Below are 70805 nucleotides of genomic sequence, written 5' to 3' on the forward strand. Positions count from 1 at the left end.
CACTTGAGGCAGAGGAGAAAAAAGACAAGTGAGTGTTTGAAATTTTTTGAAGAATGTTTTTCACACTGAAATTGTTTCAAATCTGCACACATGAAGATCTCTGACTCTTGTGTGGTCTTGTGTAACCTCATGCATATCTCATCAGGTTATGTTTTACAAGCTAATAAAAATACATTCACACTCCAAGGAAAGGTAGTGTTTTTAAGTTTCAGGGTGGGTCCAGTTCTGGATCACATCTCTCTTTCCTGAGATACAGCATGTATGAGAGGTTTCTGTACTACTACAGCGTATATACACAACAGCACATGTCTTTGTCCCTACACATAATCTATCCGTCAGTTAGTAAATTAATCAGGCAAAGTGTGTGGGCCAGCTAATTGTGCATCTGTTTTAGTACAAAGACCTTCAAATGCCTCCATAAGCTCATTAAGGGAGTTCTGGCTTCACAGAGAACTGGGACTACAGCCAGAAGAATATTGTCATGATCCTACAACACATTTATCATTTATAGAAACTCCCCACTGCTTGAACCTATCCTCCCATTTCAAAGCTGCATACCTTCTTTAATCCTTATCTTGTTGTGTTTCCCTCACTTTTCTCTTTGCTCCAATTTCTTTTTGACCTATAAGGATTTATGAAGAAACACATAATAATTTATAATGTTTTTGTTTTTGTGTTTCCCTCCTTCTATCCTTGCAGTCCTCACAAACGTGGGGCCCTGTTGGGGCCCTCTTGTTTTTCATCTTTCTGTCAGTAATGTACTTCTCTGTATGTACTGTAGCATAGACAACTTCCCTCATCACTTGTCGGGGTCAGATATGGGACAGCTTCCCTTTAAGATATGTAATGGCCAAGGACAGACGCCACAGACGCCACAGACGCCACAGACACGTTTTACTCCTGCACGTATGAAAATCATGTATTTCCAAACTGTAAGTCTTTCAGAATCTGAAAAAAACGTGTTAATGTGAATAGCTGTGTATTTTTCTTACTTTGCCTCAGCAGAACATTTTTTTTACAGTCAGCAAACTTAATTTGATGAAATGGCCTCGCCTGCTTTATATTCTATGTAGACTCAATAAAGAGGGAGGTTCCTATGTGTTGTAACTGAGTGTAAGCCATGTTTCCAAAGTACATAATTGCATTAACTTCTACATGCGTACTAACTACTGTAGCTACTTAACTTGAAAACAACTTGTCTCCAATTATAGTATCACATTCAACACTGGACTTCTTACCCAAACAAAATGAGAACCACAGAGGAGAGGTTTGTTCAAGGGGGTGAAATCAGTTTTATTTCTTCAACCCAAAATCACTACCACTCACCAGTGCAGGGCTGTTATCGGTCTGAATCCCTGCAAAGGGAACAGTTGTCTGCAGTCATGATTCTCATGTTATTTCCTGGTTAAAAGCTTATTTAAAAATCGGCAAAGCCACCTTAACAATGTAACAAAGCAAGATGATGCAACTCTGTAGCGACTCTTGTTTTGTTCGAGGCAGCAACCGTCGGAATGTCCTACTGAATGTAATACAGTCAGAATCAGCGTTACCATGAACAGCCTACTGATGTACTTACTGAAGTGCATTTGAACAACTTGGGAAAAAACTGAACTAGCTGTCAGTGACTACATATCTTTGAACTGAATATGAATAAATAAATAAAAACATATTTTATGAAGAATATAATCACTACACACGTGAACTCCTAAGACTATTTTAGGAAAGAAAAAATAATAAATCTAACATTAACACAGAAGATACTGCATACTGCACACCAAAAACATCCACGTATGCTTTAGCTTCACATATGCTTAACCTATTATTTATCTACCGAACCATTTATTTGTTTATCTTTAGTGACCGTCACATGATGAGTTACAAGGGTTGAGGTTTAGGCTGTGATGTATTGATGTCCAAGTGCTGCTGTAGGCTACACTGTTCATCAGATCATGAACTGTGAGCCAGAGAGGTAGTGAGAGTCTTTCCATATGTTGGTCTCTCCACAGTTGGTGGTCCTCCTCTTACACTGGCAGCAGCACCTGTACTGTGCAAGCTTATCTACCAGGAGCTGACCAGCAGACCTGATCACAGGGTGACAGAAAAAGGCAAAGGAAGAATGAAGGAATGAAAACATTGTCGTCCGTGTGAATGATGTAGGCCAAGATGTGTCTTTTAAGTCAGTGACGAGGCACAGTTCATCACAATCAGATCGTGCTGTGGCCAACATAGGAGAGAATTTATTAAAAATGAAAGCAATGTGCACGTCTCTTATAGCCTTTCAAAGTTGGACATTTCTACCATTACAGTAACCAAGCCACTTTAAATTATTGTATGTAAGTTAACTTGTTAAAATGGGTCTGTGGTATTTTAGATATCATGTCTGAAACTATAGGAACTAAAATTAGGAGCATTGACCCAAAGATGCCACAACTTTAAAGCCAGTCAAACTAAGTACCACATTGTTCGAGTTAGTGTGTGAATGGTTAACCAGCTTTTAATTATTTAAATAGATGCTGATGGAGGTGATCCTACATCCACACACCTCAGGAAGCGCCTCTCCTCTTCCTCTCGCTGGTGTTTGAGTTTCGCGCTGCGACTCCACTCGTCCTCTAGAGATTTACTGATGTCCTGCTTCTTCTCAAAGCGATTAACGTGGTCCAAGATGAGTCTGGACAGGAAAAATACAACATAGTTTCTACAAAAAAAGGTTTTTTATCAGAATAAGGCTGCTGCTTTTCTCTGTTTAAGTTTTCATTGATGTCTTCTATTGGTCTAGCGCTGCCTTCAACGGTCTTTCATCATGCATTGTTTTTCTCTCCACATCCTCATCCTCTTATCCACCCCCCCCCCTCCTTTACTCACTCCATTTTGTTGTGTTTGAGAACTTCTCGCTCTTCCTCCGCCTGTTCTTGGCGGTTGTGCAGTTCTTCCTTCTTCCACTGAGTGGCAGCCCTAAAATTTACTCGTAAGAGCTGCCAGTATGTAGAATAACATCCCATCAATTTCAATATGTAGTTGACCAAATAAAACATTTGACTTATATCAACAGGCCTGAGAATAATTGTAGCCCTGTCAAAAAACAGTGGTGCAAAGTAACTAAATATATGTAATCAAGTATTGTACTTTAGTACGATTAATAGGTACTTGTATCTCGTATTTACATTAAGCATTTCACAAGTAATTCTGCAGTTTAATATTGTACGTATAAAATATTTGACTTTAGCATCATTTCGCAACTATAATTTATTTCTTTATTATTAAGGGATTATTATTATTATTTCTGAAGCGAGGTTTGTGGCAGCAATAAGAAGGGATAGGAAACAGAGTTGACCTTCTGCGCCCTCTCTCGGCTCTCTGCGTTCCTGGCTGCTGTCTCACAGCGGTTGAACCCGGAGTTGTCAGCCTGGCGCTCTGGAGGGTCTGTGAACTTCCTATCTCCCACCTAAAGGACAGAACGGACACTGTCGTAGAATTAGATTATTTCTTTTTTTATTCCACACCTGGCGCCTATATCGCTCACAATGCAACTCGGGTCTTTCAATGCAGTGACATCACTTGAGTCCATTTATCAGATTTAACGCAGCTTTAACATATTTTTTCAAATTAGTGAGTTGGAAAAATATTCTCTCTGTTAAACGTCTTACAAGTAAGATACACTTGTAATAAAAATCCAGTAATTAAATAATAATAATTTTGTTAATAGAACTGGTTTATTTAAGTCGACGTTAAAGACGTGACTGTGACTTCTTCTCATGGTGCAATAAACCAAAGTAACCACATCATGTTTAACATATCTTTAATGCTTTACGTTGTTTGTCTGGGCAGCCTGCATGCACCGCTGCCTTTAACGGGCAGGATGGGCGGCAGCTTTACTCTGCTGCCTTCCTTTGACCTACAACCTTCCTCAACCTGAACAACAAAACAGCACATTTAGGCTTCCATAATCATATGTTAAAACTGAGATTCTGAAGAAATCAAGTAGGAATGCAGAAAGGGATAGTTATTAATGTAAAAGATCACAATTCACCTAAAATATATATTTTTAAAACCCACTAACACCAGAGCTATTATGTTAACCAGAATAAAACTGTATCATGAAAACCACTGATCATGTAACTGGCTGCAACAACATTCAAGAATATTCATGAACATTTCAATCATTTTTTGTGTCTACTTAATTGCTTGTGCTGCTTTGTATGTATTTGTGCTACAATACGAAGACAATATCAAAATACAAAAATCCTCCTGTTTTGCAAAGATCTGGAAGTCTGGAAGTATTTTCTTGCCTGAGTGTCCAGAGCCCTCTTGTAATGCGTAGTTCTCTCGTGTTTCCTCTGGAGCTGCTGAGCCTTCTGCAAAGCTATCCTAAAGCACACACGCATACACACCAGATGACACACTGGGTATCACAACAGATGAGTATTGTAAATGCCTGAGCAGTACCGCTGTTACAGACTCACTCCTGCACCAGCTGGACCTGGTCTAGACGCTCCATGAGAAGACTGTTCTGCTGGTCTCGAGCGCCATGTTGCCGCTGGGTCTCTATTTGACTCTGAAGCTCGTTCATGTAACGATGCTGCTGGATCCTCCGGGCAGGAGTGAAGGGCCGTGCCGGGAAGACGAATGAAGTCTAAACAAAAGCATCCCAGAGTAATTATAAAATGATAATCCTTAAGATTTTCATGAACTCAAACCTTATTATTGATACTATTTATAGTCAGATTTTATTTTGCAATAGCCATTCAATGTATTTACATTAAGTAATTACCTCTCTGTATAGAAGTTTTCATTGTTACTGCCAGATTCCGGTGAGTTCACAGTGTACATTTATCTCATTGATGTTGGCTTTACTGTTTGCTGTTCACTCTTTCAAAGTCGTTCAGATCAGAGTTATATAAAGTCACTGCTCCTGCGAAACCAACATCCTACTTTTGCTGTTTCACATCAAATGCGTTCAATTGACAAAACTGCTGCTTTTTACATTCCTCCTGATGCAAATCAATAAATGCACTACGGGAAGACAGTTTGTTTAGTTTTGTCATGTTTTTCTTGTGTAGCATAAATGGACTAAAACTGCAGTTTGTTGTGCAACCCTGTGTTGCAAAATGTCAATAAATTTAACCTTTAACCTTGAAAGCACGTCGTGGCTTTTTATTGTGAAGCAGTCACAGGAAACACAATATATTTATTACAGAGGTTTGCACTGAACATTATTGTTCATCAAAAATGTCTCTGCTATTCTCTCTACCACTTTTACTTTGCCCTGTTGTTCTGTAAACTACTAGTAGCACCGTATGCAGCATAAAATCCGATCGCAGAAAAACATAAAACAATTATTATTAACTGACTTCTATATTTGAACAACGTGAGTTTGTTTGGCTGCACTGTAAACGGATACAACGGTTGATTTTCTGTTGTGCTTCTTACAAACTAGCTGCTCAAGTAATGTTAGCTACCAGGACTAAAATCTTTCAACTTTAATGTCTGAGTTCTACTCACAGGGAAGAGAGGACCGTACATCTTGCCTTTCTTCTCTGACATTTGCAGGTTGAATGTAGCAACCTGCTTTGCATGCTCACGGTGCTCATTCAGCTTCTCCTGCCAGATGAACACACAAAACCACGCCTTGTATTATCATATTGACAAAAAAGAAAAGACATTGAGAGCATGACATGTACTCACTGGGATAAAAAATGCTTTTTTCAGAGGGCAGTTTTATTGAACCATGAATGATATTGGTAAAACAAACAAACATGCAAAGCACTTTTTAATATCCCACATGTCCCACACCTCTCTCCCAGTGCTGTCCGGCCCCAACCAGTCTGGAAACACCCTCAACTCCTCAATTATTGAGATGTGTTTTATTGTTTGTTTTTATTGCTGCTTTTACTTTCGCTTGACATAATTGTTTGACTTCTATCTTACTTCTGCCTCTAACTATGGAACTGTTTCTACATCCTCAGTGTGTGAGTTGTTTTCTAATCCTTTTTATTTTATTTTATTTTTTTACTAGAAACCACAAAAAAATCCCCGGAGCACCACATTAAGTAACCCTCAGCGGACAGTATAAAATCTGTATTTATTCAAACATTTTTAAAGAGATTTTTTATTGTATTAAAGCCCTTTCTCACTCGACCGGCACAGTCATATATTTTGGCTACAGTAGCAGCGTGGCTCTAGGGATGTCAACGTCTCTGAGTCGGTCCAGACTGCAATATCTCAACTACTATTTATATATGTATGGATTGCTGTTTAGTCCATTTGCGTTCACCTCAGCATCAGTTGTAATAACTTTATGATTCCCTGAATTTGCATGTAGCGCCATGATCAGGTCAAAATTTTCTTTTGTCCAACATTTGGTTTATGACCAAACACTTGCCAAACTATTGACATCCTCATTCGCCTCAGCTGTACTTTGTGTTTGTGCTAATTACCAAGTGTTAGCATGCTAAGATGCTAAACTAAAGTGACCACCATAACCATTACACCTGCTGCTGATGTTGCCATGCTGACATTAGTTTTATCTCAAAGAGGCTTTTTGGATGTTTCAGGTGAATCAGCACGTATTTCGTAAAAAAAAAAAAACCACTCAAACACACCAAGTGCACACAAGCACAGGTACACACCTGTTCCTCGTGCATGTGCTGCTTGTCTCTCTGTTGTTCTTTAAGCAGTAAGAGTTTCTCCTGAGCTTTCTCCTCTGCCTGCTGCTGCTCCCTCAGGTAGACTGGAACATTTCTTTGGGCCCGCTGCATACACAGGTAGCACAGCTCCTATGGTGACAAGACAGTTATTACAATTATACAACCGTAATGAATTAGTAATGCAAATATTTAGTTATTTTCCTCTCATCCTCTTTTGAATATAAATTATTTAGATTTTTAGGAACATCCCTTCAGCTCCCTTGACAGAGACCTGAGCTCCCCTAAAAGCAACAAAGGTTTACATCTGGTATTGTATTGTCAAGCTCTACTTCCTACGCTATTTTGAATGTAATTTAATTATCCATCCCTCCATTTCCCTGTGCATGGTCTCAGAGCCTGATGCAGGATAAAGCCTGTCGGAGCACACACAGGGTGCAATGCGGAGTACAACCTGTATTATACTCAAAAGGTCATATCTATAAAACCTAACTCCCTATAAATAACGATTTCAGTCTTACTTTTTAGTCACTTCCACCCAGGAAGTTACCCACCTCTTGAATTTTAGAGATCACTTTAAAAGCCAGATTACATCTACACTTACACACCTACGGTACACAGATACATGAGTGTCCCGACGCACACACTCACCTGTCCAGCACGGATGTGGCCGGAGCAGCTGACGGTCACACGAGGTTCCTCCAGTTTGGGAGTGACTTCTGGTGGTGTGATGGAGGTGGTGGGCCTGAGAGTGGAAACAGATTCTTTACCACTGAATACGTTTTATCAAAGAGAACGACTTCCCTTGTACATGTGCCGTTTGGTGTTATCTTACTACGGCAAAGTGCATTATCTAACCAACGTGATATTCATTGTGCATAAGAAAGTGTACTTGTTCATAGATTTGATTGGTGTTTACCTGTCATATAATTTGAACTAGAGGTGTCGCAATATACCGGTGTTGACGATAACCGTGATATTTTAAAAAGGTAATATTGATATCATGTTAATACTACACATGAGATAATATTGTGTAAATAATCCAGTATTATTTTTGTAAGTTTTTGCAAAGCTAAGGTTAGAAACTCTACACTTGAATTTTGAGTGTAATTAATTTGCTAAAAAAAGAGACAAAACACACAATAAACAAAGTTAAAGATGAATTTGAAGGATAGCATTATTATTATTTGTTTCCCCAAAACTTCTATAGATTCATGTATGATAAGATTAGTATATATAATATTGTCATCTTGAATTAATTTGGTCACGATAATGATGTAGTGATATCGTGCCAGATCAATATGAACATATGAATAACATAATTTTACTCATTATTTGTCAGATCCTTCCTGGGTTGTGTTACTAAACCAGAAAAATTATTTTAATAACCAAAATAAATCCACTTGTTATACAGTGTTTGATTTTATACCAATTTAAAGGACCAGAACTCAAACAAATAATAATAACTTTATCACAGTAGGTTAATGATAAAATCATTATTGTGAACATGGAGCCTTGTTACACCATGGACATGTGTATGAGGTGTGAAGGGGGCTCTAACTCTAACGGTGGCCCTAATGAGGACTACTGTCATCTGACACTTGCTGGTGCACGGAGTGGACTTGCAGCAAGAAAAAAACAAAACATATATATAATACATACGGTATATATAATAGTGTGTGTGTGTGTGTGTGTGTGTGTGTGTGTGTGTGTGTGTGTGTGTGTGTGTGTGTGTGTGTGTGTGTGTGTGTGTGTGTTTGTGTGTGTGTGTGTGTTTGTGTGTGTGTGTGTGTGTGTGTGTGTGTGTGTGTGCTGACAGTGCAGGGAGGTGACGACAGATAAGGAATCTGTCCCACAGGTAGTTTTGCATCATTGATGGGGCTGGAAGCAGTAACAATATGGGACCACCACTGAGCTCTCGGCTCACACAGTCTCATCTACTTGCAAACAACAGCTCTGTGCACTGCAAACTGAACCTTTCCATAGAGTGTGTGTGCTTGTCCGTCTGTATCTTTGTGTGTGTTGTACTTGTCTGTGGCCTCCATGGGGGGTTTTGTATTCAGTTCTTCAGACAGGCTGATAGCTTTCATCTTGGCAGGCTGCAGTGGCTGATGGGATTCAGATTCTTTCTGTTGGGGAACTTCTGTAGAGACACACAACACTCAGAACAGGTTCCTTGTTCCTAACTAAAAGTATCTCTATAGCTTCAAATTTAACAAAGAGTCAGCTAACCTTTCGGCAGGAAATGACCAGAACTACTCCTTTAAACAGCGTAAAGCAATTAGCACACGCGGCCTATTTCATAAATGTGAATCAACACAATTTCCCCAACATCATGATTATTTCAGTGTCTGCAGCTACTGCAGCTCTAGCCTCACTGTGAGGAATAAATATATGTTTCCTTTGCAGCAAGTTGGTAAGAGATTTGAAAGGATTTGGATTTGATTCCATACTTAATTTAGATTAATCAATGTGCTATCAGACCCCAAATTGTCAGCGTTGTGCAAAAAGCTCTTTCACCTCCTGCATTCCTCTGGTCTCGGTCTGGTGACAAGCACCATTCATCTTTGTCACCAGCTTTGTTGTCTGGCCGAGGAGAGCAGACAGTTGGCAGGGTGGCGGAGTTGACAATCTGTGGCCTCTGAAGCCTGGACAGGCCACCAGACAGTAAAAAGGCACTGCTCCCAGGTCTCTGCGGGGACAAAAGCACCGATGATCTGTATCAATACATATACTGTACATTAAGTATATACTTTAACATGCAAACACACATGCACTTCTATATACTCACATTGTTAAAGGCTAACAGCAGCCGACCAGTTCCATCCATGGCATTAATAAAATCTCTGTTAAACTCCATCCGCACCTTTTGAACAGCATCACATAAGATTACATTCAACAGAAAACCAGTGGTCATAGTCCTGAAATAAGAAATACAGAATAAGCAGGCCACCGTGTTGTTCTTGAAGGACAAAACTCCAATTCCCTGGAAGGTGAGGAATATGTTTTGTTCAGAGGCCAAAGCTCTGAAGAGGAGAAGAAGAGTTTCTCTAATGCAGCCCTCCACTACTCTCGACTGAAAGGCGTCTCTTGTGACACAGCTGCAAAATGTAGTTGCACCACTGGTAGGTGTGTTGCTGTGAGGGACACACAAACAAATATTTACCGTTATTTTGTTTGTGTTAGAAAAAATAATAACCCTTTATCAAGCCCGCTATATAGGCTAACCTTCTGTAAGGTCATCTGAAGTTCAATGTAGGTGGATACATCTGCCCAGATACAGTTAATATCTGAAGAAGAAAAATATTAGCCTATGTGTGGTTATATGGCGATATGGAGACGCATGCGCACTTTATGATAAAAGCGCAGAATATAAGATATCCAGCTGCAGAAGAAAACAGTGTACCGCACATTCATTAGTACAAATAAAAAATTAAAATAAAAGTTTTTGTCCGACCTTTTTCAGAGAGCTGGGAGAGAATAGGTAAAGTCCGCCCGTCCGCTTCTGACACCAGCCGCAGTACGTCAGTCATCTCAGGATGAAGAGCTTTAAAAACGTTTCTTTAGTGACGTCTTCTCCCTGCTTGGCTGCAACTGCCAGATATCAAGACGAGCACGTGAGAGCTGCGTTGCCCGTAGCAATGCAGGACACCCACCTGTCCTGGTTTCCAGAGAGCAGTGATCTGTCACTGACACGAAACTACAACAGAGGAGGATCATCATTATAATGTTGCACACCTGAAAGCTGGTTGGAAAAGTCATATTCATGAGGGTGCACTGGACATGACTCTATTGATTTCAGTTAATAATTATTTATTTAAAAGGTGGCTATTAAAAAACGTTAATATTGATCATAAAACACATGCTGACTTGCTTACTTTAAAACCTACACGTGTCACCCTGTCGGGTATTGACAGTAAAGTGGATTGTTTAATAACCATTGTGATTTCCTGCACCCAAGGAGGCGTTCATTGTTGATGAGTGTTTGTTCTGTTGGGCACTATTTATGTATCTACCATCGATTGATTGATTAAACAATATACAGAGGAATATAATATAATTGTATTCGTAACAATGTGAAGAAACGTAGGGCTTTGAAACAGCATTTAGACCTCAATGTTGGCTAATTAAATTCACAGAGAAAAGTATAAAATAAATCAGAAAACCCATTTTAAAAAGAAAATAAGACGGGTTGGCGTTGTGCATTTGGAGGATCTTGGACTCAGTGTTTCTGCAATCTGAATCAAGTCAAAACCAGTTTATTTATATGGCCCAATAAAAACAAGTACAAGTAGTACAAGTACAAACATTAGAAGAATGTGAATCTCAGAGGGCGTCAAGCAACTGCAAGCAATCGCTAAACACTGACGAGACCTACACTTCTATACCACACATGAAATATTAAGATATAAATATCATGCCTAGGCTAAATGTACTTGGTTGTGCGTCACTAGGCTATGACAGCCACATTGTTATTGTTTTATGTAAAGTTCTGTTTGTTTATTAGTTATAAGTGGCTGTTTTTTTTGTTTACAAGTGAATAAACACATAGCCCATGTAGGTTAGGTCCAGGCTACTATAAAAATAAACGTGATGTTTATGCTGTTTGACGAACAGCATTGAACTCCTCTGAGAGTCATTTTGTTTACTCCCGCTCGGGAAGTGAAACTGTTTCACAATGTTTGAAGAGCGTTTCTGGGAAGTCACTGGTGTTCTCATCATGACTGCGAAAATACTTCTGATCCTCTTCGTGTCCTTGACAGGTAATACTAATACTAATAATAATAAATTGTATTTATAAAGCGCCTTTCAAAGCTAAAAGCAATCTCAAGGCGCTCATAAGGTATGAGCATGACTGCTTCATTACAGTATGTTATTGACTTTAGACAGGTTGAATAATGTGTACATGTGACTATGTAATGCTATTCAACATTCAAAGTCGAGAACCATCACCTGATCTAGTTTCATTAGGTGTTAAATGTATAGAGATCAGAGAAGTAAAAAAACAAATAACAATCAAATAAAATATAAATGTATATTTGTACACTGGTCTGTGCTATAACTGCATTTTCTGTATGATTCCAATAAGTTTGATCATTGTTATAGTCAAAATCGCTAAATTTGCGTATTCTCTGTTACTGATACTGAAGAAGAATCTCGTTTTTGAAGAATCTTTATGAATCACTCAAAAATGTGAGAGATATTCCTGAAATTAGATACAGATAATTGTTAATAAGAATGTCTCTAATAACATATATACAACGGATAATTGTCCGTGACGTAACATTTCCACATCCCCCCTTGCTTTTTAAGTAAAAATCAAAAGTCATCAGACCCACTTTCCCGTTTCGGGTTTGTTGGGTTTTGAAGCCCAAAGGGAGCTGTGATTGCCTTTCAAATGAATCCAGTAAACTTCTAGTTGATCAAGATACTTATTTATTTAAAGTGATGATGATAGCATTTCAAAAATACCCTCAGCAGAGGATACTTTCACACACCAAGTCCACAGTCCGAATCAATAAAGAGTCAGTTAGCTGTCTGTTGGTAAAAGTGAAAGTGGTACAAAAACATCATAAACATTTTGCTATATTCTCTACAGAAGGGTGTCGTCGTCCCTCATTGGTCCATGTTGGCGCGGTTATGCCCCTTGGTGGGCAGTCTTGTTGTGACGAGATGGAGGTAGACCTGAAACTCTTTGAAGAGAACCTACAGTGCTTCACATTCATAACTAATATAGTGCTCATTATACATTTGTGCAGAAATACATGTTGTGCAATAATACATTTTGATTGAGGTGGACGAGTACATGTGATAATCATTAAATGTGACTAATGGGTAGGAAAAAGCTGAAGAACTCGGAGCTTAAATGTCGAATCAAAACAGCAATCTCCTGATGTAATCTATATATTTATTTAACGCAATAAGTCAAACAAAGAAAATATTCTCAGCTGAGGACACATTTCGCGTCGCCGTTTCCATAGACCGCATGGCTCAAAAAGCCCCATCGTTACGGTCTCACGGCTCCGCTCCAGGTGTGCCCAAACATTTGAAAATTCGCATCTAATACATGGAGTAGGCGTTGACCTTCTCCTCATTGGTCCCAGTTTGGCGCCTACACGCTCCTCCGTCAGCAGTCCGGAAGTGATGGTTTGTTGACCTGTTACTCTTAAAGGGGAAGTGCCCCTATTATGTTTGTAATACATAGTTGTGCAGAAAATACATAATTGTGCAGAAAATACATAGTTGTGCAGAAAATACATAATAGTGCAGAAACATATTCTTAGTGTCGTAATACATATTGATTGAGGTAGGACAAATACATGTGATAGTCTTTCCAGTGTGGATTAATGAAGATCAGGATTAATTTACCTGACATGACACAATACAATCAGGAGTTTATTTACTTCACAGGTTCATAGTTGTGTTTAGGGTGACGCACACTATGTAGATGAGATTGCCTCTGGGACTGGCGCCAGAAGCTCAGGTGTCAGTCCGGGAAAGGCGTGGACATGGTAGGCGGGGTCGCAAGCCGATGTGGCGACAATTCACGTGTTGGCGAGGTCATGGGTGGCAGGTGGCTTGACGGTTGTGGGTAAGCTGGGGCGTCCATCAGTGGCGTAGTCGGTGGCAGTGGTGCCGAGGATTTGGCAGCAGGTAACTGGGATGGTGGGGTGTAGATCGCGCCTGGAGGCGGGCACGATGGAGTTGTTCGATGAGGGTTTGGTTTCGAGGAGAGACTGGCCGATGACAGGCGAGGCAGGAGTGTATCGCATCAAACTTAGGGATGCGGTTCATCAAAGCAAACGCGTCACGCAGGGGCTTGCCAAATAGAACTTCCGCTGGAGATACGTTGCAATCTGGGTCTGGAGTGTTGCAGAGTTGGAGCATTGCGCGGAGCAGGTTGTCATTGTCGAGAGACCCTGTTCGGCCAATGTTGGACATCAGAAGGCGTTTGGCTGTCTTAACTGCGACTTCGGCGCACCCGTTGGACTGAGGAAAGTATGCGGAGGATATCCAGCAGGGGACACCCCTGCGAGAAAGGAAGTCTGTAGTCACCGAGGCGGTGAACTTGGTACCACCATCACTAGATAGTTCCTCGGGTACGCCGAATGTGGAGAAGAGGATGCGAAGGCATGTGATAAGACCAGCTGCACCTGCTTGGGTCGTGCCGAATGGGGTTCTGAAAATCTCAACCCAGCCTGACAGACGATCCCCTGCAACCAGATAATGTTGGCCGCCATAGTTGAAGAAGTCTGCGAACACTGACTCAAAGGGGGTGGATGGCACTTCAGAGGGAATGGATGGTGTGGCAGCCTGGGATGGCACGTTCCTGTTGCAGTCGCTGCATGTTTTGCGGGTCACGTGAATGTCTTCAGTTATACCAGGCCAGAACACGGTTGAACAGGCATGTGACTCCATAGTGGAAGTACCCTGGTGGGCGGCATGAAGTGTCTGGAGAACCTCATGATGGAGAGAGGGTGGGATGACGACGCGGTCCTGGTACATTATGACACCATCAGAGATGTACAGCGACTTGCGGTGACTCCAGAAGGCGGCAACACCATCGGTGATACTGCGGCGGTCGGCGGGGTAACCCCATCAGACGGTGCCGGTTGGGATCGGTGGAGGTCTCATCGGCGAGGCGATCCCAGGACAATGCAGTGAACTCTTTGGCCTCTCAACGGATGGCCGCCGCTATGACACGCTCCTCATCAGTGCTTTTGGGACAGGAAGTAGCCGATGCCTTGTTGGGACCAATCTGGGCGGAGACAGGTCCGCTTGGAGACGTCAAAGATTTCCACACCCAGACGGATAGCCTCTACAATCAAGACTTTGGATGAGAGAAAGTCCTCATCTAGATCAGGCGTTCATTGGAATTTTTGCCTTGGGCTCAATAAGGGCTTAAAGGGAGCCATGGTGTCGCATAGCTGGGCATAGTTGGAGACCTGATTGACCAGCCCGAACCAACTGCGTATGTTAGTGGTAGAAGTTGGGGTGGGGAAGTCGCAGATGTCGGGATTCAGCACGATGCCCGCTTGGCCTACACAAGCGAGGTGTTCATGCAGGTCCTTGTCATAGTGAATAGTGTCAGATTGTGTCACCCAAGTGGGAAATTCTGGAAAGATTCAGGGACCGCAGCATGACACTGTACATTAGTCATCTTAAGATCTCAGTCCAAAGGTTAAAAAATCCACCCCCAGCAAATGTAATGCTGACTCACTAACACATTACTGTATATCAAATAGTTTTAATCTGTACTAAAACCTAAGTGTAAAAATACATACTATTTCTGGTTTTACAGGAAGTTATGTGAGGGACTATTTCTTGGCTGGGTGTAGTTCCTTCTTCATCTTTCTGTTGGTTGCTTCATGGTTATTATTATTATTATTATTATTATTATTATTATTATTATTATTATTATTATTATTGTTGTTGTTGTTGTGCTTGGCCAAAAATTGGCCTCACACATAACGCTGTGTTTCCTCGTGTGTCCAGTCTTCGTGCTAAACTAAGCTAACCGGCTGTAGCTTCTTATTGTCCCTACAGACATGAGAGTGTCGTCTTCATGTAACTCTTATATATTCAGAATTGAAGCAATGCTTTGATGGTGACAGCAGTAAACTGTCCATTAACTGATCATTTGATTACAAGACTCATTTCAGCGACCTTGTCAGCACACAATAATTGAGATTTAATCCTCAATGTCCACAAACAACTTCATGTTATAGTTTTACAAAGTCAAATTAACTTTAATTTCTCATTTGCAGGTGTGTGTCCCCGGAGCTCCAAAGTGATATATGTCAAGGCAGGTGAGATGGTGGCGCTGTACTGCACCCTTAATAAAGGTCATAATCCTGGTGCTGAAGTGATCTGGACCAGTTACACCATCCAGGGGAGGAATCTGACCAGCAGCATGTCATCAGCTGAGCAGAGGCAGATGGGCGTACTGGTTCATGGGAGGAGTCTCGTGATTCTCAGTGCCACTGTAAACCATCGGGGGAACTACTCGTGCTCTCTAGGGTAAAGTCCAAACTAATAAACAGCAATCCTCTACTACCATGGAGCAAATTTCCCCAGAAACCTCATTTAAACTGTGTTTCAAATCTTCACAATAACCTTTTCTTTTATGACATGAAAGGAATGCCAGCAGCCAGTTCTGGTTCAGCCTGGCAGTATGCACATCACAGTCCAGAGAGTATGAACTGAGGACCCAGTACTCTACAACATGTTACACCCAAGAGGCCTGCACATTGTATTGTCCTGATGTAAACGTACCTGCGTTAAACATCCCGAATATAACCAGCAATGGCATTATATGGCACAAGGTATGTAAGCACAACAGATCTTTGAGTGGGAACAAAGCTGCATCATGCATCATACATTATTTATTTACATTAGTATTATTTTCCGAAGTGTAACATGGTTTTTATGTGACATGGTTTTACCAGCGACAGTCGTGACCGGAGGCATTATGTTTTTCGGGTTGCCGCGGTAATTCTGGTTCTGGTAAAGTGTTTTTCTACATTAAAGACTTGTTTTCATTAATTTTATGTTTAAAATTACAACTGAATTTTCCATCTGGTAGGAGGGTGAGTCAACGCCAGAAGGCCGTTACTTCTCAAGTGTGGAAGAGCACAACCAGGGTATCTACACCTGTACCAGATCTTACCTGTATTATGATCAAATATATAACATGACCTTCACATTGCGCCTTGATGTCCAACCAAGGGGTGAGAAAAACACTTTTATTTCAATATGTTTATCTTTATATTTAGAAGAAAAAAAAGACTTCATATGTTTTCTCCTTTTGTGCACAGGAACTTTGAAGTATTCATCGATCAGTTCACCACACAACAGTGATGTAATTTCTGTAGATTTGGGTGAGCTTCAATCTTGTGGTGTGGATACACTCACTTGGATACACACACTTGGATACACACACTTGTATACACACACTTGGATACACACACTTGGACACACACTTGGACACACATTTGGATATACACACTTGGACACACACACTTGGATACACGCACTTGTATACACACACTTGGATACACACACTTGGACACACACTTGGACACACATTTGGATACACACACTTGGATACACACACTTGGACACACCTGGACACACACTTTGATACACACACTTGGATACAAGCATTTACTCTCTTTCTCAATGACTTTTAAATCTTGTACAAACTCTGCTTTTCTAGGCTCACCCGTGGTGATTGATTGTAAGGCGTTTCTGTATTCAGACTTTGACGAGGTGTTCTGGTTACGCGGGAAATCATTTGTGGAGACAAACACCAGCTTCCCGGTTTTCTACAATTCCACACGGATGTACCTACAACTAAATACAAATGTTAAACATGGCCACATAAACACTCAACACACATAAAATAGCTTGTCTTTCTTCCTTTCCTTTCCAGTGAAATTAATGCTGAAGAAATAACGATGACAGCATCTCTAGTCTTCAAAAAAGTGTCAGAAGAGGATCTCACAAAGAATTACACCTGTAGGCTGGATACTGTAACTGGACCCTCGAGCTTCGTCACCATCACCTTGGCCCAAAAACGTATGTTTAAGAAGGATGGATAGATCTAATGTTCAAAACCTCACCATAAATCTTTTCAGAAATGTCTGTTTGAGCCAGATTTCATTCCCATTTAAATGGCTTTCGTTTCTTATTATTCTACCATTAATGAGTGTTTGAATGACTATTTAATAAAAATGTATCCTCTCCGTAATTTCCCTACAGCTCGCCCTTCTTACGTTGCCCTGGCACTTGGCATTGTTGGCATTGTGATGGTGGTTTTGACAGTTTTCTATGTGAGGTTAAAAAATATCAGCATGCATCAAAAATAAGGCTTTTACCTTAGACAACTACCCAGGGTGATAATTGTTTAAAGGCACCTTTTTTAATACCTAGCCACATCCTCCATCCTCCAAATAAAAAGGGGGCAGCGTTTCACTTCTACTACTGGGTCCATATAAGCTAAATATACAGTCATCTGTTATAAATAATAGTTGGGGCAGTCCTCTGGGATCAGACCGCCGTTATATATGTAGGTTAGCATGCTAATTTCAGTAGATATCTCTGCAACACATAAACACTGTTACCTCTTCACATTCTGTTGATAATGTCAGGACAAAAATGCTGCCATAATTTTACAAATTGTACCCTGCTACTTAATTTAACATACTTATTTATGTCATTTATTTATTTATTTTATTAACGTGTGCTCGCCACTTTACTTTATATGTTGCACTTGTTCATACTTGTCTGTAACTATGTACATTTCCCCATTGTGGGGCTAATAAAGGATTTCTGATTCTGATTCTGATAAAGTATTTAGTCAAAATGAGTATATCATAATAATGTTTTTTTTTATATTTAAGTCATGTCATACTGTAAGATGTTTGATGTTTCATATTATTCATAACAGATCATTAATATTTAACTTAATAATTCATTCATTGTTTGAATATTATAGAGTATTTTGGGGATTTAATATTTTCACAAACAGTTTTTGAAGATACTCACAGGAATTCACTGGTCCTGCTCTTGATATTCTCTATCCCTTATTCATCCACATTCATTTATATCTCCTTCCACTGCATATATCATTAAATGCAGTGCCTTAGTGTAGTGGTGTCTGTTCCTGCTATCCATCTCTACCCACTCTGCCCGCACCTGACCAGCTCTTAATTGGTTGAACACTTGTCATTGAGACAATAGTCCTTTTTCATCACAGCATTGTCATTGTGGAAATGTGAAATGTCTGTGTCAGAACTGTGTTCTTTAAAAAAGGCTTATACGATGTGGACACTGCAGGGAAAAATTAAAATATAGTCAGGAACGTGCACAGACCTTTTGAGGGGCTCTAATCCAAAAAAAGACCATGCTTTTATTTTTTTAAATGGCTCTGTCAAGTGTTTAACTGAGGGCATAGGTATTGCGTTTTGTCTCTTTTTTTCTGGTTTTCAGTTGCCCTATCAAAAAGTAATCAAAGTCTGGATGATATGGTCATTTCATTTGGTCTTACTTCAGCAATCATGGGATACCTGTATTTATGCAACCACAAAAGCAAAAATAAAGCACTGACAAATCCACAAACACCAAATAGCAAACAGTTATCAAGTGACGGGTGAAGAAAGTGGAACATTTATCAGCCAAGGAGCCAGATATTTTTCTCAAAACTTGGTAAAAACCACAACTTGCCAGTGAACATTGGACTTCTATCCATCAGGTGGCTGGTAACACATTGTTGCTACATGTTTGCTCGATAAGTAGACCATTGTTTGCATGATGATGGCATTTTATATGTCATCTTATTTGATATTCTTCTGCCACCTAGTGGAAGTCTTTCAGATGAACAATTACAGTCAGCACTAACCTCTGTGACAAATAGGCTACATTGCATTTCCTGTGACGTCTTCACAATCAGGCCACCCTCGTGTTTCGTGAGTTGAACACTTCAGAATCAGAATAAGGTTTATTGCCAGGTAGGTTTTCACTTACAAGGAATTTGCCTTCATGTTTTGTGCATACAATAAGGATATTAAGGGGAAATAAAAATACAGGCAAAGTACTGCAAAAGTTAAGGACACACATTAGAAAATATTACAATAAAAACACAAAAAAAGATCTCAATGATAGAGCAAAGTCGGAAAACATAAACAATAAATAAATAATTTTGTGTGGTAAAAATGTTTTCTTTTTTTCTTGCTACACCCAACTGTAAAACGTGTTAAAATGAGCTCCACCATGACACCATTGAACTGCAGCTTGTTTAATACATGTACACACTAATAAATCAGTAATAATATTCCAATAATATATGCAACACTTGAATTGAACCATGTTGCAAACTGAATACTTTCACTTTTGATACTGTTGGTACATTTTCCAGATAATACTTCTGTACTTTTATATAATTAAGATTTTGAATGCGTTTTTGGTGCATGTTTACTTGCAGTGGAGCATTCTTTCATCTTTGTATTGCTACTTTTGCTTAAGCAAAGGACATCAGTACTGCATAGTACTGCACATATACAACAGCAAGTTGCATAGATTTCTAAAGAACTGTCATTCTTCCAGTTATTCTTTTCCTAATTGTGCCCAAAACAATTCTAAAATCAACTTTCATTTAAATCCAAACCTAATTTCATTGTTTTCAATGCAGCTATCTTTGTCTAAATTATCCTGATTATTTTCTGCTTTTATTCCATTTCCCCTGCTTTCTTTATCTTTTATCCGTTCTTTATAAGCCATGTGTGGCTCACCTGCAGCAGTAGGCTGACCTGCTTTAAACCCAGACACTGGACTAGTGTCCTAGCCAGGAGAAAGATTGAATCACTGTGAACTTGTTTCCTTTGTCCAACTTCTGAAGGTTCGTGAAGGTCCCCGGTCCTGTCAGGTGGACCTCCTAACACAAGGATAACATTAGTCTTTGTCATATTGTTTCCTCTGGTTATAGCTGAAACTGCGTTTATACTCCTCCGCAGGGGATTTTCCCTGGCCGTTTCCAGAGCGCATTAGTGATGAAACAAAACCTACAGGTTCAGGTTTCATTTGTTGTCATTTATCATGTAGGGGGAAAATCAATATCATGAAAGGTATAAATCTCATCATCAGTCCATAAATAGGTATAGGCTACTGATAAATATTCGCTTCTATAAATATTTTCCTGGTGGGTGTTTACATCACGGTGGCGATGTGACGCTCTTCCTTAAATGTTTCTTTTTGATCACACCCCATGGTTTCACATGATTGGGGAAAATGTTCAACTCAGCAGAAATGTGTGTAGAGACTGTTTGGCCAGAGCACGGTTCTGACGACGCGGCTGAATTGTTGGTGTGCGGCGCTGCAGGTTATCATGACGGTGAAAGTACTTCTGCTCCCTCTGGCTTTCCTCCTCACATCTTTAACAGGTGAGATAATGATCTTTGTGGCGCTAAAGTGTGGACATTGAAGTTGTTTGAATAGACAGACAGACACCAAAAACCAACTCACGCCCACCCTCCCACGCAACCCCAGAAAGTCTTATTGTAACCTATATGCATCATCATTTATTTTCTGATTATATTACGTGTTATTAATCTGAATAAAAAATAAATAGTTCATAAAGTTATCAAATAAATGTAAAGGATTAAAACGTAGTCTACAAGATTTGCAGAAGTAGAAAGTAACAGAAAATGGGAATACTCAAATAAGTACAAATACTTCAACATTGTACTTCATTGTACTTAAGTAGAGTACCGGTACTTGAGTAAATGTTCTTGACACAGGGCAAACAAATAAAAGTTAATTTTTATAGTGGTCCTGACCACCCCAAATTATAACAGCACAGTTTCTATTCTATATTGTGTCAAGTAGATGTGATCATCATGGATATTAAACATTGTGCACCTATTACATACACTTTTAGATTTTTAAATACATTGGCACATCTCTTTCTGTTTCCTTTAATGCACTGACCAGTGCTGACTTTCGCAGACTTGACTCATTTTATAAGGATGTGGTTAAAAACCTCTCACTGCACTTTCATAGCGGTTGCATCCGTCAAGCTCATGCTGTTTCACAAATGATCCAGTATGAGTGTCAACTTTCTTTAAAGGGGACATCTTATGGAAAAACTCACTTTTCAGTGCATGTGCACATACATCTGGGTATCTGGAGTGCCTACCAACCCACAAACTGTGAAATAAGAAAAAACAGAAAGCATGTGAAAACATGGAATTCAACAAGCCATTCACTTTTGGCTTCCCTTCCTATGTCACATGCAGGCTCATTACAATACACTGCTCACCACCTATCCAGTATTGCCATCCATGGCTTCAGAACTACCGTGGCAATTCTTTTAGCAAGCCAATCAGTGCAGACTGGGCTTTTTCAGGAGAGGGATATAATACAGGTCTATTCAGACTGACAGTGTTTTATGAACATTAAAGCATGTAAACATTTTGGGGTGAACTGTCCCTTTGGGCAGGATGCCAGTGCTCCACTGGTACTGGTTTTAACTAGTCACAAGCCAGTCGATGTTATAGTTTTACACAAATAGCTTAAATTAATAAATCTTGTGACACTCATTTGCAGGTGTGTGTGTCCGGAGCCCCAAAGTGATATATGTCAAGGCAGGTGAGATGGTGGCGCTGTACTGCAACCTCACTAAAGTTCATAATCCTGGTGCTGAAGTGATCTGGACCAGTTACACCATCCAGGGGAGGAATCTGACCAGCAGCATGTCATCAGATGAGCAGAGGCAGATGGGCGTACTGGTTCATGGGATGAGTCTCGTGATTCTCAGTGCCACTGTAAACCATCGGGGGAACTACTCGTGTTCTCTAGGGTAAAGTCTAGTCAGTCCGACAATGATCGTGACTTTATTTTATCCTAAAATCTTGAAATTATGTTTTCTTAGCATATCTTTAAAAAAAGCATTGACACTCTGTAGGCTTTCATATTTCAGTTTGACACAGTAGTAGTATACATATGTAGTACCTTTGTGCATTTTTCATCCGTCAGCCATGCAGATAGGCTCCTAAAATCAGAAAACATTGCTATTTGTTGCTTTGTAGATACATTTGTAGATAAATAGTGGTTACTTTTCTCAGCCGAGCTGCGAAGCTTTGTGAGATTACAGTTTTTATACATAGCAAGCTATAATATCAGTTAATAGCCCGATCCCATGTCAGGGGATGCCTCATTTGCAGTCTGCATTTTAAGACTAAATAGTTCACAATGGGACTACAAAGCTGTCCTATTTCCTGAATGTGGAAATCCATTTACTTTCACATTCATAGTCAGTGGTTGTGATTGAAATGTTAAGTGATAAGTTTCATATTAATCTTTTCTTTGATGACATGACAGGAATGCCGGCAGTCAGCTCTGGTTCAGGCTGACAGTTCACGCAACACTGAGCAATGAAGGGATCTACACTCAAATTTGTTCCATACAAATGGCCTGCACATTACATTGCCTGGAGGTGAACACACCTCCTCAAAACATCTTGAATATTCCCAGCATTATATGGCATAAGGTATGTAAACGCAACAGATTTTATGTACAATTTTCCCAAAGCATACTATAGTTTTGGGGGAATGTGAGGTTTTGTCTTATATTTTCATCCTTTATGCGAGGCGGTAATTCTGGTTCAAATAGAAATTAGAATTAGTTTTTCTACATTAAAGGCTTGTTTTCATTCATTTCATGCTTAAAATTACAACTGAATTTTCCATCTGGTAGGAGGGTGAGTCAACGCCAGAAGGCCGTTACTTCTCAAGTGTGGAAGAGCACAACCAGGGTATCTACACCTGTACCAGATCTTACCTGTATTATGATCAAATATATAACATGACCTTCACATTGCGCCTTGATGTCCAACCAAGGGGTGAGAAAAACACTTTTATTTCAATATGTTTATCTTTATATTTAGAAGAAAAAAAAGACTTCATATGTTTTCTCCTTTTGTGCACAGGAACTTTGAAGTATTCATCGATCAGTTCACCACACAACAGTGATGTAATTTCTGTAGATTTGGGTGAGCTTCAATCTTGTGGTGTGGATACACACACTTGGATACACACACTTGGATACACACACTTGTATACACACACTTGGATACACACACTTGGACACACACTTGTATACACACACTTGGATACACACACTTGGACACACACTTGGACACACACTTGTATACACACACTTGGATACACACACTTGGATACACACACTTGGACACACACTTGTATACACACACTTGGATACACACACTTGGACACACACTTGGACACACATTTGGATATACACACTTGGATACACACACTTGGATACACACACTTGGATACACATTTGGATATACACACTTGGACACACTTGGACACACACTTTGATACACACACTTGGATACACACACTTGGACACACTTGGACACACACTTTGATACACACACTTGGATACAAGCATTTACTCTCTTTCTCAATGACTTTTAAATCTTGTACAAACTCTGCTTTTCTAGGCTCACCCGTGGTGATTGATTGTAAGGCGTTTCTGTATTCAGACTTTGACGAGGTGTTCTGGTTACGCGGGAAATCATTTGTGGAGACAAACACCAGCTTCCCGGTTTTCTACAATTCCACACGGATGTACCTACAACTAAATACAAATGTTAAACATGGCCACATAAACACTCAACACACATAAAATAGCTTGTCTTTCTTCCTTTCCTTTCCAGTGAAATTAAAGCTGAAGAAATAACGATGAAAGCATCTCTAGTCTTCAAAAAAGTGTCAGAAGAGGATCTCACAAAGAATTACACCTGTAGGCTGGATACTGTAACTGGACCCTCGAGCTTCGTCACCATCACCTTGGCCCAAAAACGTATGTTTAAGAAGGATGGATAGATCTAATGTTCAAAACCTCACCATAAATCTTTTCAGAAATGTCTGTTTGAGCCAGATTTCATTCCCATTTAAATGGCTGTCGTTTCTTATTATTCTACCATTAATGAGTGTTTGAATGACTATTTAATACAAATGTATCCTCTCCGTTATTTCCCTACAGCTCGCCCTTCTTACGTTGCCCTGGCACTTGGCATTGTTGGCATTGTGGTGGTGATGGTTGTAACAGTAGTTATCTATGTGATGTTCAAAATTAACATCACTCTTTTCGTAAGAGACAATCTTGGCTGCCATAGCAACACCTCAGGTGGGATTCATGTTTTTGGTGAAATTCTACTAACAACTTAACTTTAAGAGACACATATTTGTGCTTTCTTTGCACTTCAGACAATGTGACAGCAGTGACAAAACTGTTTTTGTTTGTTGTTGTTTGCTTAGATGGAAAGAGCTTTGATGCTTTTCTGATGTGTTACAAGAGTGACACAGACGCAGGACTAAATGAAGATGACAGGAAGTGGCTAGAGAGTGTTTTGGAAGAGAGGTTTGGTTACAGTCTCTGTCTTTATGATCGTGATGTCTTACCAGGGGAAGGTACGTATTTAAGATATACTCTAAAGAAAGTCTACCTTAAAATCTCAAGGAAGTGATGTATAATCTTAACTCTGGTTGGTTGCAGCTGTAGTGGAGGCAGTGTTGCACTGTATAGAGCAGAGTCGCACGGTGGTGTTGGTTCCCACTTCTCCAGATCCTGGTCCAGGATCTGGCCTGCTGAGTGCCATCCATGCAGCCCTTGTGGAGCGGCAGACTCGCTTGGTTTTCATCAAAACTGAGACAACAGAAGTGTCGAGATCGGGTTCGTTACCAGAGGCCCTACAGCTTCTTGGCGAGGCTGGAGACTGTGTCACCTGGAAGGGCATAAGCTCCACGTCGCCCAACTCCTCCTTCTGGAAGCTGCTCCGCTATTACCTACCTGCTCCGCAGCATGCATCAAAAATAAGACTTTTACCTCAGACAATATAGTTACGTCTTAGCCATATATAAATACATTTAAGGATAAGACATTTACTGACACGCTGAAGACGGTCATAATACATTTTTAACATTTAACTTTAGTGTCTTAATATTTCCTTTTAACATCTTTTATTCTTGAATTGCCTTCGATGTTAACTGTCACTGTTATGCTGACATAAGAAACTTTTCCTGACAAAACAGCAAGCTGCAAAAACAACATTATGAAAGTAATGCAAAATGCTTCTTGTTATTACACACCATCATACCTGTACACTGTTATTACTGACATATCCAGAATTGTCCGACTAATGTATTCTCATTACAGTTGCTCATTACAGTACAGTATTGCTTTTCATAGCGGCTCATTAATTAAAATCCCTGTTTTATATTTCAATGGTGTAACTGGATTTCCCTAATTTATTGTTAGATATTTCCTGCCGTACCACTGTGTATATGTTAGTTCTGTGGGGAACATTTGCATACATTTGTTGTAACATCTGTGTTCATTTCCTATCACTGCATGCACTGTGCCATAACATGTGTTACTGTGCCATAACATGTGTTACTGTGATGCCCAATAGGGCGAAATAAGTTTGTAATTTGTTTTATTTTATACCTATGTTAATCACTATTTTCTTTATAATAAAACCCACTTGAAACTATGACTTTTCAGCCTCTTTATGCTCTCTGTTTTGGTTTTACTAACTGTACTTTCAGCACAATTATGCACATTTACTGTATGGTTGAGTCTGCTCCCATAATGTACGCTAAATGTCCAGCATACAAATCTTCTGAGCAACAAAAAGCCGGTGAAGATTGGACTCGTCAGGTGGTCAAATAAAAAGTTGTCTGATGGACGTTTAAGTTGTTTACCAATTAATTAGTATTAAGTATATATTTATTTTATTTTCTGAGAGTGACATGAGGAGAATAATACCACGCTTAACTTGCTTAACTTAACTTAGCATAACGACTGGAAGCAGGGGTTAACAGCTACCCTGGCTCCGCCTGAAGTTAATCAATGCTTTAAAAACGACAATAGTTATTTTGATACAAAGTGTATGGCTATAATTTATCACAGAGAATTTGTTAAATTTATACATGCAAAACACAAGACAAATTTGGAGTAAATGTATATTCACAACATTTTGTATTAAAAAAAACCCGACTTGGACTTTAACATCAATGACTCTTCACTTCACTTGGACTTGAGCCTTTTGACTTGAAAATACTCGTTATTCATTCTCAGCAATTCAACAATTAATTCACCAGATCCATTTTGTTTTAATCAATCCGACAGCATCCAATCAAGTTGCAGGAGAGAACCATGAAGTTACTGTTTGCCAGTTGGAAAACATTATACCAAAGCATACAAAAACTATGCAGTGGTCAACAAAAAACAAATTGCAATACGCTGTCAAAATTGGTAAAGGGTGTATTTTGACATAAAGTTTAAAAGATTATGATTTGGGACTTGCCTGTCTTGACTTAAGACCTACTTGTGACTTGTAAAACAATGACTTGGTCCGACCTCTGGGAATAGACAAAACCAGGGTTCTCATTTTTAGTCAACTAGATTTTACTGGTTGAAATGACAGGATGCAGATTTGATCTGTACGTTAGCCACCTAAGCTAACGTAACCTCCATAGGTTGAAAATGCAATGTGAATCCTGCAGGTAAAGAGGTTAGCATGTGGAGAAATTCAAAGCTCAACATGCCTGCTAGTATCAAGGGACAGTTGCTTAGCTATGATTGAATGAACACAGTTTTGGGGAGGGGTTTAACTAGCTGTCAATTCTATAGCAGCAGAGTCAGCAAGTGTATGTTAACAGTGTACGCCAGACTAATATACGTAATGATACTTAGTATGTGTCTGTATTCATTTGGAGATGTAATATAAATATAATATAGAATGTGATGCAAAAATCAATACAACATAATATAGTATAATGCGGTAAATTATTCTATAGCATGGGTTATGAGATGAGACAAGGTGAAATGTAACAATATAGTATAACATAATATACTGTATATATATATATATACAATATGATATGCTTTATTGTATCTTGTTGTATTCAGTTTGCCTTATCTCTTTCATAAAAGCCCTTCTTGGGACGGATGTTGCCCTCTAGCATACACTACAAGCATTGGATAGCTGTTTACTGTTGTATACTGTATCCCTATTGAATAAACCATAAATAAATAAATAGTACAGCTATAGTCAATAGTCAAAACAATCCAAATAAACATAGTCACTCGTAAATAGAGCTAATCAAAATCTTACTTTGTTCGAGGCAAAATGAGACAGATACAGCAGAGGAGACGTGGAGGGGAGTTATAGGCCAGAAACAGGTGGAATTAGAAACCAGGTCAGTGAAAGTACAGGTGTGCTCCAGAGAATCTAGGTCTTCTTAACCACTTACAATGTGGTTTATATGCACCGAGCTTTCAGTATCTAAATTTAGTCCCAGAAAGAAATGTGTATTAAATGGTGTCACCTCAATTTTATTAGTTTAAAAGTATATCTACAGTATATGTCTGTTATTCTTTGAGGAAATGTATTATCTACCTTTGACTCCTATTGTCAGTGCAGTCTACTCATTTAGTACTTTGGTTTCTTTAATGTTTATAATCATGAAGAATATTATAACACTAAATGTACAACATCACAACACAGTAAAATAGTGCACAACAGAACTAACAACACTTTTGTAGTTCCCCTGGCTGGAAGTGGTCTGAAACTTACTGGAACATAATATTAGAGCAGATTCTTGTAAACGTTTAAACAGGAAACCATAGACCCACCACGTACTACTCCATGTCCTTTGAAAATGTCGCACCTAAGCTTGCCACCCAACCTACGAGGAGCAAACAAACAATTCCGATGAGAAAATACCAAGAACTCCAGATGTGGTAATACACAGAAAACGTGTTCCAATGTAAAGACGACTGAAATCATTAGCGTCATGACTGAAATCTACAAGTAATGTTAACAGATTAAGAGAGACAGGATGCAAACTCCATACATTCTGGGTTTTTTAATCTTTCCCATCTTCTTGGAGGGATGCTGCGTGAGAAACCGTCAAGCCAAAAGAACAGGTATTTCATTTAAACATAAATTGTCTTTCAATATTACGGCTGAAAAAACTGTGCTTTTTAATGTGTGGTAAAACAGGAAGCATGCATGTAATCGTTAGTGGCACCCCAGACCTTTTGGGCTGTTTAATTCAAATGAAACAGAGACACAACTCTCTCTAGGTCTTCAGCTGGATACTCTACACCGGCACTACAGAGCTGTGGAGGGGGAAATCTTTATGATGCCGTGCACAGCATCTGTGAACCAGCACAGCCCGATGGTGTGGTCCAGGACTGGAGAAGGCAGAGAAGGAAATGAAGGCACATCCATCGCCTGTGGGATGCAGTTCCGAGCAGAAGCCAAACATTCTGGAAAGTACACATGCAGGTACTAATCATGTTTTTATCCCTAAATGTGTCCCTAACTAATGCACCTGAGAGTAATGTCTTCAAAACAAGTTGTGTAATCACATTGTACAATGTATTTTTATTTGTGATGCTGCATTGGAGAAAATAATGTAGAATTCGATGACGTGGAATGTTTTAAAATAATGTTTATTCACTAGGGCAGTGGTTCCCAACTCGATTCCTTAGAAGACCCCTTTTCTATCATTGAGTAAACTGACAACCCCTGACTATTTGATGAATATTTCATATTATATTCAATGCATAGCAATAATAGTACAGAACAACTGATAAACTGTCAAATGAATCTAAATAGTGAATACAATAACTGGAGGAAGTTTTCTGGAAAGCGTTTCTATTTGTTAGAGTATTTATTTCTTGTGAATATTGCGTCAGAAATGAATTTTCCTCTTATTTTTAGGAACTTTTAATACAATTCTCTGTCTGTAACCCTAACCCTAACCCTAACCCTGTTTAATCAAATGATTATTTCTAAAACCTTAATACATTATATGCATTTCCTAAAGCCATTAGTAGCAACTTTAAAAACCCTTTTCTGTATATTAAATATCAAGTTATGATTGTATTGTGTGTTTGACCACATATGATTGAACTTCTATTATGTGGTCAGATCGTTGCTGTCCAGTGGCAGCTGGTTGTTCTTGTCCCTACAGGTGGTTGAGAGAAACAGTGTGCGATGCCAGCAGGAGGAGAGCAGTGTAAAGCTGACGGTGTATATAGGTGGGCACATCCCCTGCCCAGGTTTCAACTGTAGTAACAACACAGATATCATCTGGTACAAGGTGAAGTACACACATTAACAGGATTATCCATCTCACAATGGAAACATATAAATCACAGAAAAAACTCACAAGTATGTTTCTTACAGGGTAATGAAGCTATGTCAGAGCAATATCGAGAGTTCTGTCTGAAGAGGAATGGGGGGTTATATCTCTGCAAAGTCAAAGAGTATGATACTGAGGTATTTTTCTGTGATAGACAAATAATCGAACAAGGAGTCATATGGACCTTCAGGAGGGCTGTTAACGTCATAGCCATACGTAAGTGCTGTGTGTGTGTGTGTGTGTGTGTGTGTGTGTGTGTGTGTGTGTGTGTGTCACTTAACTTTTCATTTAGTGACATCATCAGGTCAAATTGTAGTCCAATACTTTGGTATACGACAAAATACCTTCAAAACTACATTTCCATTAGTCTCAACAATTTGTGTTTAGTGCAAATTAGGAAATGTTAAAGTAATAACAAGCCAAACTAAGATGTTGAGCATAGTAAACATTATACCCACTTTACCCATTATACCCCTGCATCGGCATGCTAGTATTGGCATGACATTACAACAGAGTAAATTCATACATAAAAAGGAAATACATATAATAATGTGTATTGCATTTCACTTTATTTCTTTGTTTGATTTTGTTTTAATTTAGGCATTTTAAATCGCCCATATACAACTTTCCAAGACGTTTTGTTGAGTGTCTTGATACCTCTCACACATGTAAAGGGTTTTCTTCTTACTTTTTCGTGTTGCCATGTGTCAAAGTAGAGCTCACACAGTACACTAGACAGATTATAATACATAAATGGTGACTTTATTTCCCTTGCCCAAACAGCTGAAAAAGCAAGTTACTCTCCCAGGATTACTTATCCCCAAAGCAACACGACAGAAGAAGTGGAGCTTGGTAAGTATGCTTTGTTATAATCCCACAGCTATTAGTTTAGATTTACATTTAGATGGTTTTCAACCGTTATCAGCCATGTGAAATTGAAAATAAAACATTTGTGAATGCCATGTCTTTTGTCACTCAAAGGTCAAAAACTGTCTGGATGACTCATTTGTTTAATTTTACACATTAGTATGATAGTAATCATTTATTTATATTATCACTTTTATCAGTGCATTATGGGTTGGATTATAATGAGCATGTTTTTGTACTCGTTGCAGGTCAAAGTCACAATTTGAAGTGTAAGGTATATTTTCCTGTTGAGAGAAAGCTTTTGGTGCAGTGGTACATGAATCACGGGGGCAACATGGAGAATATGACTCCACTACACATGGAGAGTCCACAGTAAGTCACTGCAGTCAATGAAGTCTTTTATTATGCATCACTTGTGTTTTGTATATGTATCATTTTGTAAAATTGTATACATGATGATTCATTCAGCTTGCATAATAAGTGTTCATTAGGATGCAAGGGAGATTCATTTATTTGCCGGATTTAGACAGGTGGATGTGAAATTTACAGAGTCCGAGGTCATACGAAGCGCTATCATAGAAGAGGTGACTCCACAACACTTGAAGCACACATATACCTGTATCGCCAACAATACTGTTGGAAACAGCAGTGTCACCATCAGGCTCAAGGAGAAAGTTAAAGGTACTATTTTTTCTATTGTCACCTTCATGTCTTTGTTTTATTCATACTATATTTTGTCACAACATTGTTACATTAAAGCTCAAACTGAAAAAAGTTCAATCCGATAAGGTACAAATATTTAACCAATCCAGTGAGTAAGGTAACTTATTTAAAGTCATTTTAAAACACAAATGTTAACACAGTTGTGTCCCCTGAGTGATACCACTGGTGAAATTGAAATTAAGTTTCATTAGGCAACGTTTAAAGCTGCACAAACCAAGATGTTTATATTTACAAAGGATAACATGACTATGCTTAATATGAAAGGGCTCACTCTTAGTTATGAATCCAGAGATTTATCCCTTGATTCTGTAGCTCTCCAATGCTCGACAGAGCACTTTAGCATCTTTCAGCTAATTGTTTTGGTTTTATGGCTCGCAACTTTGTTTTTAACCGCTGTTTTTAAAACTATACCCATCACCAAATGGTGGGCAGGCAAAGTTAGAAACTAGCTAGTGAAGAAAGTGGTGGAGGTGGAACCAAAACAGAGCTAAAATTAGAATGAATCCAGGATTTACAGTCTTCAGGTGGACACAAACACTAAATGAATGTTAATGATGCTCTGTGTCAGCTGGGTGTGTAACAAAGTAAAGTAACAGTTGGATTACAAGTTCACCATACCACCACCACTTCATGGTGATAATATGTCAATTTTGTTTTTATAGCTTGTTTCCACTGGCACCATTATTGCTGTTAAAGACATAATACAATTTAATGTGCCTATTTTTGACTGGGTTTCAGTAAAATGGCCATCGCTGGTTGGGTACCCCATTGTGTCTTTGCTGCTGGTAGCTGGACTAGGAATCGTTTTGCATGTGAAATGGCTGGAAATACAGCTTATCTACAGATCCCACTTCCAATATGGAAAACATGATGGAGGTCAGAATGCACGCACACACACACACACACACACACACACACACACACACACACACACACACACACACACACACACACACACACACACACACACACACACACACGACAGTCTTATTACTAACTACATCTGCATACAGAACAGATATACACAAGAACAGGTTTAAATTTCTAATGTTGTGGTTTCAAAATTGTCTTTCACGTCGTTCTACACCACCTCTAATCAGATGAGAAAGAGTTCGATGTGTTTCTGTCGTATGTATGGAGCCCTCCATCAGCAGAGGTGGAGGGATTGTTGACCCTTTTCTCCAAGAAAGGACCTGACACAGATATGGAAGGTATGCTAACATCTTCAGTGTATGATATCTTGATTTCATTTTTTTATGTAACTACACTGGTAAGTAAATTAACAATTAGTTTTATCGGCAGCATGTTTATCCAGCATGGACCAGCTGAACACTGAGGAGGGTAAATCTAGACTAGAAGCTCTGCTACCCCAAGTGTTAGAGGACCAGTGGGGGTATCGCCTCTGTCTGCTGGAGAGGGATGTGCTTCCTGGAGGAGGTCAGAGGATTGTGTGTGTGTGTGTGTGTGTGTGTGTGTGTGTGTGTGTGTGTGTGTGTGTGTGTGTTGACGCAAATGTTCCTGATGGTTTCTCCTTTGCATTGCAGCATATACAGATGATGTGGTCGTTTCAATACAGAGAAGCCAAATGCTTATCTGTCTCCTGTCAGCTGACTACCTCTCCAACAGCAATGCTGTGTTTGTGCTGGAGTCGGGAGTCCAGGTAGGCCTACAATTCAGAGAAAGCACAAGACTAACAGTAATTAACATTGGATTCTTTACATCCCTATCAATCCCAAATGACTTGAACACGGCATAAACAGAACAATATAATATAACAATATAATTCATTATTTTAACGGTCTGGGACCCAGATAAGTGGGATAAAATGAATGGATGGATTAGTCAAATAAAAATGATCAGTTTTCATTTATAAGATTTTGCTAAAATGGACACTTTCTTATCAAGTATGAGACAATGATCTTACTGTAGCTAGCAGTTGTGACAGTGTTTGCTACATCTGTTGGCACTGACTGACTTTTAGTCTTTTAGTCCTGACAGCCTGCAGAGAGAAACATTTCATAAGTAACATTACTGCCTTTAGCAGGCTAGAGGATATTTGTAAATTCAGCTTAAGGCTTTTTAATACCTTTGAAGGCTTTTCGCTTTTGAATCAACTGGATGCTTTTTAAGACAGCAGATTATCTGCTGCCATTACTTCAAACATACTTAACTTCCTTTGGCAACACAAACAATACTTAAGGATTTAGATGTGTAGCCCATTAACTACAAATAGCATAAACTTTACTGCCAATCACTTCCCTGACATTACATCAACCTTTGCAGTTGTTCTTCTCTTAACCAGCCAGTCAATATTTTCCATTGATTTTTAGTAGTAGTATGACTAAACAGTACCCCTTATTGCAAGAATCTATTGTCTTCTAGGTCTGAGATCCCAGTAACATAAATCCTGAATGCAATTATCAAATAACGACATTGGTTTCATTTGATCAATTTACTGACATCAATTGATTGCGATGAGTTTTTAAATTTTGATGGATGACACGTTTTTAAAACTATAATTTCAAAACACAACTGACTGATTTGCTACTTGTTCCATATCTTAGGCTTTGCTGCAAACCTCTACCCTCAAACTCCAGCTCATATGGACCAGTAGAGCCTCAGCATCCCTCACCCAGCCGGACCCCCCCCCTCCCCACACTGGTCCAAAGGGCCTTGAGGGTGCTCCCCAGTCTGGATTGGACCTCAGGCAAACCTGCTAAAGCCACCAGCAGTTTCTGGAAGTCTCTGAGGAAGGCCATGCCCGATCAGAGAGTGAAGCCGGCTTCCTTCCATCCAGGACCGATGAACAGACTGTGACCAAAAACATTTTTTCCAACATGATGTACAGCGTATTTATTTTTACAATGCAACTTGTATTACTGCATTCTGCATCATGAAACGGTTCGTAGGTCAGTGCAAGACATGAATGAAGAAATGTGTCGAGGTAATTTCCAAAATGGTAGGGATGCCAAATAATTTAGTCTCATTTTTAAATGTGGGGGGAAAAGTGAGTCACCCTTTATGCCCCTCTCACGTCACATAGTGGTGTGCACTCTGATCTTTAATTTCCATCTGAGCATAAAAAATTATAAATATACAGATGAGAGATTTCTACTAGTACATAAATTAACAAAAAATACCCCAAAAAATTGGATATTCTTAACAATTTACCTTCAAATATTACCGTTTATATGGCTGTTTGTATAGATTTAAGTACAGAACTTGCTGGGAGTTGTAGTTCATGTATCGTCTCAGCAGACATGTCAGCGATAAACATTTCACACAATACAGATCATTCAAAATGTTTATTTGACTGACTTTTAAATATGTATTCAAGAGAGTTCTCAACAGTGGATATTAATGTGATTCATTTGGGCAAGCACAACAGGCAGGCAACCCTCAGTGGAGTTTATGTTTCTGGTCATGGGGATTTTCCAAAAAGTGTCAGGCACTGAGGTACCACATTTATCTGAACTGAAAGGACTGGGGTAATATTTCTGATGTGAAAGTGGTGACGGAAAGTGTTTTTAAAAGTACCTAGTCATTGCTAACTTGCATTTTAACCCCTCGGAAATAATGTATTATGTGTGTTACCAGCTCCCTGGTATCCATGTGAAGGCTGTCTTCACAGTTGTCAACTAAAAACACATTAGCAGTCCTTCCATTGTGAAAATAAAAAAAGTTCACAGCCACATTTTTTTGCCAGATTCAGTGAAGCAGACAGAAATAGAGTATTGACTAAGCAAAACAAGAAATACTGGCACAAAGCTCAAACCAACATAAAACAAAACAAACCAACTGCCTATGAGGTGGCACAGCTGGTGAGAACAAAGGGTTGTACATTGAGGTTGAGAACTGAACGAAAGAAAACAATCCATCTGCACGTCTAGTCTATGCCGCGTGCGCACACACACACACACACACACACACACACACACACACACACACACACACACACACACACACACACGATAACATAACACTTAAACACACACTCCCCATTTGTGGATTTAAAAATAAAACACTATCACACTTCTATGTATATTTTTACACAAATATTTGACAAGCAACATTAAGAGCTCGCTCAGGAGGACCACACCTAACCAGCTTCAGGTAGGGACAAGCATGTCCCAAAAGGGGCATCAGGGCTTTAAGATGCTAGATTTTATCATTAGCCATCAGAAAGCAACATTTTACAGTTTTAACAATATTCTGGCCATTTTGTTTCTCCATCCCCGCATTCTGCACCTCTCATCACAGAGGGTCGACAGACTGGTGCCTCTACTCTCAGTTGGCATCGGCCGGTAGTGGTTAGAAACGTAAACGTGAGCTCGGTCACTGATTATCATAGAAGGCTTAAAGTATTCTTCATTGCATGTCCATAAAGTTGAGAGGATGTTAAAACTGCAGCGGGGAATCATTTGTGCCTTCATAGATATCTCTGACATAGTTTAAACTATACAAAATCATCCATTAGTGACAACAACTGTTGTAGTGATTTATAATTTGTCTGCTTGGGCCTTCATCTTCCTCTCCCAAAGTTTTTTATGATCAGAGAAACCTTGCTTGCCCTTGTTGAAGGAATTGGGTCCTGCAGATGTTGGTGTCTCCCTGAAGGGAGAGCAGATTAGCAACTTCACAAATAACTCAATGTGAATGTTTTGATAAAAAGCAGAAGCTGAGGGAACACTTATAAATGTACACCACGTATACATGTGTATTATACCTGCCAATGTTCTTCATCCTCATCTTTGCTTCTGGGGGCATCTCCTCAGGTTCACTCTGCATGGCAAGACAAAGTCAGTCAGCCTCTGCATATTTGTTGTTTGTGGATTTGTCAACCACAACATTATTGTGTACGTGTGTGCACTTACATCATCTTCGTCAAAAACAGACGCCAGCCCTGACTTTTTTGGAGGGACTGACGGTGCAGGTTCTTTGGGTTTCTAGAACAGAATGGGGATACAAGATTTAGGGAAACGAAAAAGCATCACACCTCTTCACTATCTTCATAAAATGCAAAAGAGAAGCTGGTTAAACATATAAAATGTGAGGATTTGCAGCCTTTTTTTTTTACTTAATTGATTAGTTCTATCAATCGACAGTATGTGTTCTATCAATCGACAGTATGTGTTCAAGACCATTATTACGCATTGTGACAAACTCACTGTTGCTGCAAGTTTAATGGATATGGGGTTCGACTTCTTCCCCATCGGACTGCTCATGCTAAAGCCTATCTTGGAGAGTTTGCGGGGTGCCGGTGGGTCTGCTGATTCGTCGTCATCTTCAGGTGTGAGATGCTGGGATGTGCGTTTGACTGCGGTCCCTTCTCCTCCCACAGAGCTACAAGAGACAGGCTTAGTTTTCACTCTGTCTCCCTCCTCTTGCGGCCCTGCTTGAGGAAAGACAACTCAACAAGGTGAACAACCGTTTCCTGGGAACTGGAGAATAATAAAAGCCATCACCTTTACCTGTGTGGCTAATGTTACTTTTTAAGAGATTAACTAACCAAAGATGACAGATTCTTACCATTTAACTTACAGTTTTAAAAGTCCACCTAGGGACTGTGTGTGCAGAAACTACCTACAATATTAGGGTTTAAGTTAACCCGTGAATAGTGTACGTAGGGTCTGAGAGCAGATAATAATAACACTGTTACTCATAAGAGGGTCATCCTTATATTCCCAGGGCCCTATGTTCTTGATATAAACTAACCTTGTAAGAGATTAGTAAAGGCTATCTTCATTGATTAAATTGAAAAACATCAAAGGGAAATGGACGTTTCAAATTAAATTTGAATGGGAAAATCCATTCAGCCACTGTGGAGCCATCAATTCATAAATCAGACTTTGAGCAAAAGTCAAGAAAACTGCTTTGCCCGCAAATTTGAGGGCGTAGGTTTTAAGGAGTTAACACATCTGTAAGGTTAGGTGGGTAATTTCAACATATTGACCGAGGGAAACATACATTGAACATTTGACCTAGGGGACAAAATGTTGCTAAGAACATTAACCCCTTTGAAAGGTCTCCTTAATGTGTCATGCCAAAGGGATATTAACTTTGGGAACATAGGACCCTAGGAACATAGATGCACTCCCCTTATATGGTGTTAACCAGCGCTAACTGTTATAAGTTAGCTTTTTGCACACTAGCTAGGCTAACAAGAGACCTTTCTGCTATTAACGTTAGCAGTAACTTTAGCCCGGTAGTTAATTTAGAGCCAGCGCCATTTCCATAGCCAAATAGGTAACGTAAGGACAACGTAAACTGTTACTTCGCATTAGCATTTGCAGCTAGCCAATGATACGTAGCTAACATTGAGTTAGCTTAGTGGAGTTTTACTAACGTTTCCTCTGTTAACATTAGCTGGGATCGTGTTTTAATGGATATGCAGCAAATCGAGCCAACGCTAAATACTGATTATTTTTCAACCACATTTTAGACGTTAAAACAGCTCAAATATCACCTCCGTCGTCGGTGCCACCGCTTCTGTTATGCTCGTAATCCGCCATAATAATTTCTTCTGTGTGTGAAATGTACCAGTTTAAACCGCTAGTCTTCTTCAAGCGCTGTGTGACAGACATGCTGCGTTCACTACATACTGTTATAAGAGAAGAACAAGGAAATAGAGATGTAAATAACTATTTGCGGTGAAAAATAAGATCCTACAAGGGAGTGAAATAATAGGTCCAAAAATCTTTTTTCACTAATAATAATAATAATAATAATAATAATAATAATAATAATAATAATAATAATAATAATAATAATAATAATAATAATAATAATAAGCTTTATTTGTATAGCACCTTTCATACAAGAATTACAGCCCGAAGTGCTTCACAGCAAAAAACAATAAGTACAAGGACAGAATAAGAGCATTTACAGTACAATAATCACAGTGTAGATGTAAATGAGTCTGAAGTACCATTCTAAAAATAGCCGAATTAAAATAGTATAAAATAGCAGATAAAATAGCAGATAAGATTGCAGAATTAAAATAATATAATATAGCAGAATTAAAATTGTATAAAAATAGCTGAATTAAAATAGCAGATAAAATAGGAGCCTTTACACATTGTTTGACATTTTCATTATGCCTTTGTCTGTACTTTCATCTATATTTGTCTTTGCAAATAATCCACATACTTTCTTCCTATCCCTGTTCTCTGCTTCCTTCTCCCATAACATAAACTGTCTTTTATGTTCTTCCATTGTTTTCAACGCTTCAGATTTAATCTTTCTGTTTGACATTACATTTTCCTCTTGCTCTCTCAAACTTTCTTACTTCCTCAACACTAAATGATCCTCCTTCAGGAAAACCAAGCATAAAAATGTATGAAATCATTTAAATTAGTTTAAAGTGGCTAAGATAAAAATATATAAAATATAACCATTAAAAGGCTGAAGTAAAGAGATATGTTTTTAGCTTACTTTTGAAGATATTGAGCGAGCTTGCCTCCCTAATGTCTGCAGGTAAAGTGTTCCATAGCTTTGGTGCATAATTGCAAAAGGCTGCATCCCCAATTTTCTTTTGGATGTTTCTGGGAGCATTTAATAAACCAGTAGTAGATGATCGTAATGTTCTTGGGGACACATCATTTATTAGAGAGTTGGCAGTGTAACTTGGTGCGATTCCGTTTAGGGCTTTGTATACAAGACCTTAAAGTCAATTCTAAAAGTTACTGGAAGCCAGTGTAGAGCAGCTAACACTGGACTGATGTGGTCTCTCCTCTTGGTTCTAGTCAGCAGCCTCGCTGCAGAGTTTTGGATGAGCTGAAGTCTCTCCGTTGTTTTTTTTGGAAGGCCGGTAAAGAGTGCATTACAGTAATCGAGTCGGCTTGAGATAAAAGCATGGATTAGTTTTTCTGCATCCTTTTGATTTATAAATTGTCTGATTTTAGCTATATTTCTAAGGTGGAAGAATTATGTTTTTGTCACCTTGTTTATGTGGGATTTAAAGCTTAGATCTGAGTCTATGATAACACCAAGACTTGTAACTTTAGGTTTAATCAAAGGAGTAACTTTCCCCATGTTATTCAGCATCATCTCTCTTTTTGTTACAGGACCTACTGGTAGGATTTCAGTTTTGTTCTCATTTAATTTTAAGAAATTATTGCTCATCCATTTATTTATTGCTGACAGACAGGTGGTGATGGAGTTAACAGCTGTAGCATCATTTGGTTCAGCAGAGATGTACAGTTGCGTGTCATCCGTGTAGTTATGGAAGCACACATTGTGTTCTCTAATGATGTCCCCCAGTGGTAGCCTGTATAGGGAGAACAGTAATGGACCGAGGCAGCTCCCTTGTGGAACTCCAAAGTGGGCATCATGCTTCTCTGACACATGATCTCCAAGCCTGACAAAATACTTTCTCCCTTTGATATATGTTCTGAACCAGTTTAATACACAGTTAGAAAGACCAACCAGTTTTTCTAGACGATCAATTAGGATGTCATGGTCGATCGTGTCAAATGCTGCGCTTAGGTCTAGCAGGATAAGAATTGAGACCTTGTTTGTGTCAGAATTTAGTCTGAGGTCACTAATTATTTTAGTCAGAGCAGTTTCGGTACTGTGGCATGCTCTGAAGCCTGATTGAAATTCCTCCAGGATGTTGTTTTCTTTAAGAAAGGAGTTTATTTGGACCGAGACTATTTTTTCTAGTATTTTGGTGATGAATGGAAGGTTAGATATTGGCCTATAGTTGGTCAGCGTATTACTGTCTAGGTTAGGTTTCTTTAGCAAGGGTTTTATAACGGCTGTTTTGAAGACGTCTGGGAAGATACCCGTTAGAAGAGAGGTGTTTATAATATGTAGGACGTGACATGAAATGTAAAACGTAATGATCAATGTCTGTCTATTTAAACTGTCTGATGATAATCTTAGTGTCTGTAATAAGATTCAGAGCATATTATTAGGTCAAAATACAGCAGGGGTGTCAAACTCAATCACAGAGAGGGCCACAATTAAAAACTGGGACTACGTCGAGGGCAAAACACGGTCCACATTTATTGAACAGGATAGACATATTGGATAAAGTGCAAAAAGATATGGAACATATTTAGGTAGGCTACATTCTCCTTGTATGCACATGTGTCAGAGCCAGATCTCTGGAATCTTTTCTTAGCTGCCAGTTTAATGTTTGGGGTTCTGTGGAAACCCTCAGGGAGTGAGGTGTGCATCAGTAGGACGACTCCTGGGTGGGTTTTTGTTCATCTTCATCACAGAGAAAAGCTGCTCACACAGGTATGTACTTCTAAACATGCAAAGCATCTGAGCGGCATGAAGCAGTTCAATTTTAATTTCTGAGTTGCAAAGTCGGCAAATGCTCTTAGTTTATCAGCAGAATGTGCAGTCGGGAACACAGCGGTGGAGATGGTTGTCAGTGTTTGGAAACACGCAGTGACCAAAGTTTCCTTGCTGCATCAGAGTCTCCCACAGGCAGCTTGGTTTGGAAAGCTCTCACTGCATCATACATGTCCGTGATCACACGGTCCTGAAGCTGGAGGTTTAGAGCAGTGAGAGGCACAAACAGGCCAGCTCACATCGCCACTTTTCGTCCCAGAGATCTGTGGTGTCTTTCCCTTTGCTTTCCAAAAACTGGCAGATTTCCTCATGCAACTCGAAAAATCTATTCAGCACTTTCCCTCGACTCGCATCGCCATGTTCAGAATGTGTCTCCTCAGGAAAAGACTTAAATTGGCTCTTATAAAGTTAACTATCTGTGTTACGGTGCTTAGTACTGTGACGGCCTCAGAGGTGGCCTTGTCCTGTCCTTCCCATGTTGTGTGCTTAACCTGTGTTTCGGGAGGTTGATTGGTGGAGCTGAGACCTTGTCATCTCCTCATCACTGATTCAGCACACCTGAGCAGGCTGGGCTCAGGCTATAAAGAGACCTGCAAGATCTTCTCTGTCTCTTTGATTGGGCCTGCCGCCTACTATTTATATTTATATTGTGCTTGTGCTTTGTGGATCATTTTACTTAAATTAAACCATATAGAAAAGTTATTTGATTGTGTGGTCTCCCTCCTTGTCACCTCCTCTCGAGCCAGGTTGTGACAGTACATGTTCCATTTTCAGAGGAGCCAGGTTCACCGTGTGGCAAGTGTGATGCCTTAGAAAAGCACAGAAAAGCAAGTTTACAGAGGACTTGAAGTATATGATGCTATGAGAATTTGTACTGCAAGTGAAAGTGTTCCGGCTGCAGGAGTCAATTCTTTACAATCTGTTCTCAAAAATCTCATGTATTAATTTATTTACCGGCTTAATGACTCTGAAATCATTTTGGGGTTGTCTCTTTGTAGAAACATTATTTCGTATTGTGCTTTTGTTATTTTGTTATTTATTATATGTAATGTATTGTCATTTATCTGGACCCTGAGTGTTTAATAAAGTTGTTGAATTTATTAATTGATTGAATGAAGTACAATCTTGGCATATATTTTTGCAGACAATGCAGCACAATGGAAAAGGGGAAGGGATCTTATTATCTACTACCTTGTGCTCTTCTTCTGTTTATCTGATTTTCTTTCTTTTGCTTGTTTTTTTATTTTTTATTCTCTGGATTGTAAGTATATCTCGATTGTTTATTTTTTGTGTTATAAATATATAATCCACCAGACTAGTGTTTTGTGGATCGAGCAGCAGTAGGTGGCGGTAATGCACTTTATACGCCGGTTGCCCGCCGCTGTTAAAACAACAAGAAGAAGATGGGGGAGATATGACAGTAAGCTAATTTGGTAAACAGACAGCTAGCTGGTAAGAATAAAGACGTTACGCCACCAATTTTAGCATATTCAGTTTGTTATGTGTAGCTGTTTATTGTGTCAGGTAGTTAATTAAAATTACATCGTGATTGGGGCTAACGTTAAACATAGACGTGAATGTCGCATAGTGGTTGTTAGCCTGGCTGTTGCTAAGCTTACGTTAGATGTTGGTGATGTTAGCTAACAATAAACGTTTGTTGACACTTTGTTAGTCTTACCATATGTTTCTCTACACTGAACCAAAAGGTTATCTCGCAGGTTGCCTTCAATTATAAATAATTTAGCTAGTAAGTAATATTACATTATTTTCTGTATTTCTCTGTCTGGTTGTCTCTCAAATAACTTGTATTTGTCCTCTTTCTCCCAGGCCCTTAAAAGCTTGGTGTTAAACAATGTACCAGTCAAGATGGGGCAGACCCTGTGCATATGCTCCCGTGGCTCCATCACCATTGATAACAAAAAATATTACTTTGTCCAGAAACTAGACGAAGGGTAACACAACATTTTGACATTGTTAGTTTTAAAAACGCCACATAATTTCAGTTTACGTGTGGAAATCCCATAAAAAGACGAACATCAATTGATCCTACAAGTCAAAGCCTGATATAGACTATTGCTCTGAGGTCCATTGTTGTCCAAACACTTTTAAAAACACATCACTGAACTTCAGTGTTGCACTGGGTGACATCTTTCTTCATTACAATAAACACAGGCACATTAGGTTATTTTGAATCAATCTTGCATATACCGTCCTGCTGCAGGTAATACAAACTATCAAACAAAATCTCAGTTGAAAAGAGTCTACAGAATGCACTATGTATTCCTCTTTGATGAACATCTCTGAAAAATGTGGGTCCAGCTGTCATGGGAAATTATTTAGCCTTTTAAAAAGTGAAACCGTAATTGTGACTTGTTTTCAAAGATTGACGTCTTCAGTAGGAACAAAGGCTGAGAGTATGGAGAGATGGACAAATGCATTGTTGATCTTGGTCTATTTATGGGATTTGTTGACAATAACAAAAATTAATAATTTTCCTTTTATAGTACAATTAAGACTGATATGCTCCTCTGTGTCCTCTCCTCAGGGGGTTCAGTTATGTTGATCTGGTAGAAGGGGCAAAGGATGGGCGCTTCTACGCCCTGAAGAAGATCCTGTGCCATGACCGTGAAGGCCGTCAGGAGGCTCAGACAGAGATGGAGATGCATCAGATTTTTAATCACCCCAACGTCTTGAGCCTGGTCGCACACACCTTTGTTGATCGTGGAGGCAAGACTGAAGCCTGGTTACTGCTGCCTTATATTAGAGTAAGTTGGTGCAGCAGCTAGTATGCCCAAAATAACCCTGTGGGAAATGATCTGATTCTGATGTGTTTGTGTGAACAGAAAGGCAGTCTGTGGTCTGTTCTGGAGAAACTAAGGGACAAGGCAAGCTCAATGCCTGAAAAACAGATTTTGCAAATCTTTCGTGGTATCTGCTCTGGACTCAAGGCCATTCATGAAAAGGGCTATGCACACAGGTAATCACGCCCGCACCAACATCTCTGCAGGCTAATATAGATCTTGCCTCATAAAGTCGTCCAAAATAGAAATACCTGATGATTTTGATACATTCTTTATTGGCACTCAATCTCTCTAACAGGGAGACATCATGATGCCTACAATCTCAATATGAATTATTTTAGTTTACTAAATGCAGAGAGCTCTTATTGTAGCAATTAGTGCTCAAAATGGACCTCCAATATTAACATCTTGTACTATGCCCAAATGAATCAAAGTTAGAAAGGAAACAGGTTTTTATTATTATTATTTAGGTCTCGAAATGAACAATTATATGTTAAAAGTGAATTGCAACCCTTTGCCATATTGAATGTTTTATTGATCAAGTGAAATGGCTTATTTTTGTAAACCACAGTGGAGACTTGCATTCAGTTTGTTTCATTCGGTCGTTTGGGATAAAAACTCTGCAAAGGTGCCACTTAATGTTGAGCACCTAGTTTGGCTCAGTATAGTGTATTACGGTTTATATAACAAAAGTATTCAGCATATTGTGGCTGTTCATTCAACTTGTAAAATCTGTATATTGTCAACAACATTTAACTTAACAGAGAATATGTTATATGTTATCAGTCATGTTAATATTTACTCACTTTTACAAAAGGCAACTTTTGTGTGTTCCGTTTTTTTGTATTCACACACTTGAAATGACACAGACACATCTGAGCACATTCTGTGTCTGTTTTTCAGAGACCTGAAGCCTACAAATGTGCTTCTGGACGAGGATGATAGGCCACTTCTGATGGACCTGGGCTCGATGAACCGTGCCAGGATTGAGGTAAGGGCACAGAGTCCATGAAGAGTTTGTAATATTTTAATATTTGATCAGTTTATAAGCATGGATTCTATTGATCAAACACCAAAGCCCAAATTAAGTGAAATTGAAACCTAAGGTCAGTCACATCCCCACAGTCTGTCCGTTCATCAAAAGCAAAGTGCTGTGTGGTTTGTGAGGTCGGGCTCTTGCTGTGTAAGAACAGAGTGCATCACTACCATTATTTTGTCTGCTGATATTAAATAGGAATGTTGAACATGTTAAATGTTGCAGAGTAGTTTTTATTATGAAATGTCAAAAATCTTTGTTATCTACAAGAAAGTGGTCTTAAGATTAAGGCCAAGAGTTTAGACAAATGGCATTATTATTATTATTATTATTATTATTATTATTATTATTATTATTATTATTATTATAACTTAGTATTTAGTAACAACGTATTATTGTGCAGTTAATGTAAATACTCACTATACTCAACATTATTCTAGAAAGAAAATCCAAACTTCCGCCTCTAGATGGCAGAGTAACATTTTTAATGGCAATGAACCACATATTCAAAATATCATGAGTCACATCGTTGTACAGCTTTAAACTGCTGTTTTGTTTAATTCCCTCTACACAAATGAAATAATTGCAACAGATAGAGTTGCATTTATTTAGACGCTTTTAACACAAGCAACTTAAAATAAGTGCATTCAACCATGTGGGTACAACCCCAAAAAGAGCAAGAATCAAGAGTTTGTAAAGTTTTACCATAGAATAAGTATTTACACAATATTTCAAAAATAATAGGCAATGTACAGCTGTCTATGTTGTTAAATGCTTATCTTCTCAACATTAGGTCCTGTAAATGATCCTAACCCTGTGATGAATTTAAGGAAACTGGGTTAATTTCAGGTTCGAGGAACCAGAGAAGCCATGACCATACAGGACTGGGCAGCCCAGCGCTGTACCATTTCCTACAGGGCTCCTGAACTCTTCAATGTAGAGAGCCATTGCATTATAGATGAGCGAACTGATATCTGGGTAAATGCTTGTATTCTTCATTCCTTTTGGGCTTTTCTGTGTTGTGCATGTTGTTTTCTTAAGTGACATCAGTAAGTTTTTGAAACCAAGTGCTAATGTTACTGTGGATCATTCACTGACTACTTCCCATACTCCTCCAGTCACTCGGCTGCGTGCTCTACTGCATGATGATATTGGAGGGGCCGTATGACATGGTATTTCAGAAGGGGGACAGCGTTGCCCTGGCTGTCCAGAATCCAGTGACCATCCCACAGTCTTGCAGGTCAGTCTTCAGACTAACTGTTGATGTATCACTTTCTATCACTGCCCTCTGCACTCTGACCAGGAAATCTCACTTCCGGTTATTCTGTGAACAGAATTCATATTAATAATGATCCTGTGATTGGTGTTAATAATGCTGGTGCTGAAGTTTAAAAGTCATTTAATGAGGTTTTTATGATGAGTACAGATCAAACTTAAGTTCTAATTTGGTGTCTGTTTGTCTTGCCCCAGTTACTCGGAGGGCCTGCAGATGCTGCTGAGCTCCATAATGGTGTCCAATCCCCAGGAGAGACCGAACATCAACTGGGTTCTTGACCAGGTACAAGATCTGCAGACTTGCAGCCCCAACACGCAAACCAACATGGTCTGATGTTGGACGGTGTACTGGATGGGGGATCTCGGAAACCTTTGCACACATAAATGAACGTTGTTTATTTTTAGCTTGAAAATATTTTTCTTTTATTTATTGACTTGAGTGTAAAAGTTTAGGTGCAGACTTTCACTCAGCTTGGGGAGCTTGGCAACATTAGCAGCTTTTAGTGTGAATGGTCCGATCCAGCCTGCGTACAACAGCGGACTCCTGTAGTTATAGACTTGATCTGAAAAATCTGGAAGGCCTTAAATGTAACCTGCAATATAATGCTTTTGCCAAGGGCGAAATGTTGCTTCTAATACAAAGCAGCTTTACCTTGTAATCTTAAAGGGATAGTTCGACATTTTGCAAATTACACTTTGCTTTCTCTGAGAGTTGCATGAGAAGATAGATACCACTCTCATGTCTGTCCGTTCAATGTCAAGCTACAGCCAGTCTGTTAGCTTAGCTTAGCATAAAGACTGGAAAGAATGGGATACGGCGAGCCTGGCTCTGTCCAAATGTAATAAAATCTGCCTACAAGCACTTCAAAAACTACTTAATTGTCATGTTATATCTTGTTTATTTCATCTGTACAAAAACCAAAGTGTAAAAATGTGGTGGTTTTATACTTTTTGTTTTGTTTTGATGGATTAAACAAACAAGACATAACGTGATAATTGCTTTAGATGTACTGGTATGGGAGATGTTTTACCTTTGGACAGAGGCTAGCCGTTGGCCTCTGTTTCCAGTCTTTATGCTAACCTAAGCTAACCGGCACCTTCCTGTAGCTTTTGCGGTTAAGCTTATTTCTTAAAGTGTTGAATATTAAATAAGCAAAAGGATGACATAAAAGCATTGCCAAACTTTCCGGTGGATGAAAGCTACCTGAGTTCTTCAATACATATCAGATTTCATTCCCTACCAAGAAGAATTCTTTTTTTTTTTTTTTAATTTTTTTTTTTTATATGATTCCTGAGGTTTTTTTTTTGTGTGTGTGTGTTACATCTTGTGGTTACACATGTGTGCTGTAATCACCAATATACAACTTGGCCTTCAGCTTTTCTCCTCACCTTCACGCGTACTGTTTGTCTTTACTGGGGGAAAGATGAGAGGCAGAGTACTCCTCACCTGCAATGCTGCATTTAAACACACAGAGGTGCTCCATCATCGCAGACCCCTGCTCCACATATGGCCGTGGAGATGTTTCTGTCTGTACAGTTGATAATGTGTGAATGGGCTCTTTTGTAATACACAGCAAAGAGTGTCTGCTTACATAAAAAGAAAACAAATCTTCAAGGAGAAGGGGTCAGGTGTTACTGTAACTGTACTTTAATAATAGAAAATGAACTTTTAAGGAATTACTTGTTTTTATTAATTAACTCAAAGTTAACCTTCACTTTTCACTGTATTGTGTTTTCAGACAATATTTTCCATTTCAGGTCTGCTTGTGTTAAATTCTGGGTTTCCTGTCATGTGTGAATGAGGTCTCACACTTTTGTTCTCTCAGGGTTAACCCACATTTTAAAAGGTCTGACAGTCTGAAGTAGTCGACCTAAATGGTACTTTCTTTTTTTTTAAGTACCAGTGTGTAGGATTTATTAGCAGAAATGGAACATAATATTCATAACGTTTTCATTAGAATATAATCACTAAAAACAAAGAGTTGTTGTGTTTTCGTGACCTTAGAATGAGCCCTTCATATGTACATAGGGAGCGGGTCCTCTTCCATGTTGTCATCCATGTTTCTTCAGCCGCCCAAAACAACAAACCACACTCTGGCTCCAGAGCCTTTCACACTTTTCCTTTTCCTAAATGCCACCATAGTTTTCCAACCCGCTTGGAAAAGGAGGGGTGAGCGTAGGTATTCAGTTGGTTGCAATCTGCTGCAACCTTACCTTTTAGATGCCACTAACTCCTACACACTGGACCTTTTTAAAAACATTTAATAAAATAATACTTTGGGCATTTCAGTTGAGATGATTCCTTTTGTGGCTCTGTAATGTGATGATATTGGACCATATTAGAACTGAAGAAATCCTTGATAGTTAACTTATACAGTAAATTGTTGGAAAGGTAATTGGCATACTGTTTAAATATATTATCTTTTTAATGCAAAGTTCGGATATGTCAGATGACTATGAATTTTAGTGTTGTTAATGGCAAACTAATACTGGTATCACGCAAACGTTTTTTTTTTTTTTTTAATGTACTGATGGAGTTCACAGATAATAAGTAAGAGTGTGTTTTATTATGGAAAATTCTGTTGAAATTCTGTTTCATCTCTTATTCACTGCACAGTAAAGGATAAATAATTATTAAATATGTAGCACTCTGTACACACTTTTTATTATAATTGTGAAATAAAACCGCATCCTTCACTAAAAAGCAGTTGTTCAAGAAAAGTATGTGAATCAAAACTCAATCACCCGGTCAGCCTGATATACATAATATTGCTGAAAGTATTTGGACAGCACTTGTAATGAGTTGGTTCAGCTGCAAAGAATCGAGCATACAGCTATAAAATTTCCATCGACAAACATTTGCCGTAAAATAGTGTTGTACTGAAGAGCTCAGTAAATTTCACGTGGCAGCGTGATGCTTTCCAATGAGTCGTTCATCTATTTTCTGCCCTGCTATCGGAGATGGAAGAAGTATTCAGATCCTCAGGAAAGGTAGTGATATTATAATAGAAACATATCCATTGCAAGTCAAGCAAAATTGAAAATGTCACTTAAGGTAAAGTATGTAAGTATCTAAAGCTAAAGTATTCATAATTCACTAAATGTAAAAGTGTTATACTATTATGTATTTTACTGCATTAATACTGATGCATTAATGTGTAAGTAGCCATTTATTTTTGTAGTTGGTCGAGGTAATTTTACCTAGTTTTAATCTAGAGCATCATATTTTTATAATCTAATCATATGTTTCGTATGTAAATTCCTAATGTATAAAGTAATTGTTAATTAAAGCTTTATTTATACTTCTGAGTAGAATTATAATGTAGCATGAAATAGCACAAATACTTAAAACTTTTATTTAGGGGCAGTACTGGAGTAAATGTTAGTTTAATTCCACCACTGCCTGCTATATTTGCCCCGGTCAGCTGTGAAGAGATGGGCCGGAAAAGCTCACACATCAAATGCTCCTGCTGAGTGCTGAGGTGTGTACAAGTAACGTGTACCCCGTAGATACTCACTCTCAAGTTCCAGACTTCCTTTGAGCTTCATGACGTGTCTCCATGGCTGAGCTGCGGCACTCAAGCCCATAGTCACCATGTGCAGTGCTAGGGCGATGGATGGAGTGGCTGAAAACACCCTGGAGCAGAGGAAACATGTTGTCGTATTCAAGTGATGAATCACGCTGCACTATGTGGCAGTCCAATGGATGAGTCTTGGTTTGGCGGGTGCCAGGAGAACGCTACCTCTTAGAATACGATGTTCAACAATCTCATAATGTGTGAACAGGCCACATAATTAGCACCATACCTGCCAAATGCTGGTAAATTAAGTTGCTAGTAGATTTGCATCGCTCACCAGCTGAACACAATGGTTCTCTCCTGAGTGGCTGGTAAAATGTTAGCGTTCACTAGCCCTTTTGGCCCGTGGACAAAAAAGTACATTTTATAAAATGTTTGGGTGTCCAAATGACTTTGGCCACTTATAGTTTCAAAGAGCTATACTAAAGCTGACATTAATTCCTTGAAAACACATTAAAATGTGTATTCTTACGTGTTCACTAATAAGAAGTGTTGTTTCTGAATATTCTGGTTGTAACAATGTTAATTCAGAGCTTTTGAAATAACATGTTTGTCATCGGTGCTGTGCCGTTTCACATTAAACGAGAATACTTTACTTTTTAAATGAGTTGGCTCAGACTTAGATGAATCATCTCCCATGGCAGACGAGCATAACCTTCATCCGACAGTTTTTTGAGCACTGGTGGCCATTCTCTGCGTCTGTGTGTTTGTGTGTGTGTGCACATCCTTGGAAACAAATATCAAACTGCTCATGTAGCTGGATTTACAACCCTTGCGTCCACTCAGATCAGTGGGATGTCACACTTCACTGCTGTCCCAATTACTTTCAAAGGTAATTCCGACCTTACCAGGCACACACACACACACACATACAAATGACCGATCATAAAGTATACATAACATACCACATATTTACAGTGTATATGCCCTTTTATACACAAACACCCTAAGGATTCATTACACTTGAATTAATGACATCCCAGCTGATTTCTTGCTCAGGCTCACCTACAAACGGCAGACTCCCTTGGGACTGGGTCTAGGACGGAGCTGTGTTTATGGGTCCAACATGCGCCCACACACACACACCTTTTTATATTCACTATCATCTGCCTGTGAGGGGCTGAAATGATGTCATACAACAAAAGCGCAAGGTCAACTCAATGTTCGCCTACATTTTAGCACCAATTTCATGTGCTTTTGCTTATCGTTCAGTTTGTGGGATGCACTGGCAGTTTGGATCCTGTGTGTGTGTGTATTTCATTTGTAACCCAACCGCAGTCCTCAAACACAAACACACTTTAGCTCTCACACCATAAACCATCTGCAGGCTTTATTGATTTGGCAATGAATCAATTAGTGAATTATTTAATTAGCAAAGCATTATGGGTCAGCGCAGATCTACTCCCACCTTGCAGTGTTCCTAGGTCTCTTTAAATCATTTTACACATATGTTTTGGACCCATGTGGGTGTGAGCGTGTGGACTCATCAGTGCAAAATGACCGTACGAAAGTTTTCTAATTCAGTGAATTCAGCCAAGAGTCCTGTGAGACCTTGTAAAGTCGCCCAGTAAAGTTTTGGTTGTTACTTTCCAGACGAGGGATCCTGCTTCTCTCAAGCTTTATGTGTGCAGACCCAGAACTTTTGCTGTCATTCAAGTCCAAATTAGCCTTGGCTGCTGCTGAAAGACGGATAAATATGGACGTTATGTCTGCCCCGTTGAGTGGATGAGTTATGACTTGTGTTTGTGATCGAGGCGCTCTCTCCGTCAAGGGGCTTTCTTTGTGCTCATTAATTCATGGGAGTGTTTGGGTTAAAATGCATAATGAGTTCATTAAGGGGGATTGGCGTAATCAGGAAAGGTATTGCCTTAATTACTGGCTCAGGGCCAGATCTATCCGTTCTCTGTGAGATCAGCAACCCACCCTGTCCACAGAGCTCACTAATTTAATTAAGTGTACAAAATGCTACACCCTAACGTCGCCCTTGGGGGCAATTATGGCACTAGAGATTGAAAGATCTCCGCCGGGGGTATTTTACTTACTGGCAGGAGATTGCCTGTGTCAGTTAGCTGATTGCATTGATTATATTGATTTGTAATAGCTTTTCGGGTAATTTCATCTGCAAAGGTGAGAGCAACACATTGGCCCAGGGACTTTTTTATTTATTCTTTCTTTATTTAGACCCTGGACTCTTTTGCCAAGTGATTAGACCAAATGGAGCTCCACAATAAGTCTTGTAAAGTGTGAGTTGGGGAGGGAGGATCGATAGTTTATATTTGCGGTATAAGGTCAGTTGGATGTTGTGAATTCTTTTAAAGACATCACAACTCTTTCACATACAGTGAACGTGCTGCATGGTTGTGCTGAGGCAGTAATGGATGGGTTCTAGTTTAGCACACAAACTAGCTTATAGAGATAGATTCTCTCATTTCCAATGTCCCCTACCAGTGTGTATGTACGCTAGAAAGATGTTCATTTCTATTAAAGCTTGTACTTTCAGCCAAAGTTTATTTATTTCAGCAAAGTTGAAATAGAAATGTAGAATCCATTACTTAAATGAATTAAAAGATTATGTTTTCCAGTATTTTTTTAATTAATCAATCAATAATTGCTTCGTTATAATAATTTTAAGTGTTATTTTCAAGCTCAGAAGAAATGACAATACTCACTGTTAGTCCTTTCTTTTAGGAGAAAATGTCTGTGAATCAGCTCTTAGATAAACTCTGCTCAAACCCACAGTAGTGAAATATGGTTAGCTTAGCAGATCCTTAAGGTAGCGGTTCATGACTCAATGCTCTGCTGATTTTTATTGTCTGTTATATGAATACCCAGTTAACAATTATAGTTAATACCAGATAACCACAGGGTGAGCAACTTCACGTTCTGGGCTAGCAGAACATTACACAAGAACTTACATAAAGAAGTACATAAAATGAGCCATACCATGTGGCCATCATGCAGGCTCGGTGAGCTAAGGCAAGTACGGTGAATGCATGGTAAGTAGCGATGCATCCGTCCAACTTTTTCTCTGAATGTCTCTGATTGTGGAAACACGGATCAATAAACTGAATTTATTGCTGATCGGTCACTTCATGGCCGATAACTGATCTGCAACATAATAAAGTATTGGCACAGATACCGATGACTTTTGCACACATCGTCCGATTGTTTCAGTTTATTATTACCGTCTGTGCATCTCTGAAAACTTAAATGCGCAATACACCTGTAGTTTATTATTCTTTAGCCTTAGTCAATAAGAAAAACAACAGCAGTGAATTGATTCTAATAGCTTGATGATAAGCTGCAATATAAGATTCTAATAGTGATAACATTAAGAAAAAACACCAAGTGCACTACGTCTGTTTTAACATGGAAATTATGCTTTGAACAGCATACTGTTAAAACGATATAAATAAATATTACATATTAATTAAGGATGAATCTACCCATTTTTCATGCCTCTTAATACCTATATTATAATTTAATACGGTACACAGATGTTGTTCAGTTCACATACATGACAGATTTACTTCAGTCCTACGGTTTTTCATTTCCTTCAGAAACATACTGCGACCGATGCAATCAAATAAATCACAATCAGCTTTATTGGCCAAGTATATTCACGCATAGAAGGAATTTGACTCCGGAGTCTACTGTACTCAAATGTGTTAATAGTAGTACTCAATGTACACACAGTTTCAAGAACAATGCACAAAGACATAAAGATACAAAGATACCATCTCAACATCACTTTGACGGCAGCATTTGTGGAAAAATCTGCAAACAGAATCAAGCTTAAAAAACTAAATGTGCAGCATTTCGTTTTTGTTTTTGTGGCACAAAGCCTTACACCACTTATTTATTTATTCTTTATCAGAGTTGTTCATCAAGTTCGTTGAGTATTGAGGTCTCTCAGTCACTGTATGAATGCTACTGAAATGGCCTCTATTCTGTCAATTAAAGAGAGAAATATGACCCAGCAAATTAGTTTTAATTACAGGCATATAACCTTTGCGAAGCATGTCAAAGGCCAAAAGGAGGGTAATAGTTTGATGAGCTGTTCATCAGCAGCTGATTAAGAGGATGGGATGACAAGATAATCCAGAGGTGGTGTGGTCATTAGCGGTGGCCAAAGAAGAGCAAATTAGCTGATTAAACAACTTCCCGCCCAGCCCAGCAGGCAGAAGGGAGGGGCTTTACGGGTGATGGATGAGGAGGCGTGGAGGAAGTGTTTGTGTCGCCTGCCAGGAGAGTTGTCACTGAATGAGTGAAGTGTCTTCATCAATTTGGAGCCATTACCATGTCAAAAGGAGAGGATGGTGCTTGAAGGAGGGGAACTGATTGGGGGAGGAAGAGAAGCAGAAAGCCCATCTGCATACTACAAGCTTTTTCATTTTCTCACACACACACACACACACACACACACACACACACACACACACACACACACACACACACACACACACACACACACACGCACACTCCTCCAGCCCCTCCCTCCAGGCAGGCCAGTTTACCGTAAGGCTGTTTAATTTTCCTGAAATAGGGCTGTGACAGCTGTGTCATGCTGATGAGAGAGTGGCAGCCTGTCACATCTCATCTATCTCAGCGCTGATACTGCTGAGCCTCCTCCTCCTCCTCCTTCTTCTTTTTCTTCTTCTTCATCTTCTTCTTCGTCTTCTGCCTTCACCTCCTCATTCTTCCCTCTGAGATGTCAAACCTTTTCCACCATGAAATGCAGCCGTCCCAGTCTGTTAACTGATGTGTGTTGGTGCAGGGGAGGGGCATTGATTGACGTTGAAAAAGGACAAAAGTAATAACTGGGAGCTGTTTTTTATTTCACCTGCATTGATTGTTATAGGTCTCTTTATCATCTGACCCGGCTCAATTATGCCAATTGGATAGCACAGTGACACTGTGAGGTTGTGGGGACAGTAAAATGAAGCGCAGAAAGCAAGAGGGGGATTAAAGTGTGTGTGTGTGTGTGTGTGTGTGTGTGTGTGTGTGTGTGTGCGTGTGCGTGCGTGTGTGTGTGTTTGAGAAAGGTGGAGTAGAGATGGTGTAGATGAGTGTAGAAATAGCTTGTTGGTAGAATATGCATCACTTAGGATGTATTACTCGGCAGAGAGAAGGACAACAATTTAAATGTTAGTGATGTCATTTCCACCTGTCAGTCATGTCAGGGTGCGATAAATGTGGAGCCATTACATAAATGAGATGTTGACGTGACCCTCTATATGTATGCATGCATGCAGACACACACTCTGGTATCTCTTTAGTTTAATGTAAATAGAATACAAATCTAGCAAATGACCTGAATCCATCGTGTTTGCTGTTGGAAGAAACAGCACAGAACGTCCAACAGCAACAGATCTAAATTTAAATTATCTCTTTGCTTTTCTTTCTTTAAATCAAATAAATATAAAAAGCTGGTCACTGGGTTTGTCTACCAAACTGGCAGCTTGATCTTTTGAGATGTGCTTTATCTCACACAACAAAACATTTCTTAAGATTGCACTTCTACATAATGCAATCAAATGTGTTGCAACTTCTTTTTTATTTTTTATTGTGTTTTTGCACCCTGAAATAAAAAATATATTTCTCACATTTCCCAGAACCCCTTTCAACAAAGCCCAGAGACCTTTCCTAATGTCGGTTGTGTTGTATGTTCATTGAAAAGCAACAGGGAGAAATTCGTATGTATCTTAAACCAACAATACCTTAAATCTGCGGCCTGACGGTTAGTTTCATGAGACAAAAATAGTCTTAGGTTGTCCTAGCCAATAAGCTTTTCTGCTAGTACACACACAGTGGTAGGTGCCACTCCCTCTGCCACTCTACCTGCTGCTGTTTGATCATTAGCTGATAGAGATTAAACATAATATCAGCTTTCGGCACTCCAAAAGCTTTTTTCTCTGCACTTGGCACTCGCTGGCAAGAGCTAACACAGTGCACCCGTTGTGTTAGTTGTAGCATAGTAAGAGAAAGCAACGGCTGCAATGCACAATGTGGTGGTTGTATTGCACTGTAGTTTATTGAAGAAATGAATCGTCTCCCTTTTATTCAACACTGTGTTCATCAGCTTTTGTTCAATTCAGTTCTTCAAACATTTACAACTACTCAACATTCAAGTAAAACGAAAAACTTAGCATTAGACATAAATAAGTAATTAAAAAATAAACAGATAAATCTAAAATTATTTTAAAGAAATTATAATGGAAGAACAAATAAAGATAGAAAATATGTGTATCACCATATTCTCCTTCCTATTTGCAACCCTGTAACTCTTGCTGTAATACAAGAAGCTAAATACCTTGAAATGACAACATTAGCACCAATCCTTGTCTGGTCAATGACAGATACACACCTGTACCTTGTAAAGATCAAACTGGCAGACATCTCCTTAATACATTCACTAGAGTTTGAATATCCTTCCATTTTAATGCAAATACGTGTTTGTCCTGTAATAGACAGAAATTAATTAGTTTGCATTTCCTTACATTTAATCTTCAGGGTAGGCTTTATAGTATATGTAATACACATATTTTAAGTTAATTGGGAACAACATTACATGTAATACAGCTGTCAGGAATATTTCTATTAAAAAGAGTGTAATGTAAGTCCTGAGGAGTCATGTATACAATTATATCTGGTGTTAATAGTTCCTCCTTGTCCTCCACAGACAACTTCCATGCAGATAGATAATAGAACCTGCTAGTAAACAAGTAATAGTAATAAACAAACTATTTATCTGCGACTGATGGAAAAATCATTTGACTTGTATTCATGTTGTGTGAGATAGTTAAACATTTTTGTGCTAATAAACTTTGTTAGCTGCGCTTTAAATATTACCAAAGTCAAAATGGGCTCAGAAAAGTGTCTTAAAAAAAAAGGTTAACTGAATTTCTTCTTCTAATTTGTGCATTTTTTTGCCCACTCACAAATGCAGGTACCTGTACATACATGCGGGCATGCAAGTTCATGTGTAACCTTCACAAACAGTGGATGGAGCCTCTGTGACTACGCCTCAGCCTGGGACTGTATTAATGATGCCCGCCGCTTTGATGCTGTCAGCCAGACAGATTACCCAGCTCTTAACCCGCTTTTGAACCCAACGTGCCCAACAAAAGCCAGCTGTGCGCCTTCGCACCAGTGCAAACACTTATTCACATTAATGCTACTTTATTCACTGTCATTACTTCACAAGTGAAGGAAGGACACATTTATTTTGAGTCAACATTAAGATAATATGCCACTCGCACTGAAAACAGGCTGGATTAGAAAAAGTCAACAGCTCAGCGAAGGCATACGTAGTTGAAACGGGAAAAGCATCATCATCATATGTCGATTAGCTCAATAGCCCTGGGAAAGCAAATAGTTATAACAACAAAAAAACTCAAATTGATCAATGTAAGAAGAGTATTACACATTTGAACACAATGTTCCTGTTTTTCTTTGAATTTAAATGGATTAATTTACTGCTTTGTGGCCACAGTTTGCAAGAGAATGAGAGAAGCAGATCGTCATACCGCTGTATTCTTACACAGTCCTGGACTACAATTATGGTTTATGATTAATGTAATATAAACATACACACATTAACAAGACTGGAGCATAGACTGTATAAGAAATGGACGTAGTCACCGTGACGCCACCCATTGGTATGTGAACTACCGTTTGAAGCCTCGAGTTTGGCATTTTGACCATTTAGTTTTTTTGGAACCAGAATGCTGAATAAGAAATGTTTAGGCTACCAAAATGTTACAATTAACTTTCATGAAGTAAAAACACACTGTGAAAGGGTTAAAGTTTTTAGGACAAAAAGCAGAGCTGAGGTGGGAGATGCAGGCAGCAGGGGGGGAGGCTGGGTTGGAAGGTCAGAGTCTCTCCTGCCGGATGAGGGGAGGCGGTCTGTGTAGGTGTGGGTGGGAAGGTGGAGGGGGGATTTAATTAGAGCAAGTGCCTGCATCCCCCTCTGGTCTCCTGCTCCGTATTACTACTTGCTGCCAAGGGTTAACTGGCCTGATAAATGGGATCAGTCACACGTGTATGCACACGCACACACCTGAGAGGGAATGACTAAGGCCTGTATGATACTAACAAAATGGGTGAAGATACAGATATAGAAATATGCTCTGATACGCTGCATTCAGACAAACACGCTGGAACAGCACCATCAAGTTATATTTGCAAGTCTTATTCGTGAGTTGGCTTAAATGATCACTTGTTAAGTGACAGCTTTAAGTCAGTTTATACGTATTAAAAAGTAAAAAAATATTATTGTCCAGTAATTTAGTTTAATTCTAAATACCTGCAAAAGTAATGTCATTCCCATCAGCTGCAGCTGTACTTTGATTTCAATGCTAATTAGCACATTTAGAAATGCTCACACGCTAGACTAAGATGGGAAACAGAACACCTGCCTCACATCATCATGATAGCATTGTCATGTTAGCATGCTGTTGCTAGCACCGCTGTGCCTCACAGAGCCGTTAGTATTGCCGGACCCTCTTAAGACTTGTTTATCTAACTCTCTAAAGGGCGATCTTTCATTAATAGGCCTATTACACAGACCACTGTGATGTGACAAAGACTATTAAAATATAAGTAAGGTTCATGAATTCTTAAATACATCTTAAGGTATTTAAATGACTCCACCTGAGAGTTCTGACAGTCATTCACGTTTTATATTGTGTTTACTACATGTCTTTGCCACCTTGAATATCTGTGTATCCAAAAGAGCAAACTGTCCTGTATCTGTCAAACTATAGACTGGGTGTCTTCCAGTTTGGTGACACTCACACTTCTTGCGATGTGTAACAAACCTCAGTGAAGAAAGGTATGTTGGGAAGTACTCCACCAGTGCGTGTTTTTGCATAAATCTTCAGTCCTAATCAAAGCGGAGGCCGTGTCCATTAATAACCCAGTGTGTTTGGCCTGATGACAGAACACAATGCACCTAATGGAATAATGTATTTCCATAATGCTGCATTGTCAGGGCAAGTGCACAGCCTCAGGGAGGGGGAACAGGAGAGCAAGGGAGCCGGTGTAAGAAAACAGAGAGGACAATGAAGGACGTTAAAGGCACATTCAGTGAGTTTTTAAAACATTAGTGGATAAATCCATAGCAACTGGGATTTGTAGAGAGAATAAAGACGAAATAGGGTCTTGTGTTTTTTTCATGTTTATGTTTCCTTTGAATTAAAAATCTCGGCCACAAGCGTACAACAATAAACCCAAAACGCTGGATTTTCTAAGTGGCAGCCATATTACAGCACTTAACTCCCTAAATGGCAACTCAGGCCAAATTTAAGTGACATTTTAATTTCAGACAGCTATTGGACAAACAACGGGAACCTATCATACTACAGGAGACTTTCTCAGGCCAGTGTTAAACACCTGTTGACCCTGAGGTTCACTGCTACAGATGAGTCCTAAGTGTTCTTTAAATAAGAACTTCTCTGGTTGAAAAGTTCAAATGCATCCCTGATGGGTGTGGTCACAAGTGTGCTGTGTGGCACCTCTAACCACACCCGACAGTGATGTTAGCTTATGTTAAGGTGGTCTTTAACTCAAAAACTCAACAAATTTAATTACGTCGTTTGTCCATGCCCTCTAGGGGAGCTTTGTCGTCTCCTTTAACTACATACACTGTCGTGTGCTTTGTTTGCGTCTCTTTACACGATACAACCGGAGCCTGGACACTGCTCAGTTCACTAACCCTGGTGTAGTGATAGAGCTGTGCTTTTGTGCTTGAATTACAGGAAATAGAGTAAAGAATAAACATTTTTAAAAAGCAGGACGTGGATGTTCTAATTTGTGACTGAAGTTTTGTGTCAGGCACAGTGGGAGACAGGGCAGGAGACAAATCACTTAGTGACCGCTTCATCATCTCGGCTTGTCAGAGCGTCTGACAGAATGGCCAATTATGGAAGTGCTAATTCCTCAGTTAGCTCGCTCTGAGCCGTCCCAGCTTGGCACATCTTGAACATTTCCTGAAACTCAACACGTCAGAGCAAACAGAATATCACAAACAGTGCTTATCTTGTAAGGATATTTGAACAAAACCAAATGTCAATAAACATGAGATTTAGCTGTGTAAATATGGCAGGTGTAGGACTTTATGTCCCAGAATCATTTTGGGGAAATGTGGAAAAAGGATGTCAACTGCTTTACTTCACTTTACTTTACTTCACTGCCAAATGCTTTCCAACACAAAAACTTCAAAAGAAAAAAAGAAATATAATATCGGGAGATTAGTTAGTTAGATTCAGAAAATTAGTATTCAAACAAATATGTTTTGGCAAGCACCAGAGGATACACTTGAACGTTTTGTCCGACCACATGTTTGTGCACGTTACAAACTGCCAAACTTTTCAGGTTCTTCAGTGAGTATTAATATTATTGTTGATTCAAATGTCAACTAACAGGAAATTCAAACTGTGCCACTATAGTGGGGTTACTAGAATAACATTGTGCAGTAGTTTCAAAGTCTTAAATGTCTTTATGTTTTAATATTAATATGGTGATTTTCTGAAATAAAAGAATACATCTAGCACCTTTGTTTCTCTGTACTAAATGAGCACATTAGACTCAAAGTTTGACTGTTTGACACCTGCAAAGCACATTTTTAATCCAAGCGAGATGGAGAATGTGACATGCTCACTAAAAATGATTTAGGCTACCTTAAAGATTGAGCACATGTAGTTTATTCGGGAGGAGGGGCAGCTTATTCAAACCAATTAGCACACTGACAGAGAGGGATGAGCTCCCTGACCTCCGTACCCTTGTAGCCATAAACAGAACAAATATAATGAACAAGAAGTGAAGAAGAAAGAGACAATTGTTTTTAAACTTTCGTTTTCCCTCAAAGTCAGTGGTACAATATATATATATATATTGTGCTGTGCTCTAAATCAAGGCGAAAACATGAACTGATCTTCAGAAGTCTTTCTTGACGCTGTTAGTTAGTTAGAAAGTTATTGATATTCAAAAAGGCTAACTCTAATTTCACATCAGATCTCATTTATTTCTCGCCTTGTCATCTGTAAAATGTGCTGAAATGAAGCTAAATGAACAGAGATCTGTCTATTGTTACTCTGTGACTTGTATTTTGACTGTTCTGTGACTTCATCAGAGCTCTGCTGCCGAAGGAGTCGGAGTGACCGCACTTTGTCACACCTCTGATGACATTTTGATCAATTGAGAGCCATTAAAATACACCACAATGCTGTGATTTACCTCTGCCACAATTTCATAGATTGACAGATTTTTAGCAGCGCTCCATTAGTCTATTGACAAAGTCAAGTGACTGATCAATTCATTTAAATTTTTGCAATATTGACTGCGTCCTAACAGAAATTACCTGATGGGAGGTGGCACTACTGGCATTACCACAAAGAGATACATTTGCCTAAAAGATTAGTTTGATGTGTGATTGATTTTTTCCTTCTAATCTGCATAACAGAAAAATCTTGAGATTCTTAAGAACTCTTAAAGACGTGTTATTAATGATGAGTCATCGTTTCAGGTACTGTAGTTCATCCTGTCTGTCCTCAGATATCAGCAGATATCAGTCATTTCTTTACAGAATTTTTATCTCCTTACCTCCATAGACGATAGTGGGTTAGTTGCTGCTCTGTGTACACACACACCCACCCACACACACACACACACACACACACACACACACACACACACACACACACACACACACACACACACACACACACACACACACACACACACACACTTTGAGAACTCAGCATTCCAAACACTCAATTTAAGACTTATTGGTATAAGTGAAAGACATTGTTTGAACTTTCTTTTTTTTTTTTGGATCTGCTTGTGCCGTGCTCTCATTATTTTTCACCACTTGTCCGTCCTTTTTTCCCTCACTAACCTTTGGTTAGTGTTAATGTGTAAATTGGGCAATAAGAGACATTACCTGAGTGCTAATGGCAGTGGACGATTTCTTCACAACATGCTATCATGAGCAATAAGCTTCATCTCCAAAGTAGCAATGGGATGCAGATTTATTAGCCCAATGTGAGCCATACTTCGCGGTCATTTCAGACCGCATAGTATGGCTCACATCGGGCACTATGTACAGTTGAAACTGAGTTGTTCTGCAGAAGGAGGAAACAGAGAGAGCAAACAGTCAACAGGCGGAGATCTTCAAAGCACTTGATGGCTCTGAATATCCTCATAAGTGGCCAGATAATGCATGGTGGAGAGGGACAGTGAGATAGCAGGGTGAAAGTAATGATGTCTTGTTGTGGCTGATAAGGTGTATTTATCTCTTATCTCACATGTCTATGCACAATGGGGCCCTTGTATGGGTGATAGTAAAACACAGGGCTGTTAGATGGAAGGACCCATTAAATGGTCATAAAACTCACACTGGACTGGATTATGTTGAAAGGAAGCTTTTGTTTCCAGTGTGGAAAAAATAAACAGGTGAGCCGGGAAAGAGATTGGAGAGTCGCAAGGTTGGAATTCCCCAATTTAGATGTTAAGCAGACTCTGAACCCTACGCGGTTTTATTTGTTCTGCCTCTATTGTGGTTTATCAAATCTGTTCACTTTATTAAGGTCCCATTGATTAGCTAAGATCATAACTGAAAGAGGCAAGGGAGCTATTGAGATCAGATAATCTGTCATATTAACTGTGTTATTCAAACACTATGCATTTATTTGGATATCTCAAACACACACTTATGTCTTTTTATATATATTCTTTTATCCAACACATTTGTGGTTACAGATATTTTAAACAATTATGTATACAGAACATTAAGTATCACTACTTTCACACAGTTAGAAACATGCAATACCTGTATTATTCTCTCACATTGCACTTACTACACTGTGGTTGTTTATTTGAAGCTTCTTGTAGACAAATAATTTCTATATGAGAAGTTTTTAAATGATACGATTTCATCTTATAATCAGATTTATTCATACATCTTTAAAAAGTTGAAGTTTTTGTTATAAAATACAAATTTAACCGTACTCAATTGTATCCTATCGTATAACTACTGTTTCAGTAAGTCCAAACAGCTAACTGAGAAACTTCTGACTCTTAATACTCCAGCAGCACATGTTGGACTTTGTGATTCACAGTTTGAATAAATATTTTACTGAATAAACATGCCAGTTAGCCCCCTGAGTCGGGCCGATTGTGGCTGAGTGTCGGGACACTTGATTGTCTTCTTGCCCCGGAGGACCAAATGTGAGCTGGCTCTCGGTCATATCTGTCTTGCCTAAGGTTTGGGGATGCCGATTTGAACTAATATGGAAGTTGTTATGTGCGGTTTCTAACTGCCCTTTAAAACAACATCCTAAAAACATTTTCTGATCAGATGCCCCTCTCGGCAAAACAACATCATTTGTCTGCGCCTTTTCAAAAGCGTTACAAATTACTGTTGAACAATATATTCTGTTTTAGGATTTGGCAACATACCTACGGTTGAGGTTTGGTTAGCTCTGGGCTTAGTTAAGTGTAGGGGCTCGTATTCATCAGGGTCATAGTCAAAAGTTCACTCTAAATGCTGGCATAAATAGCCTATTTATACAGCCAACTAAACTATGTTTAGCTCCTGAAAGTGCTGATACACACCTGATGAGAGGAGTGGGAAGAGGCCAACGTAGCAAAGACAGAAGGAGATTCACTTGCAGTGGCCTGGATGTCATATGGCAAAGCTCAATATTGGTTAATAAATGATGTGGACATGTTATAGAGACCGAGACGAGAAGTAAAACTCTAATAAATTACCTTTATCTCCTTAATGAGACAACATTCCTTTTGGTCTCAAGGTCTGGCAGAAAGCGGGCTGATTTATCGTCTGCCTTTAACATTGTGGGAATTAGTCTAATTACCAGTGGTACAGAGAGCTGGTTTTCACTGCACAGAAAGCCCATTGTGCAGCCGAATCATTTATCACAGTCACGGTCCGGACATTGTACACCAGGCCTGGTGGGAAAACGGGTGCTGGTGGACAGCGACCCTGAAAGCCACATGTCACAACAAACCTGAAGGAAGTGCAGATACAGGATTGTGCACAGTTGAATCAACATGTTTAACAGTGAATCTGTCTTTCATGGTCCGTTGCATGGTGTGGACATGTTTTCATGTGATCTATGTTATCAGACTGACAATCTATAGAAGCTCCTGAACTTTCTATTTAACCTGCTATTCTATCAGTAGGTTAAACAAACCAGCGAGGGTCAGTGACCCAGTGGGAGTCAATAATGTGCTGACTAGTCCGTCGCACAAGAGCACACCGGGATTAGTTTTAGGACAGGACTGGCTGTCTCAGAGCTGTGGTAATGATTGAAAAATATGCCTGTAATTGCTGATAAGCTCTTAAATGTTTCAGTAAACTCCTGTGGGCCGCTTCGTTTACTGACGAATAAATCGTCGATAAACTCTGGCTTTGTAGTGAGACGTCAAGGGCCGGCGGTCTCTTTGAACCAATTGTCTTCTCACGGTGTGAAGGGTGTGCGCCTGACTTTGAGAGTTCTGCAAAAGGTTCAAGAGGGCATGTGTGTGTGAAGATATGTGTGAAAGGAGGGAAAGGAAGTAGTGAGAGTTTTGATTGGTCAGATCAGAGTCAATGCTAGAATAAATAAAACGTTTAGATAATCACAGAATCCATCAGATGAACTACATCTTGTTGTTTTTGACTCACTTGTGAAGTGTCCTTCAGCAACACAATAAATTGTACAAGGCCCATTGTGCTGCACTGTAGATTACCCTGTCCCCTGAAATGTTTTTTCCTAATGGATCACGATAGGATCACATTGCTGTCTCTGCTATTAAAGGCCGTGTCACACATACACATGTATATGAAAATTTGTCAGAGTCCAAATACGTCCACCTTTTCATCGGATCTGAAAAGTGAACATATACAGATACGCATGTCTAACCTATTGATAGAGTATCACTTACTTATACAAAATGTATCAGACGAATACCCAACGAATGCATAAGATAGACAACAATATGGCGTATACAAAATATTGACAACACGCTGGTGTACGTTGATATAAGGTAAAGTAGTATTCATTAAGAGCTCACTGTGTTACGCTGGGATGCGTTGTTGAACGCTGAGGCCGTGAAAATGTTTTGAGCATGTTCAAAATTACCGGACGTACCCGACGTGCATAAGTTATGCAGACGTTACACATAAAGTACGTTACGTTAGACATACGTGAATACTTACCTACATAAATATAGTACGTGAATACGTTAGAGGAATGTTAGATATAGGCGACGTCGGCTGACGGTGAATCCTTCAGCCAACTTATTGATAACGAGTGGATACCCTATTCCTACCCTATGTTAAGATTATCCCTGACGACGGAGTAACTTATTAAACGTGTTTCTACAGTACAGCTAGACGTTGGCCAGACGCTCTGATACGTTTTGTATAAGTAAGTGATACGCTATCAATAGGTTTGACATACGTATAGTAATTTGTTTTGTATTCATTATGTATACGTCAGCTACAACACTGCTGTGGAAAGGTTGGACATATTTGGACTCTGACAAATTTTTAGCTACTTTTCTTATACGCCAGCAAACGTTTCTGCCATAAGGAACTGTGTGACAGGGCCTTTAGGCTTAAGATGTGAAGCCAAATGAAAAAAGAGTCCACAGCCGTGCTATCCACCCTGTAAGGCTGTACTTAGGCACACCAGTGCTCTGAGCTAAAGGCTAACACCAACATGCTAACATCATCACAATGACAATGCTAACATGCTGATATTTAGCAGGTATAATGTTTACTAATTTAACGTGTTAGCATGCTAACGTTTGCTAAGTAGCACCAAACAGAAAGTACAGCTGAGACAGAGGGGAATAGCATTAGTGTTGCAGGTATTTGTTCATAAACTGTATCTTTAAGTCCTGAGTCCTCAAACTCACTAGGAAGAATGTAAGAAGGTGAGAGAAATGCTTATTGCTTCAGGATCCCTGGGTAAACTGCATGTCTGTTAAATTGCAGTTTGAGCTGTGACCTAATTGTTTGGCTCTGCTTGAAGATGGGCCCCGTTTCGAAATAAATTTAAAAAACGATCTTTGCTGCTATTCAATATTAAAAGCGACTATGAATACATTCACACACACAGCACCATTTGATCTCTTCAAGGAGACCGACAGTGTGCACAGCGCTGCTTAGAAAGCAGCTGACACTGAGCGCAGTTTCAGGCACCCATTCAATTTAATTTGTGCGTTTCTGTCAACAGGACCGGGTGACGGATTTACCCGTGGCCTGACTATTTAAATTACTTTCAAATCATAAAAGCAAGGGGAACGAGGCTTCGGAAGGGGAGAGGTTGAGAGAAACAGGCAGAAAGCAGCACTGATTTCCCTGGAGCAAATTACCTCTATATCAGGGCTGGAGACAGGCGGTAATCTGAAGGAGAGAGAGAGAGAGAGAGAGAGAGAGAGAGAGAGAGAGAGAGAGAGAGAGAGAGAGAGAGAGAGAGAGAGAGGGGTGGGGGGGAGAGAGGGGCGGACCTGCAAAACCGCTCCAATTTTGTGGAGGTCAACTACACGCGCGCACAGCCGCACGTGCACCAGCCAATTACATATCATGAGTGGGGGTCTTATAAAGATTCTCCGATGTATTTTATTCATATCTGCAGAATGGATTTCAATTTCCGGAGACACAAGATTTAGAGGTGTTTTGGGTGGAGCCTGGAGCTGCGGTTTGATTAGACTGGAACATTGTGACACTGGCTGTTTGTTATTGAAGGTGTGTGAAGTGATGAAGAACCGATGAAGCCACTTGAAAACTGATGAAACTCCTTGAATCTATTTCTTCAAGATCAAACAGCAGCTTCAGATAACTTTGGATTAGACGTTAGTTTATTGAATAATGTCTTAAGGCTGCAACTAACGATTATTTTCATTATCCATTGGCTTTCATTATTTTCTCGATATTCAGAGCTCAATGTAGCATCTTCAAATGTTTTGTTTTGCCTGTCCAAGAGTCCAACAATCATAGATATTCCGTTTATGATGATAGAAAAAAATAAACCCACAAAATGTTCACATTTGAGAAGCTGCAACCAGTAAATTAGTGCCAATTTTGTATTTAAAAAAATCTTATGAATAATCCATTGTCAAAATTGTTGCCGATTAATTTATGTTGATCAATTATTCGATCAATTGCTTCATCCCTATTGTCTAATGCACACCTGGCAGACAGGTGGGAGAATGAGGTCATGCAAAGAACGATGTACAGCACGTGCAGGCACATCACGTTATTTAATTTTTCATACAACTAAAAATATATACACTTAGTACAATATAGGCTTCGCGGATTACAGTGTGTTTGTACTCGGTAGCCGATATTTAGATTTGATTACTTTTTGGTCAACAAATAAGTTGATAATAAATAGGTATAAATAAAACATTTTCTATGAAAGTCTGAAGTCTCCAAAACAGCATCTAGACAATCGTGCTGGGATATAAAATGTCTAGAAAACATAACTAATCATTTTTTAAATAAACAACATTTGAAAATTCTGCATAATTAACAATTATAGGCTTTTATTTTGTGGATTGTTGGGAGACCTGACTGAGCATCATGTTGGTCCTACATTTCTTTGTATCAACGTGCAGATTCTCAATATACAATGTTTAATTTAACGTCTCAAATAGGAAGCATTGTCTTACTTGACATTTTAACAAACTGATTGTGCCTGCAGCCCAATTAGACAAGATTTTTAGACTTGATTAAACTGTATTATTAGTATTATTATTTTGACATGGTTATATTTTTGTCAGTGAAATAACAGGGAGTACGTTAGACCACTTGTATTCAGCTGACGGACATGCAACCATGTTGAAAAGAATAAGTCAGACTCCACTTCAGCTGATGCACCTCCAGGTCTTAAAATGGCATTAGTTCACCTTAAGCAGAAGGCCAATTAACTTATAGCCTCTTCTGCCAAGTCATTACACTTTTATATGGTTTGTGTGCAATTCCTGATCGTAAACTTTAATGGCATTGGTATGGCCTGAGTATGAGAATGAAACAAGCCATTAATATTAATGATTTAAATACTGGAGTGTACACAATGTTTTTTAACGTCACCCAATCAGGGGTAGGCACTAGGCAATAACCTCAAGACTGCTGAAAAACAGCCAATATTTGGTGCTAAGGTGTGGAGGATGTTTGCATCACTAATAATTAGTTTGGACAATCAACGCGGTGGATATACTTCTTTGTTTATGGCAAGGTAGCTGCAATCTATGAGGAGCTGGCAGTAAGATAGATACTGAAAATACAATCGTCTAATCTTCTAATGTACCTCTGCGCTTTGATGCAGTTGAAGGTGTTTGCAGGCGGGACAAGGGTTGGACATTACCTCACTCTGAATGCTTTCTGGGGGGAGAAACGAGCGAGTAATTAGCTGATTAGAGGCCCGTCAGAGCAGCTCAGTCTCCAGCCAATCCCAGCTCACACCGGCCTGCAGGGGTGGAGAAGCACGGCTGACGGAGTAAGACACATGCCTCTTTGTGAAGTTAGTGTTAAACACCAGGACGGACGCACTATTGCAGAGTGACATGTGCAGATACAATTCAAGGAAATAGATGGAGGGACGCACATGCAAACGTCAATAATTTAGCAGGTCAAAAAGTTTTTCTAAGTCGTTAAGATACAAGTTGATAATGTATTAAGGCTTATTTTTGAATAGTGGATAGTGTTGATCCGTCCAGCCCTGACTTGTATGAAAAGATAAGGAGAACATATGAGTTTGTGACTGGAAGAAGCTCCGCTGTCAGCGCGCTGACGCACGGCACAGGTGCGCACCCGCCAAGCTTGACACGTTTGTGTTTTTTAAAGACTGCAGTTCTCCTGAGTGAAGCCGTTATGGAGAAATCCAAAAACTTCCGAATTGACGCCCTGCTCGCTGATGAGACCAACCGGGTGAGCCGAAATATCTCCCCCGGTCTGAGCAGCGACAGCCCCGCAGGCAGCCCGGTGTCCTGCCGCCGAGCGGACACACCGTCTCCGCGGGCCGCACAATTTCAAGGAATATTACACAAACCGGGTATCCTAAATCTCCCGCATCCAGGACTCGCTTCAATTCCCGGCATGTATCCTGCACCCATGTACCCGTTGTCCGCGTTGGGTGGCCATCATCCCGCGTTCGCATACACCGGCTTCACACAGACTTATCCGGAGCACCTGAAGATGGCTGCCATGGCGGGGTCTCTGCCCCTGGAGCACTGGATCCGCGCCGGGATCATGATGCCGCGGCTGCCAGATTACAGCAGTAAGTATATGATAAAATACAATTATTTTATAGGTCAAACATATCCAGGCTTTACAACTGAAAAGTCCAAAAAAACTGAGAGTTGCAAAAATATTGTTTATTTCTCCAACGGATCAGTGGATTTCCATTATCAGGTTTAACAGTTTTTAATCACCTGGTTTGACCTCTGAAGAACCGCCAGGTGTTGTAAACTAATTTAACACAAATTTTTGACTAAACTGTTCTGTTTAAATAAATATTAATATTATTATAACCCTATGCATTTATTATAGTGAATATAATATGCCTAATTAATCATTAGGGCCTATATATTAGCTAATAGTTCGTTCCTTTTTTCTTATTCATTGTTTGTTATCTTGTTTTTATTTTTCAGAGTTATCAGTTTAGTGGGCCTATTTAAATGGGCAATGATTAGCAAGTCTGCTACTGATGATTTCTCTTTCTAAGCTTCAGAGTTTGTGAATAAAAACTTAAATATAATTTCGATTATGTCTAAAATCGGACACAGAAACAGGCAGTGTGTTTGGATTTATTTATTTAAGCTGTAAAGGTTCCCCGTCCTGAATTAATTTCACTTAAACTATAATAATACTTTACAATCTATTTTTGTTTTCCAAGCCATGCTTTGTATTATATTTTATTCAAGGTAATGCCGGAGATCTTCATATATTTAGCGCTAATAACAGCCACACATCGTCCCTTACAGTAGGTTCCTCTGTAGTACTGCTTATCAGTTTGTCATATCTTAATTTTGGCCCATTTATTTCTCTATAAACGCCAACCCGATGAAAATTGTCTTTGTGTGACGACGAAACTATAAACAAACACCTAAAACGTTCTGTAGTTCATCAATAAAATCCCAAAAGCCTTCATTGAATTTTCATTAAGTTAATGGCATGCCTGTGTTTTTATGGCCTCTGCGCCCGCTTCTGCCGTGTACCCCCGTCAACAATAAACTGGAGTAAAGCTATTATAGTTAATGATGGCGAGAGAGTGCGGGCATATGTGTGCTGTTCCCACCAACACAATTATATTGAACTTCCTATGTCCTTGGTATTATATACATAAAACAGGCGACAGTTACTGGCAACATAGTTAGTTTAAGACTTGAATCTTCTGTAAAGGGAAGATATTTCAAAATAAGTTTTAGTTGAATAATCAAAACACAAATGCATTGTGTGTTAAACATAAAAACTCCACAAAAGAAATCACTTATACATGTAACATGTCCCCTCACATGCAGCCAAACACTGATAACTTTGCTCTTCCTCCTCCAGCGGGCCCTCAGTCTGGTCTGTTGGGGAAGTGCCGGAGACCCCGCACCGCCTTCACCAGTCAGCAGCTGCTGGAGCTGGAGAACCAGTTTAAGCTCAACAAATACCTGTCCAGACCAAAACGCTTTGAAGTGGCCACCTCACTCATGCTGACTGAAACACAGGTACAGTAAGAGTAAGACCAGTGCACTTAAACAGCCAACAGGTTCATTTTAAAGGTAACATAAAATGAAAAGAAACAAGAATGAGGCGAGAAATGCAGGTCCTCCTGAACATAAGACAGAACATTCTTGTTCTCAAAGTGAATACAAACTGCATTCATAGGTCAGCCTCATCACACTCATCCAGCAGGATATCTGGATTTGAACAGATTTCTACATTTTACAATAAAACATTTTTGGATGACTCCTGTAGGTGATTATTTATTTTCCATTTAACTAAGAAAGCCCAACTGAAATCACAAATCTATGTCCAAGCCGAGATATGCTGCAGTAACAATGACAAACAACATAAGACAACACAAAATACCAAATCTGAATCAAACATAAATGTGATTATAAAATCAGGAATTACATTTCTAATACAAACATGTTCAATATTCTATCCTAAAAAAGAACATAAATGGCACTTTAAACAACCCATGAAATGCCTAAAATCATAAAAATAGGTTTTAAAAAACCCCAATCCATTAGTAGTTTAGTAGTCATTGCACTAAGTGTATAGTGTCACTGTGAAAGGTTAAATCAAAATATACCTTTATTCTGGAGGGAAGTGATTAACTGTTCAACAAATCGTGACTGACGGGCAACAATGTCACCTTATGCACAGATTTAACAAAGACGAGTTCATTTTGAAATAAAGGGCAAACAAGTCAGGCAGAGATGCAGATTGTACAACAGACACATGACTGTATGTCTCCACGTCATGATGTCCGAACCAAGTTTATCTTCCCAAAGAACTGAACACACACTTTAGTGCACTTTGCTTTCTCTGCATTTTCTGTGTAAGAGTGAAATGATGATATATGTTACTATTTTCATTGCATATTCCTTAATAATTCTGGTAGTATTGATTAATTATAATGACAGTTTATTTGATCACAAATAGTGATATATGTCAAGTACATTGTGTAAAGCCAGGGTGCTTTTATTGTTGGATGTCCCAAACAGAAGCAGGTGAATAAAGATAAAGAGGTTGTTTTTTTTATTAATGAATTATCATTCAATATTTTTAATTGTGGAAGTTCTGCCGAAGAAAA

The 70805-nt window shown here is 39.2% G+C and overlaps 7 protein-coding genes across 10 annotated transcripts in view; 5 read left to right on the top strand and 2 right to left on the bottom strand.

Moving 5' to 3' along the window:
- Positions 1 to 1268: 1268 nt before the first annotated feature.
- LOC115023450 (coiled-coil domain-containing protein 81-like) lies at positions 1269 to 10228 on the bottom strand. Its single transcript, XM_029454438.1, is given in 15 exon segments — positions 1269 to 2081; positions 2543 to 2668; positions 2863 to 2972; positions 3332 to 3442; positions 4287 to 4365; positions 4461 to 4630; positions 5500 to 5598; positions 6627 to 6773; positions 7293 to 7386; positions 8670 to 8784; positions 9162 to 9333; positions 9433 to 9507; positions 9595 to 9713; positions 9716 to 9931; positions 10099 to 10228. Coding segments are annotated over 15 exon segments (1848 nt in total). The 5' UTR covers positions 10175 to 10228; the 3' UTR covers positions 1269 to 1942.
- Positions 10229 to 11298: 1070 nt separating this feature from the next.
- Positions 11299 to 17988, top strand: LOC115023709 (interleukin-1 receptor accessory protein-like 1-B). 2 transcript variants are annotated; one of them, XM_029454933.1, is made up of 8 exons: positions 11299 to 11404; positions 15410 to 15662; positions 15781 to 15967; positions 16228 to 16372; positions 16460 to 16522; positions 16861 to 16987; positions 17077 to 17222; positions 17406 to 17988. In XM_029454933.1, the coding sequence occupies exons 1-8, from the start codon at positions 11320 to 11322 to the stop codon at positions 17510 to 17512; spliced, it is 1113 nt and encodes a 370-aa protein (XP_029310793.1). In that variant the 5' UTR covers positions 11299 to 11319; the 3' UTR covers positions 17513 to 17988. The 2 variants fall into 2 exon arrangements, with proteins under 2 accessions (XP_029310793.1, XP_029310785.1); XM_029454925.1 differs by having other exon boundaries at positions 16228 to 16522.
- A 2471-nt stretch (positions 17989 to 20459) lies between these two features.
- Positions 20460 to 25706, top strand: LOC115023726 (interleukin-18 receptor 1-like). Its single transcript, XM_029454941.1, has 10 exons — positions 20460 to 20581; positions 21747 to 21999; positions 22521 to 22689; positions 22896 to 23040; positions 23128 to 23190; positions 23671 to 23797; positions 23887 to 24032; positions 24216 to 24359; positions 24491 to 24643; positions 24729 to 25706. Exons 1-10 carry the CDS (start codon positions 20527 to 20529, stop codon positions 25070 to 25072), a joined length of 1599 nt encoding a protein of 532 aa, XP_029310801.1. The 5' UTR covers positions 20460 to 20526; the 3' UTR covers positions 25073 to 25706.
- Positions 25707 to 27931: 2225 nt separating this feature from the next.
- On the top strand, positions 27932 to 34947 carry LOC115028306 (interleukin-18 receptor accessory protein-like). The gene is given in 13 exon segments (XM_029462030.1): positions 27932 to 28166; positions 28326 to 28530; positions 29179 to 29350; positions 29437 to 29608; positions 30176 to 30244; positions 30508 to 30631; positions 30786 to 30940; positions 31721 to 31858; positions 32083 to 32193; positions 32285 to 32419; positions 32527 to 32642; positions 33547 to 33624; positions 33626 to 34947. Coding segments are annotated over 13 exon segments (1737 nt in total). The 5' UTR covers positions 27932 to 28078; the 3' UTR covers positions 33800 to 34947.
- Positions 34273 to 37573, bottom strand: pcnp (PEST proteolytic signal containing nuclear protein). 2 transcript variants are annotated; one of them, XM_029462049.1, is made up of 5 exons: positions 37449 to 37573; positions 36151 to 36374; positions 35857 to 35928; positions 35709 to 35764; positions 34273 to 35573 (listed from the first exon to the last, which is right to left on the bottom strand). In XM_029462049.1, the coding sequence occupies exons 1-5, from the start codon at positions 37564 to 37566 to the stop codon at positions 35534 to 35536; spliced, it is 510 nt and encodes a 169-aa protein (XP_029317909.1). In that variant the 5' UTR covers positions 37567 to 37573; the 3' UTR covers positions 34273 to 35533. The 2 variants fall into 2 exon arrangements, with proteins under 2 accessions (XP_029317909.1, XP_029317902.1); XM_029462042.1 differs by having other exon boundaries at positions 34273 to 35593.
- A 4048-nt stretch (positions 37574 to 41621) lies between these two features.
- stk16 (serine/threonine kinase 16) lies at positions 41622 to 47689 on the top strand. Of its 2 annotated transcripts, none has more exons than XM_029428665.1 (8): positions 41622 to 41708; positions 42116 to 42240; positions 42834 to 43053; positions 43132 to 43265; positions 43993 to 44080; positions 44975 to 45103; positions 45244 to 45365; positions 45596 to 47689. In XM_029428665.1, exons 1-8 carry the CDS (start codon positions 41703 to 41705, stop codon positions 45732 to 45734), a joined length of 963 nt encoding a protein of 320 aa, XP_029284525.1. In that variant the 5' UTR covers positions 41622 to 41702; the 3' UTR covers positions 45735 to 47689. The 2 variants fall into 2 exon arrangements, with proteins under 2 accessions (XP_029284525.1, XP_029284526.1); XM_029428666.1 differs by having other exon boundaries at positions 41637 to 41740; positions 45596 to 45734.
- Positions 47690 to 67867: 20178 nt separating this feature from the next.
- Positions 67868 to 70805, top strand: part of mnx2b (motor neuron and pancreas homeobox 2b) — a 3631-nt gene continuing 693 nt past the window's right edge. Inside the window, exons 1-2 of the mRNA XM_029428059.1 lie at positions 67868 to 68273; positions 69551 to 69711. Of these exons, the coding sequence (XP_029283919.1) occupies positions 67868 to 68273; positions 69551 to 69711 (567 nt within the window). The remainder of the gene's footprint in view (positions 68274 to 69550; positions 69712 to 70805) is intronic.

The sequence above is a fragment of the Cottoperca gobio genome, chromosome 3, assembly GCF_900634415.1.
Source record: "Cottoperca gobio chromosome 3, fCotGob3.1, whole genome shotgun sequence".
Classification (NCBI taxonomy): Eukaryota; Metazoa; Chordata; class Actinopteri; order Perciformes; family Bovichtidae; genus Cottoperca; species Cottoperca gobio.

What these genes read in the sequence shown, in the direction of transcription:
- LOC115023709 (XM_029454925.1), top strand. Translation starts at nt 11,320, where the DNA reads ATGTTTGAAGAGCGTTTCTGGGAAGTCACTGGTGTTCTCATCATGACT. An exon ending in TTCTACAATTCCACACGGAT is followed by an intron (nt 16,988 to 17,076) that starts GTACCTACAACT and finishes TTTCCTTTCCAG; the next exon opens with TGAAATTAATGCTGAAGAAA. An exon ending in CATCACCTTGGCCCAAAAAC is followed by an intron (nt 17,223 to 17,405) that starts GTATGTTTAAGA and finishes ATTTCCCTACAG; the next exon opens with CTCGCCCTTCTTACGTTGCC.
- LOC115023726 (XM_029454941.1), top strand. Translation starts at nt 20,527, where the DNA reads ATGACGGTGAAAGTACTTCTGCTCCCTCTGGCTTTCCTCCTCACATCT. An exon ending in AACTACTCGTGTTCTCTAGG is followed by an intron (nt 22,000 to 22,520) that starts GTAAAGTCTAGT and finishes ATGACATGACAG; the next exon opens with GAATGCCGGCAGTCAGCTCT. An exon ending in TGATGTCTTACCAGGGGAAG is followed by an intron (nt 24,644 to 24,728) that starts GTACGTATTTAA and finishes GGTTGGTTGCAG; the next exon opens with CTGTAGTGGAGGCAGTGTTG.
- pcnp (XM_029462042.1), bottom strand. Translation starts at nt 37,566, where the DNA reads ATGTCTGTCACACAGCGCTTGAAGAAGACTAGCGGTTTAAACTGGTAC. An exon ending in CCATTAAACTTGCAGCAACA is followed by an intron (nt 35,929 to 36,150) that starts GTGAGTTTGTCA and finishes ATTCTGTTCTAG; the next exon opens with AAACCCAAAGAACCTGCACC. An exon ending in CTGTTTTTGACGAAGATGAT is followed by an intron (nt 35,765 to 35,856) that starts GTAAGTGCACAC and finishes CTTGCCATGCAG; the next exon opens with AGTGAACCTGAGGAGATGCC.
- stk16 (XM_029428665.1), top strand. An exon ending in TACTGCTGCCTTATATTAGA is followed by an intron (nt 43,054 to 43,131) that starts GTAAGTTGGTGC and finishes TTGTGTGAACAG; the next exon opens with AAAGGCAGTCTGTGGTCTGT. An exon ending in ATGAGCGAACTGATATCTGG is followed by an intron (nt 45,104 to 45,243) that starts GTAAATGCTTGT and finishes ATACTCCTCCAG; the next exon opens with TCACTCGGCTGCGTGCTCTA.